At 35.1% G+C, this 72,089-nt stretch overlaps 3 protein-coding genes across 3 annotated transcripts in view; 1 reads left to right on the top strand and 2 right to left on the bottom strand.

Annotated features, from left to right (window-relative positions):
- The window catches only part of Srp14 (signal recognition particle 14), a 17,589-nt gene extending 3,127 nt beyond the window's left edge, over positions 1–14,462 (bottom strand). The window contains exons 1-3 of the mRNA XM_081730068.1: positions 14,318–14,462; positions 14,137–14,209; positions 4,328–4,440 (exon numbers count right to left, since the gene is read on the bottom strand). Of these exons, the coding sequence (XP_081586194.1) occupies positions 4,328–4,440; positions 14,137–14,209; positions 14,318–14,338 (207 nt within the window). The 5' untranslated portion in view covers positions 14,339–14,462. The remainder of the gene's footprint in view (positions 1–4,327; positions 4,441–14,136; positions 14,210–14,317) is intronic.
- Positions 14,463–15,780: 1,318 nt separating this feature from the next.
- Positions 15,781–26,283, top strand: LOC145663897 (frizzled-4-like). Its single transcript, XM_081730067.1, has 3 exons — positions 15,781–16,787; positions 18,407–18,573; positions 24,572–26,283. The coding sequence occupies exons 1-3, from the start codon at positions 15,877–15,879 to the stop codon at positions 25,069–25,071; spliced, it is 1,578 nt and encodes a 525-aa protein (XP_081586193.1). The 5' UTR covers positions 15,781–15,876; the 3' UTR covers positions 25,072–26,283.
- Positions 26,284–43,498: 17,215 nt separating this feature from the next.
- Positions 43,499–68,062, bottom strand: LOC145663534 (uncharacterized). Its single transcript, XM_081729645.1, has 8 exons — positions 67,921–68,062; positions 62,564–62,694; positions 62,187–62,274; positions 59,083–59,386; positions 54,166–54,219; positions 52,469–52,586; positions 46,166–46,263; positions 43,499–44,478 (listed from the first exon to the last, which is right to left on the bottom strand). Exons 1-8 carry the CDS (start codon positions 68,020–68,022, stop codon positions 44,264–44,266), a joined length of 1,110 nt encoding a protein of 369 aa, XP_081585771.1. The 5' UTR covers positions 68,023–68,062; the 3' UTR covers positions 43,499–44,263.
- Between the last annotated feature and the right edge of the window lie 4,027 nt (positions 68,063–72,089).

Raw genomic sequence — 72,089 nt, 5'->3', positions numbered from 1 at the left:
AACATGAAAAATTTGCACACATACACATTGTAGCCATGGGAAAAAATGTGTGTAAGGATCGAACTCGGGCAAATTATACTTAATATAAGCGAATTTTAATATGATCTTTTCTCACAATGTATGCATACTTAAAATAATGTGAGATGGGGAAAAATCACTAGTATAAAATTATAACTTCTCGACAATTACAACGTAAAACCCTCGCGTTTTCTGTGCAGAAATGAACGCTAGCTTTAATATATGTTCTTCTTTTCAGGTCCAGCTGCACAGCGCGCGCTCCAGTTCATGTGCGGTGACGAGCGTGCTCTATATTAAAAAGCTACGTTTATATGTTTTGTAGTCAAGAAAAGTTTATATGTTTGTGGCCATTTTTTCGACAGTGAGATTTTGGGAATCATAGGTTCTAGAAAAATGCCGCTTTCACTGATCAATTGAAATTTTGTGTAGATTGTTCAGTTCTAATTGAATATTTAAAGAAGTGGCCGTTATTTCTTTATTACATTTTTTAGGGGTATACTGGAAGAGTTGGGATTTTAAAAAAGTAAAGTATCATATCCTACGAGTTATATATTTCAACACCACATAATTGTAAACGGGGGTAGTATATCTCTCCCGCGTTTGTTTCATGGCCAAATGATAATGAAAAACGAAGTATAACCATTTCTCCAGTCTAACAAAGGAAGAGAGGGAGAGTATATATCGAAGTGGAAGATGGTTTATATACCAATCGAAAGCACTAATGATGCCTATTACGAAACTGTAATAAAAATTTTTCGAATGCAGCACATACTATGCGGATTATTTGAATATACAGGGTGTCCAGAAAATCCGTTTCCACCCCTAGAAACCGCAAACGATGAGACAGATGCCGAAATAGGGAAACACATGTGTGATCATTTTAAAAGTACAACGTATCAAAACAAAAAATATTGTCCCGGGGCACCCATAATGTCTCAGGCGGGGTCCAACTTAAAAATTGCAAAAGGTAAGGGGGTCAAGTAGTATATAGTTGGAAACGGATTTTCTGGACACCTTGTATATTCATGTAACTCGCACTGTATGTGCATTCGGAAACTTTTTATTACAGTTTCGTAATAGGCGTCATTAATGCTTGCGGTTAGTATATAAATCATCTTCCAGTTCGATATATAATCTCCCTCTCTTCCTCTGTAAGATGAATCTTTATTATTTGGAGTGTTTTGCCCAATGAACACTATATATCACTGACATAATAATTAATCGTGTGTGTAATGTATTTGCTTATTAAATATTGCATGCAAGGAGAAAGAAAACACTGATTGTAGATGAATTAGAAACCCCAACCGGAAGTAGGCTCGAATCTTGCGAACGGTGCAAGATATTAAAACAAATAATCGAAAAAATCTCCCCTTTATGGCACCCCTTGCCAATTTTTATCAAGATGTCTATCACTTATGTCTGTACAGGGACATGTAGAGATAAATGACAAAGAGATTCATGCTCATATGTAAATGATGTGCTATATATAGAGAGCAGGTTCAGCTAGTTTCTTATTAAAAATCGTATTCTCCACTACCTCAAATGTTACAGTTTTTATTCTTGCGTCATCTGTAAGCAGTCTCTTATTAGCTTATTGCTCTACGACTCTTAGCACGCTGCATGAGTAAATCACTGCTGAAACTACTCCATGCTCTTAGAGATGTTAAGAAAAATACATCATTGTATTATATGAATAAAGAAATTAGAAAAGTTGTCCAATGCATGCAAAATTATTCCATTTAGTCAACTTCATTACAATAAAAGAAATGTCCGAACTTATAAAAAAAAAAAATAAAACTATCACATACAAAATACAATAGTTTCTCCCCACATGTTTAAACTGAACCCAATTATTAGTAATGTAAGATGCAATCGATCTTGCCACTAAAGTAACAATCGGCTGCCAATGATACATCAATTTGCTCACAAGCGTGGAAATGCGTATCAAGAATCTTCCTTACTTTTACTTTAGAATTTCACGATACCCTTTACGACAAAAGGGTCTGTTGTTTTGTGGTATTCTACACAGAATGACATACAACATAAAACTTACCCATATGGTTTCAGAAAACGCCTACTTCAGCGCAGCAGAAATACCGCCACTGTACTCTACTTCCTGCCAAGCAAAAACCACAATTTCCTACGATCTAGTTTTATATTCCGATTCCTTTCCACAGTTTTATTACTATTATTATTATTATTAACATTAATCTTATTGTTATTAAATTTCTTACCTATTCCTATAACTTCTCGTTGAAAGTTACGGCACAAATAGGAAAAATCATAAGCTAGAATTGCAATATGAATAGCAAGGTTTGTTTACGTTTGTTATGAATATTTCAAAGGTCATATACTTGAGAGATGCATGCAACAGCCGTTTTTTTTAAAATATCTAACATTTATTGCAGCTGAAATAATTTCTACATTTACTGACTTTGAAAGAGTTGATCCCACCCCTATCACAGCTGTTCATTCTTTAAAATTCAGTGCAGAGTTTCACTTAGAAAGCCCTTAAAAAAGAGGTTTGGGCAGCCCCCCTCCTTCCCAAAAATGTCAGGATAATATAAAGCAGGGTAGGTAAAAGTCATAGGTAGATAGAATTTACCGACAGGCTTCTGTTTCTGCGGGATGAACCTACGGAGATTCATAAGCCATATAGTCCATAAAATACAAACAAAACTCAAAGTGAATCAATATAATCTGCATATGTGGGCTCTCACAAATTTTCAACGAACTTAAAAAGTTCGTTACTGAATTCTCTATATCTGTTTGTGTGTGTGTGACTGTTTTTGCGATTTTTTTTTTTCAAATTTTGAGCCCTCCATTCGATACCATCAAAAACTACCTGAGAAACTGATGGAATTTTTCGCATCACTCTTACCGTTCCCAAGATATTGGCCAAATATGTCTGATTTCCGCAGACATAAGGAATCATATCTTGGGAACTTATAGAGAGATGATATTGGTGTTGACCAATACCTAAGAAGATAATGAACATTTTGGTACCAAATTGTAACCGGTGGCTACCAGTTAATATTGGTACCAAAATGCTTACCATCCTCTTAGGTATTGATCAACACCAAATATCATCTCGCTATGATTTACCGTTCCCAAGATATTTGACAAAAATAGTATCGATTTCTGGAGATTTAAGGAGCCATATCTCGGGAACCGTAAGTCAAAGAAAGATCATATTGGTGTTGGTCTATATCTAAAAGGATGGTGAACATGTTGGTACCAAATAGTAACCAGTGACCACTGCCCAACTGGCTACCGTTCCCCAGATATTGGCTTTAAAAAAAAGTTTGAATTTCGGGAGATTTAAGGAGCCATATCTCGGGAACTGTAAGTCACAGAGAGATAATATTCTGCGAATTTTTGCGAGAAACAGATAAAGGTGCGGATAAAAATATTTACTTTACATGTACGAACAATCATACTTACCCCGCTCAATCTCTCCATTCTTTTTAAGTTCATTCTGACAATGCTGTTGCAGCAAGTAAAAAAAATATACACACTTTCGCCGTTACACTCTTGAGATTGTACCCACTACCTTCTGGCTTCTGCCCTCGCATATTATATAGTATACTGTTGTAGTAATGGTAAGGGAGTTTTATCTTAATTTCTCAAAATTTCTTCTTCTATTGCGAGGGATTCGAACCACAATAGCTCCCACCGGGAATCGAACTCGTGTCTCCCACGCCAAAGATGCGCACACTAACCATACAGCCAAGAGCTCACGGATACGATGCTGTCCACCACAAACTTGCGTGGTCAGGAATCGAACCACCCCTCGCACCAGAAGTGATAACTCTACCACTGACACACCGTGGCCATAATAATGATGACGAATTGAGCTCTAACAAAAATTTAAAAAATGAAAATAATTAGACCAAACTCTTGGGAAAATTAACCACCATACACTCCAGAGCATATCGCCTGTTTATTTCAAGGGCGACATAGCTCAAAAATTCCTCTTATTGACTTACGGACAGAAAATGAAAGCTAACCTTGATTTTTATCTCTGGTAAAAAAAAAAAAAAAAATCAGACGTGCTTCCAAAACTGGGCGCTAGAGAGCACTTGTGTTGTTCTTGCGACAAGTTGTTTTCTCCGCGTTTCAAAACTTTCAAAAGCCTCTCCTGAAAAGTTTGGAATTTTGTGTTACGTAACTTGTAATAAATAGGCAATATATGCTGAGGTACTTTTTTTCTTTTTTTTCTTTTTCTTTTTTTTTTTTAAGAAGCAAGACTAAATTTCTCTCCCAGAGGGAAAAGATAAAAAGGAAAGATATTAACACTACTGCTTACCACTGTGCTTATTTTCCTGTTCCTCAATTTTGCTCGCATTAAACACGTAAACTCAGTTGGTTCAGGAAGAGGTTTCTTCCCTGCTCGAGGAATGGGCTTTGCTCTACCATCATCTGCAACAGGCACATTCATATGTTAATCAGCTAGTTTCTAAAATTTCGAGAAATAAATCAAATCAGTATTCCTTCATAATACGATTACTACATCGTAACAGTACTTACGAGGCGCATCCAGGAAGTAACTTTTCCACAGGCCTTGAACAGAAACAAAACACAATTGAATGGAAAAATTTATTGTACCAGATACAGGATGTGCTTAGCTGTTTTTCATCATATCCACCACCGGGATTCAGATTTTTGTCATACTGTGGGAACAACTTGTCTATACCTGTGTCATACAACTCGGCCACCTGAGATTGGAGAGACTGTTTGACAACCTCCTCCGCCTCTCCGTCATTCTGAAAATGCTGATGCTGACCTGACAGGAATCTCTTGAGATGTAAGAACAGATGGTAATCGTTCTGAGCGATGTCCGGGCTATACGATGGATAATCCAAAATGTTCCAGCCGAACTGTTGCAGATCTGTTATCTGGAGAGCTGTGTGTGGGCAGGCAATGCATCATCTGCTTGCTAATGACGTTAGGCCCGTAGACCTAGCACAGCTGACGATGGATTTCAATCGGATTATGCTCTGTACATTTAAAAACTTTATTATTGCTCGCACTTTACACGCGGCGGGAGTTGGAATAGGAAGTCCACCTTCAACCCTGCCACGACGCTACTGAGAGCACTAGGGACGTTCTGTTGGCGCATGCGCCATGCTAGGACCTTACTCTCTCACGTGAACGCAGTCGTTCCGCGCAACATACGGTTTCCTATCTATGGGACGCGTGGGAAACTGACTTTCTGGATGCGCCTCGTAAAACAATTTTTCACTATTTCAATTAGTTACAGAAAAAAAATGAAAGTGCAAACTTTATTAGACATTTGTACACAGGTTTTAAGGAAATATATTTTGATTTTTAACTTGGAATAATAATTTTCTTCTCTTTCCTTTGTCTATTTCAATCTCCGCTTACAATATACAATTAATTGAAAGTTGATTTTTTAAAAATTAACAGCTTTATTTTAGAATTTATAAACTTGGTTAAGAAATATTTTTTCACATGTTTTAACAAAAAACTCAACATTCTCACGCGAATTCGCGAGGTCAACAGGATAAACGAACTTTAGGCGAAAATGGGATTTCTTCTTACTAACTGACAGCGATGATGGTTATGTGCGTTAAGAAAGGCGTGCTTTCATTGAATCACTGCTTTGTACTTGACGTCTGGGCGCAAAGCCGTATATTTAAATAGGTTACTCTACTTAAATGGGTTATAATGTATTTCATAACTAGAAACCGGATGTTTACGCAGTAAATAGCTAAAATAGCAATCGAACAAATATCATGCAATTTTTGGTAAATTCTGAGAACTTTGGGGGTCTGTAATTTCAAAACCAGTTTACATTCAATCTGAAATATCAGAGCTTGTCATTTTCCAGTGGTACCAAGAACTGTACCAAATTTCACCAAAATCTAGTAAAGTACGATAGAATTGCACACAGAGTGAATGGCTGGATCGAGACTCAAACCCGATATCTCCGGCATAACGTGACGATGTGTTAACCACTACGCCTTCCAGAACAGCCACACACACACTCTCCCACTCTCGAAGTCGGAGCTCTCCACTCAGACCTCATGGCTTGTAGCAGAGCCTAGCTGCAGTGTTTGAACAATTCAGTGTCCACATATTGAGAACACACTTTTACGGTTTTAATTTCATATATACATTAATGAATGAGAAAACAAACGAATTTTTTACACACCAGACCCTCGGTAGATGTGAGGTATGCCGGAGATCCCGGATTCGAAATGAAATCTTTCAGTTGTACGGCCCACACTTATGCCGGTTAGACTAAAGGAGACTGTGATGATGAGAAATGAATGGAATGGTGGAATGAATAAAATGGGAGGAAATGGGAGAACCCCGAGAAAACCCAAGCACACAGTGTTTGTCCACCACAAAGTTCACTTAGCGCGAGCAGGGATCGAATCAAAGACACTATGCACAAGTGGTGAACCCTCTACTACTGAGAATCCCGGATTCGAGTCATTCACTTTTTCACTCTTTATGTTTATGAATCTGGTGTGTTAAAAATTTGGTCTTTATTCCTTTTATCAATATATAAGATAGAAATGGTTTGAAAACTGAGTTAATTTGATATGAAATGACTCAAACGGAGAATATTAAAAAATTTGGTCTTTCCTCCTTTTATCAACATATAAGATAGAAATAGTTTGAAAACTGAGTTAATTTGATATGAAATGACTCAAACGGAGAAATTCCAAAATTTGGTCTTTCTTCCTTTTATCAACATATAAGATAGAAATGGTTTGAAAACTGAGTTAATTTGATATGAAATGACTCAAACGGAGAATATTCCAAAATTTGGTCTTTCCTCCTTTTATCAACATATAAGATAGAAATGGTTTGAAAACTGAGTTAATTTGATATGAAATGACTCAAACGGAGAATATTCCAAAATTTGGTCTTTCTTCCTTTTATCAACATATAAGATAGAAATGGTTTGAAAACTGAGTTAATTTGATATGAAATGACTCAAACGGAGAATATTCAAAAATTTGGTCTTTCCTCCTTTTATCAACATACAAGATAGAAATGGTTTGAAAACTGAGTTAATTTGATATGAAATGACTCAAACGGAGAATATTCAAAAATTTGATCTTTCCTCCTTTTATCAACATACAAGATAGAAATGGTTTGAAAACTGAGTTAATTTGATATGAAATGACTCAAACGGAGAATATTCAAAAATTAAAATTCTTTCACTAATCGTCTATATTTTCCTGCAAAAGATTTACACTTTTCGACATAAGACACGTACTTAAAGTAAGTTCCTTGATACATATGAAGGAAGTTACTACAAACATGGTGAATAGTTTGGCAAATCTCCAGTTAGTGAATTACAGACTTGTATTTATTATCGACTTTCCATCTTAAAAGTTGCAGGTAAAATTGAGTAGATGGAAGTAATAAAGGATGAGGTTCATTTCGCATAGGATATGTCCCCACCAGATAATCCAATGAAACTTATATATGTTAAGGTACTACGTGACTTCATACGAAAAATCGTATTGGTCACGCAAAGGTCACAAAGAGGCGTGAAAATTTAATGTGGAATTAATGTTATCGTCTATGTAAAAAGCACAAAATAATGCTTTTTTAAAACCCCAATGTTTGGGTTTTTATTAAATATCTGAATAGACTTAGTAAGACTTTCAAAATGAACCTTACTCGCCTTGAGAAAATATACCATTGGCGGACTATGGTCGACTAAAGATGGATCAAATTGATATCTTAAACGTAAAAGCCTAAGATGCCGCTTACCATATAAAACAAACAGTCGAGTGGTCAGCGCAGGTGGACTGCATGCCAAATGCTTTAGTAAAAGATCTTTGGTTGTAAAAGTTTAAAAATGCAACTTAACCTTTCCGGCCCAGTGGTTTGAGTGCGAAACCACAGTTTTAACTCTTTTCTCCGTGCAGCCTATTGGATTTAGAAGGAAACCATCTTTTAGTATGAACTTTGCAAGCCATCTAAGGACAGGAGTTTAAATTATTTCCAGGATTTTCATTCGCTCTGAAACTGTATAGCTAATTGACGTTGAAACTTTATTGTTTTCTTTCTCTTCATAAATTCATTCTTTGGGAAACAAAGGGTCAACCAAGTCAGGGCAGGAGCGCATCTGGGGGGCCCGAGCGGCAGCGAAGAGTGCGTCAGTAGGAGCAAGCACGTCAGCGACAATGAGGTACGCATGAAAGAGGATAGTGAAAAAAAAAAAAAAACCTATATGGCATAAAACAAATGCCCTGTCTGTGGTATAGCTTTGCGACAATTCTATGATCATTTTGTACACTCCCTTCACATAGCACTTCACTTAATCGTGTCTTTCTTATAGTGTTACGTGCTAAAGAGCACACTTTCCATTTCATATTACTACTTTATTATACATGAAAGAGGAAAGATACCGATACATTTTGATTACTTGTAAAATCCTATTGTGAAATCAAGCAACATATTTATTCCGTGAATTTTACATAATTATGCCCCCACAAAATGCGACAGCACCCAGAAGTTTGCCCTATTTCACCATATTTGGTTCAAATACAACTCTCCTCTTATTACTTTTCGCTCCACATTTCTTTATTTCCCTCCACTACTACAACATATGCGTCCAAGGTTAGGGTTCGATTCAAGGTGGGGCAGGTTGGCTGGTTTAAACCTTGGTTCTTTAAAAAAAAAAAAAAAAAAAAAAAAAAAAAAAAAAAAAAAAAAAAAATGATTCAACGAAAAATGTTCGAAAAAATGTAAGTGTTCGTAAAATCTTGATGAACACACATTTGTGGGTTATCACATTTCACTCGCGTATATTATTGTATTGTAGTTAGACCTAAATTCCCCTATAATTACTCGAAGAGGTTGTACTACAAAAGCAACATTTTTTTTTTAAATATATAAGTTTATGAATGTTTCTTTTGCAGGGTGTCTACTGAGTTTCATTTTCAAAATTCCAGTATATTCAGTTAAAACTATTAGCAAAATTCCTGTACTTAATACAATGTTTTTTTTTTTTTTTTTTTTAATTTTAAAAAAAGAAGTTATTTAGGAATAATCACACTCATGATTTTAGGTTTGTAATTGTTTTACGATCAAAAGAATATTTTATTTTTAATAAATTTAGTTAGCCTTCATTTTTTTGAAATACGATGATTTTTTAACATTTTTTAAAGGGTTAATTGCTTTAAATGTCTAATTACAAAATGTATACAAATCTTGCTTTCCAAAAATTTACAATCTCAATGAAAACAAAATTGTTTCTAAGACGATTAAAACAATTACAAAAAAAAAAGTATTGTTGACAAATTATCAGTTTCATGATTTTTCCAGTGTGTAGATCAAAATTCCAGTATTTCCAGTATCAAAATTAAATTCCAGTACAATTCAAGTATTTCCAACAGGGTTGGCTGCTTTAAACCTTGGTTTAAACCAGCTGGTTTTTCAAAAAAACTGGTTTAAACCAGAAAAAAGAAAAAGAAAAAAGAACGAAAAATGCTTTAAATTGTGTGAACTTCGTGGTGACGTTTCCACATATCAAACCATCCGCATTACGTTTATCTACTTTTCACCTTTTAATCAAGGGGTCCCGTGTTCAATTCTCGGTCGAACCACAACCCATCTTTCAAGTGTAAACCAAGTAGCGATTCGAGGTCTCTCTTTAAGCGAAAGTCTTCTCCGTGATAACGTTGGTATTTCATAAGAATTTTAAGCCTAAACATACGAAATGAAACCAAATTATATATTTCTACTGGAATGAATGCCTGTTGTTCTATAAAGCCAAGGTTGCTTAAATATATATATAGAAATTGGCAAAATTTATCAATTGCCTACGTAGCTTCCAACATCAACTTGGATTTGACTTTAATTTTATTGAATGATATCTACATACCAAATTTGTAATTTAATATCTCAGTTTTAGCGTAGTGATTATGATACGTTGACCTTAAAATTTTACGTACAAATACATTTAAAGTAATAACAGGATTTTCCCAATGGCTAAGGCGGGAGTTTTCCGATTTATATATAATTCTGGTATAATGCTTTCACTTGTGTAACTGTTTATCTTTCTGTCCTTTTGAAATGACTCTTGACAATTATATTAACAAGTAGGCCTATGTAAAGATCAGTACAACGTATTTTTTTATCAGGAATCCTTCGTGAGTGAATCGGCAATCGCATTTGTGAACAATTAGTCCAGGTTTCGTGTCCAAATGGGCAATTTCTCTTGGATGTAAGTCGAGAAGCGGTTTGGATTCCGCTTTAAGCTTATGTGACCCCTTCCAGCATAACCTTGTTGTTGTATAATAACACCAAGGCAAAACAAACTAATTTCTGTTCATATCTAATATAAATACATAGAGTATATTATTTAAACCAAAAAACCTAGTTTTTTGGTTTTTTCAATAAAAACCATGGTTTTTGCCAACCCTGATTTCCAGTATCAGTAGGCAACCTGTTTTGGATTTTTTTTTAAATATATATAGTTTGTTACCCCATTGCAGAACATGCCGCGATCTGCGATATGATCGCAGAAAATTTGCCGCGCCTGTGCAGAAAAATTACCAGAGGAAAAAGCAGATTATGAAACTTTAGTCAGCGCTTGTGAAAAACGTCCTGGTCACTTTGCTCTAAGAGATCGACTTCTCTCAAAATACAATATTTGTGTCATTATATTATTAAGTGATACTTATTGATTGTTGAGTAAAGTATCAAAATTTAGGCAGAATACCGATTATTTACCTTGGGGCACTTACTGTTTCATGGACTACGTTCAGTTTGGTCCAAAGCTTCAAATGAACAAGTCTTCAGAAATTAACACGATTGAAGTGTGGAAAATATGGCTCACAACATAAAGGTGCTACCAGATCAGTTTTTAAGAGCACAAAAATGATCGTTTCTATATGTGAAACCGGGCATTTTTATGGAATTCCATTAATAGGCCAAGCCATCAGTACAAAAATTCTGAGAAATGGCACAAAAGAAAGAAAAAAAAAGAGTAAACCAGAGGAAAAAGAGGCTGATATTGCTTTAATAACACACGTTTTCGAAGAATACCCAAAAGTTTTTAAATTCTCTTCTGGAACAATTTGAAGTTTATACACATGAGTCTGATGCTGAGGCAAGCTTCTTGAAACAGATAGTCTCTAGGTCAGAATTCTTGTCTAATTTGTAATTTTTAACTTTTTCCAATAAGTAACGTTTCCGTTGAGCAAGCACAGAAGGACTTTCCGTCTTCTTTCAAACTTCTTTGAGTTTGTAAGTATATTCCAATATCAGTTTTTGATAGATATAGATCAGGATAGATTATTATTATTATTATTATTATTATGAATACAAGCTTTTCATTAAATCTGTGCAGAACTTGGTAACCAGCTCAAGAAATAAAGGACTTTTTTTTATTTTATTGAAGACTCTCTTTAAAGTTGCAATAACAGATTTCCGAGACAATACTCTTTTGCAGTAAAGTTAATGATGTTTTGTTTGAGTATGCTATTATTGTCTGAGGTCATATGCGAATGCTACGGTTCAGTGGTTACTAATGTGGTGGAGAAAAGGCTAGCAGCAAAGGATGGATTTAGTGATGATATTGGAACAACAAACCAGCTTACATACATTTACCTAAATGGACTCCCATCAGGATATAAAAAAACAAGAAAATTCCTTAAAGCTCCTTTCATTACAAAATACGGTGTATCGTATCATAAATATTTTAAATATGCTTGTTTTAGCAAAACTCTTTCAAAACATGTGACTTCACAGGTTGTAACTATAACTAGGGATACCGCTGAAAACTATTCACCATGCTTCATGCAACAAAGTAATAAAAATATTATAGTATCTTTTTTTTTTTTATTGAAATGAAATCTTTGTCTTACATCCCACGGTTATGCCGATTAGGCTAAAGGAAACGGTGAAGATAAGAAATGAATGAAATGGTGGAATGAAGTGGGAGGAAACGGAAGAACTCCGAGAAAACCCACGAGAACAGTGTTTGTCTACCACAAAGTCCACACGGCGCGAGCTGGGATCGAACCAGGGACCCCAAGCACCGGAGGTGAACGCTCTACTACTGAGCCACCGCGCCCCCTTTGTTATTATTGTTATGCAATTGCAATCAAAGAATTCTAAATATTGTTTCGTTTTAATAATGTTACTATTGATAAAATACATCGAAATGCCGTACTTTTTTTTTGGGGGGGGGGGGGGTACAAACCCTACGAGAGGCATTTATTGAAATCAGAAGTATCTTCGGTATCTATATATGTATAAATGGGTCAGAGCCAAAGTGAACTCAAATAATTCGTATCTTTATTCACTTTTCTTACTGATATGCAAATTAAGTCATTGTACTTCTTTAACTTGGACTAATATAAGTCGTAGTGAACTAATTTGGATTAAGTTAGTTCTTCTGTATTCTCTAGTACTTTGAAATTGTCCATATGTAATTCTGTATAATGGTTTCATTTGTGCAACTGTTTATCTTTTTTCCTTCTGAAATAACTCTAAACAATCATATTAACGAGTATGTAAAGATCAGTACAACGTACTTTTATCAGGAGTCCTTCGTGAGTGAGTCAGCAGACGTATCGCATTTGTGGCCAATTTTTAGTCCCGGTTTCGAGTTCAAACGGAGGACAATTTCTCTCGGATGTAATCCGAGAAGCGGTTTGGATTCCGCTTTAAGCTTATGTGACCCCTTCCAGCAAAATCCGGTTGTTGTATAATAACACCAAGGCGAAACAAACTTATTTATGTCCATACGTGATATAAATACATAGAGCAAATGAAACCAAAAAAACCTGGCTAGGAAAAGGATCTAAACCAAAATAACCGGGTTTTTTGTTGTTTTTTTTTTTTTTAATAAAAAACATGGTTTTTGCCAACTCTGCCGTGGGAACACTCAGTCGAAAAGGCGTAAAACCTTTTTCAGGGCAGCCATCTTAAGTGAGGTTCTCCGCATTACCATCAGGCAAAGGGTTAACTACCACAGGTGGAGGCCCCAAAAATACAAAATTTACAGAGAAATGAACAGAGTCAGACTAAATGTGATAATGAAAGTAACAAACGTCAGAAAGGTCATTACTGTAGGGTGATTAATAAGGGAGAAAACCTAAGTTAAACTATGGACTGTATGTGTTAACTGAATGATGTGATATTAGGTGAGGTAGCACTACAGTATACTCTGACAGTGCTTCAAACCCACTGCTATTAACTAACTTAGCAGACGTATGCAGCTGCATTATAATGGGGATCAAGGTGTAACAAAATGAGCCTTGCGGTGCTTTTAACCCCTTTCGCTCGCTGAGCAATATTTCGTAAGTGAATCACTTTTTTTTTTTTTTTTTTTTTTATGAATCAAGTTGTGTGTGCAAAGTGGATTAAATACCACGTGACTAAATAAAGGCCAAAAATGAAACAAGGATAATTGTAAATAAGACATATGAAATTCAGAACAGGTAAGCTGTAATACAACGCTGAAAATAGATTCATGTAGGTCTTATCCAGGGCCGCCATCTGCGGCAGTTTAGCCCAGGCAAATGCCGGGATGATATCTAATATATAGGTCCCAGGCTGCTTTCTTCCTTCCCTTTCCTCTGGCAGTGTGATAGCCTAGGGACGTCATAAGATGGCTATACATGACGAAAGCCCAGAAGTATAATTTCTAATCCTAATGCCCTAGGTTAGTTAATAAGACAGTGCGTTTGAAGCACTGTCATATTATGCTCCATTGCCTGTTTACCTACTATCACATCAATATGCGAATTCATATAATCTAGGATTAAACTTTATCTCCTTATTTAACCCCACTCCTTTGGGGAAACTTCACAATACACGCTCCACCTACACCGATAAGTGAGGTCGCTTTAAAATGACATCGTATAGTAGAGTATAGAAAGATAGGAATAAGTAGAGTAGGGATAATCGATTTTCATAAAATTTACATTTCTCGTTCTTGAATGAGTATACCAGCTGGAGCGGGCATTGTAAAGTTAAATCCCCATCCTTTTTTTTTTTTTTTTTTTTCTCATGTCATTTTGCCCGACTCTGTTCATTTCGAATCACGGCGACAAAACTCTTAAAAAAGTACTATATACAAAAACAATGAATAAGAACAGAAATACTTACATCGTTTCATTGTAACCAAAACTGATCCTTGTAATCTCGAGCGCTTGTACATTTTCGTCAGCTCGTTGAGAAACTGAAATATGTAAACAAACTGTCAGTAATAATATCTCTTATGAAGGAAGAAGTAAATATATTTCTATTTATACCTAGGAAAAGGAAAAGATTTTGATTGTATACTTACTGAATCGTTTTCCAGCAACATATTTTGACAAATATAAAAAAAATTAATTTCCGTCAATTGCAGACACTATTCCACTTGCAAAATAATTGACAACCAGGCACCGTATGTTTCAGAGTTGCCAGTCGTTGAATTTATGATGATTTAGTAATTCGAGAACGTGAATTATAATTTTTTCGCGCAGGTTAACTTTTGGCAAACTACACGAAAAATTGTTGAAAAATTATAATTCTCTCATTATTTTCCCTCTTTATGATCCTTAAATAATTTGCAGTGAGCGACATGAAAATAACTCACTTGGCATACATAAATTTCAAAGGGATACCAGCAGCCCCGTATCCATGGGGGCATGAGAACTAGATGTTTACTACCCCCCTAAAATTTTGACGGCAGGATTGCAAATAAACTATAATATGGTTGGATCGGGCCCCCTAACTCCTACCGCCCCCATTTTTGGACGCTACGGTTCTGGCTACCAGAAGTAATTGTTGAAAAATTACAATTCTTTCTCGATTGCCGTGTGCAGGAAACAAATAAAACTGTGGTATGTGGCAACTAAAAGCACGAATGTTATTTAAACGCTGTACTTGTAAATATAAAATACAACTTCTCTAACCGTGCAGAAATACACCAACGCTGGAAAATAGTGTCTAATATATTCATCTTTCATATGCATTTACTTATTTTGTCCGTCGTAAAACATTTGTAATGATTTTACACTTGTAAACCTACAATGCTGCTGATATACTTTGTATTTAATTGTGTTGCTTCAGAAATTTCTTTCTTATAACTATGTCTTTTCATGCAGAGAATTGAATTTTACCTGTACATTTTCCAAAGTGTGGTATCATAAAAGTAAACCAAGGTCTTATTTTCCATCGGCGGTGTAATGTACAAAAGTACGTAGTATATTATGTTTACAAGTGGTGCATTACTAGTATGAAACCATGACAAGTGCTATTGAAGCAAGTACCACTCCCAAAATCCCATTTTTCACTTCATTCGAAACACAAATAGTGATGGTCGCTGACGCGCCTGTTCTCTTCGGATCTACTCCTACGTTATCGCGCGGGATCAGCAGATTCACCCTTCACTGACACGGTTGTATAGCATTCGTTGTAGTAGTTCTGCCATACGTCCGGACGCCGTATTTATATGCAAATCGTAAAAGAATTGTAATTTTTCAACAATTACTTTTGGTGGCATCTGAATTTTATCTATGTTAAATGGGGTAATGTCATGTCGCTCAGCCCAAATCTTTTGGTGAACAATAAGAAGGAAATTATTGAAATAATTATAATTTCCAGCAATTATTTCGAGTGGTATGCCAAAACTTTACTTGCACTTTATTTTTGGACACATTCATCCATATATTTCATCGTTTGTCTTCTTTCTTTGCAAAAATTTCCTGCACCGAAATGTCGCAACTGACGAGAAGAAGGAAACTAAACAAATAAGAGCATAAAAACTGAACTGCATTAGCATCAAGAAGAAAACAATCTACAGAAATGGAGGTGGGGAAGCAAGCTTTATTATTATTTCATATACAATGTACGTAGTGGATGCTGAATTGTGTGAAAATGGTGCCAACATATTTAGCTGTGCTGCTGATTTCTGTAGCAGTTATAAATGGAGAAGAAAGTACAGGGTTTTGTGAACCTATTCGAGTTGAAATGTGTAAGGATCTTGGTTACAATGTAACCAAGATGCCTAACCTAGTTGGACATGAAATACAAAGTGATGCTGATATGCAACTCAGGACATTTGTACCATTAATTCAGTATGGTTGTTCCTCACAATTACATGTGTTCCTTTGTGCAGCGTATGTGCCAATGTGTACGGAAAAGGTATCTCAAAAGATTGGACCATGTCAATCTCTCTGCGAGTCTGTGCGATCTCGATGTTTTCCAGTGCTTCAGGGATTTGGCTTACCGTGGCCGCCGGCTCTAAATTGTTCAAAATTTCCAGCTAAGAATGATTTAGACAGTATGTGTATGGAAGGGCCAGGTGAAAAAGCACCTCCACCCCCAACTCCGTCTGTGCACAGGCCTACTCACCGTGTTCCCCAGTGCCCTCGACCGGAAAGCCATTTGTTTATAAACAGAACTGGTCGCTGTGCGTCATATTGTGATGCAGATGTCTTGTTCGGTGAACAAGATAAGAAATTAGTAGAACAGTGGACCTCAGCATGGGCTGCCCTTTCATTTATTTCATCTCTTATAACAGTTCTTACTTTTTTACTTGATTCATCAAGATTTCCGTATCCTGAACGACCTCTTCCATTCTTGGCCCTGTGCTATAATTTAGCAAGTGTAGGATGGGGTGTCCGAGCTGCTGCTGGGAGAACAGCTGTGGCGTGTCATGTTGATCCCCAACATGGTCAGTTGTTGCTGTCACAAGACGGCCTTGGCAATGCGAATTGTGCCGTTGTGTTTTTACTCTTATACTATTTCGGTACTGGAGCATCAGTGTGGTAAGTATACTTTTAATAGCTTCACCTGTATTCGACATTTTGGTTACTTTTCCACAGTATAAGGTCAGTTCCACAAATAAAATAAAACTGGGTTAACTTGCAGTTAAGTTCCAGTTGTTATTCTTTTGGTGATATTAAAAATAGAAGTGGTTTAGAAATATCTCGGAGCAAATGACATTGTTGTATTTTACAGATAAGATGTGAATGGTATTATTCACAAACTTCACAAAGTGGTCACTACAAGCCAGTACCGGTATCGCGTTTAAATAGTCAGGGCAGGGTAAGCCAGGAGGGTCGGCGCGGGGTGCATCCATAGGAACAAAGGTATACACACAAATTATTTTGTTTCTGCATTTGTTAATACAATTGTTGAATGTAATTGTTCGTATGTGCGTAAGGATATCAACTGGAGCGGTGTTTATAAAGTTAACCCAAAATAAAATAAAAAATTTGCTTTAGCACCCCGCGATTATTCCTTTTAGACTAAAGAAGATAGATAATTATGAAAGTTGTGAGAATGAGAATGTAGGAGGAAACGGGAGAACCGCGTGAAAGCGCTCGGATACGATGTTGTCCACCACAAACTCATGACCTGGGATCGAACCAAGGACCTGTCACATCAGAGATGAGCGTTTTATTATTGACCCAGCATGCCTCTCGTGATAAAATGCATGAAGATATTAAATTAGAAAGTAAGAATCACACATAGGGCATTCAGGTCCAGAATATAATGCTTATCATTACAGTATCACACGGAAGGGATTGAACTAGAGATAACACCTTTCGCACCGAAGTTTAGAAATAATTAGAATGATAATAGGTTCTTTCTTAACATGATCCAACGCTTGTAAATAATGTAATCTAACTTTAATATTATACATCCATAATTCAGTGTCTTTTGGGGCGCGGTTGCTCTGTGGTAGAGCGTTCATATCAGGTGCGTGGGGTCCCAGGTTCACCCAGCTCCCGCCAAGTAGGATTTGCGGTGAACGAACACCGTATGCGTTGATTTTTTCGTTTCGTTCACCCGTTTCCTCCCAATTTAAAAATTTCACCATTATTATCCATCACATCATAACTGTCTCTCTTAGTCTCGGTGCATAATAGTGGAACGTGAAACTAAAATAAATAAATAAATAAAGTCTTTCATTAACATATTAACTATAACACCGATTACATGTTATCAGCGCTAGAATGTTTTTTGAACAGCACTATCAGGCCGATAGTTCGTGCTATAAGGTTATTTAGGTCCGTAGGGAGCTGGCGTGTCAGTTACGGTGGGTATATACAAACGAGGATGGCGTAAAACAGTTATCTTACTTGTGGATTTGGGGGACATACTAAATGTCATCCGAAAGAGTATTGGTACTATGGCGAGTTGTGTGTGCTAAGTGTAACAGTTTGACAGTTCAAGTTTCAGATTATAAGAACATTGTAAAAGGAAAAGTATACGCTTGTCATACAGAAATAATAGGATGTAAAGGAGATTAACATTATATGATTGGAAAATAGTTGTACTATTTGTAATGTAAGCTTCTGAATGTACTGAATTATCTCATTTATTTTGCAATAGCAGTTATTTTATACTTCTTTCCATAACGCCATTAATCTTTATTCAGGTGGGTTGTAATGACTGTGACGTGGTTTCTTGCGAGTGGCCTTGGCTGGGACCATGAGAAGATTCATCGCCATTCTTCAGTGCTCCATTTGACGGGTTGGGGACTTCCAGCAGCTCAAACAATTGCCATATTAGTGCTTCGTATGGTAGATGCAGATGAACTTACAGGTATTTTTTTCTTTCTTTAAGTATATTCGTTTTTGTGTTAAGCCTTTACCATTCTGGAAGCTCCAATAAACAAATGTAATGCATGGAATGTGTAGGCCTATATGTTTTAGCCTTGTAGTTTTGGTGTAGAAAATATAATTGGAACAGTAACGTTGTACTTTTCACCGCTTTCTCCACATGATTTCTGACGTAATATTTGAACAAGAATCTTTTCCACCGGTATAATGCGTCAATCCATTTCCAATAATGCGTTAGTCGAAATTCCTTCGAACCATTCCTTCTAGTGTTTCAGTATTTCTTGTCATACGTTTCATGGTTAATCTGGAAGCAACAAAATTCTATTAAGTCTAAATGAAAGCTATACTGCATGAACAATGGTCCAGTACTCACGAGTTGTATGCCTCAATTGTGAGACGGTTGCAAGTTTTTTATTATTAAGTATTCTGCCTGTGGCAAGTTTTAGAACCAACAGGAGACTCCCTTCGTCATCAACTTTCTTGTTCTTCTGTTTCCTTTTTAACTTTTTAGTATTTTATTTTCAAATCATCGATAAGTTGCTTTCTTCTTCCTAATCCTTGCCTGCCTTCCGTCTTTCCCTTTATGGCAATATGAAAAAGATAGTTTCTTTGTAAGATGTGTCTCATCCATTTAGCCTTCTGACTAAGAATGCTGGTTAAGAGGATCTTCGTTTGTTACTCTCCGTCCATTTTATCTTCCTTTAGCGTCACATTTCAAGCTCAAGCTCTGTAAATATTTCTTCTCTAACTTCCATAATGTCCAGGTCTCCGAACCATACACTCCCAGGTGGACAGTGGTTCATTCTTCGAGAGCTATAAGTGACCAACGGAATAGCATGAAATGTCCCCATGTTGGGAAATAGCATTCCGTACACGAGAAATAAAACGTCTGTTATAGGAAACCAGAAGGAAGATGATCCATCGGACCATATTACTCTCTTCCAATAACCGAAGATACTTGTTTTATGGTCTCGACATCTTGCGCTTCCATGATGTCTCGGGGATGAAAGGTTTCACAAGTTGCATCCTCACCGCGGTTTTTAAGAGGTTATTCGACTCTTGTAGGAGTGTAATTGTAGAAATAGGTCGTTTGAAATGCTGATTAAGTTCAGCAGTGAGTCAACTCTATGATTCTTGTGGCAGTCCTCTTCTGTGTTCATTATTTCATCATTAAATTTGCAGTTAACTCAAATTTTAATATTCTACTCTAAGTAATAGAAGACTATTCCAAGTTTCGAGCGCCAATTTTCAACATGGCGTCAGCCGTGTTAATAGACAAACGTAATATACCAGCTAAGATGCTTTATGAGATTTTAACGGTTAATAAAGTATTTTACGGGTGAAACTAAAAAAAAAAAAACTATACAATTTTTCATTCACGTAGAAACTAATCATATACTATGCAATAAAGTCTTATCCGTTTAATCAGCTTCATAACCGTAATCCGGGTTTATTTATATTTTCCAAAAATCGAATATAGACCTAGTGTTTTTGTACGTATTTCTGTTCTTGAACCTTCTTACTCGGGATTTTACCTGTTATGGCTTTACTGTTGTCTGAAATACATTATAATACTCGTAATGAACCATATCACATTCGATAGTAATTTGTATTTACGTGTAATATTGCAGTATGATATTGATATATAGCACTTTATTTCCAATTATCATTACATTGTTATACGATCCTAAAAGGTTATTTAAACATATTCATACACATTGTTATATGTGGGGGTAACTGTTCAGCATGCTGTAGGGGCCCTCGGTGGCTCAGTGAAAGAACGTTCACTTTTGGTGCGTTGGGTTTCTGATTCGATCCCAACTCGCGCCAAGTGGGTTTTGTGGTGGACATATCATGTGCGTGAGTTTTCTTGGGTTCTCCAGTTTCCTCCCACCTTCATTCCACCATTTCATTCATTTCTCATCATCATTGTCTCCTTTAAGCCTAGTCGGCATAACCATGGGACGTAAATCTCAAAGATTTCATTTCATACTAACTGTTCAGGATGCTATCTATTGCAAAGAGTACAAAGATCACCAAAAGTACCAAAATGCAAGAGTATACCGGGTTAGTGCATCCACATTTAAACAAGTAGTTCAGTGGTGTAAGTTGCAAAAAGCAAATCGTAACAAGAATGGCAAAAAGTCGGCATTGTGTTTAGGAATGCCAGTTGTTGGATATTAGCAGTGGCTAAAAGCATGTTTGAAAATGTCACGTACATTGGTTGATGATCATTGCATCTAAATATAAGTTATATAATGATATATGTATTACTGACTAAATTGAGAGGTGACGTTTATTGTAGAGTAATTATGAATCATAAAGATAGAATAAAATAATTGTTTAACATCAGTGGCCACATAAACGAATTTGCTTTTTTAATGTATCAAAGAGACTCTCCAACATATCTACAAGCAATAGTGTAACCCGCTTGCGAACGCAAAATGTCGTCAGAACTGTCAACGGAGAATGGTACGAACTCAGACCCTGATTGGTTTCACGCCAGGTCAAGGAAAATAATTTGCAAACCCGAGAAAAATTATTGCTGGCCCATTCCAATCAATTCTGACGGGAGCTTCATGCAATGGACATTTCTAGTCGAGTACCACGTAAAAAGCCACTTTTCAGTGCGCTGCGCATGAAGCTCCCGTCTTCTGTGGGCTCAAGCAAATAAAATGAAATTTTTCAGTTTAACGTCCCACGATTAGAGCTCCTTCGTGGCTAGGCGGTTCGCGTACGCGCCTGTGGCGTGGGAGACCCGGATTCGATTCCCGGCGGTAGCTCATGTGGTTCGGATTCCACGTTAATCAGTAGGTCCCTTCTCATATAGCCTCGCTGCTGAAAGGGACGTTAAAATCAAAATCAATGTCTCACGATTATGCACTTTAGACTAAGAGAGTCGGATGATTAAAGCAAGTGAATCAGGTTGGAAGAATCTTTTAAATGAGAAAGTGGGAGGAGACGGGAGTACCTCCGAGAAAACCCACGGACGCGATGTTGTCCATCACAAACTTACTTAGCCGGATATCGAACCAGGGACCCTACGCACCAGAGGTAAGTGCTGTACCAGTGAGCCACCGTGCCCCGCAATAAGCTGAAGGCTTTGAGTGCACCGAAAGTCTAGTGAAGTATTTCGTTACATTGTGTAGTTCAAACTGAATGGGTTCTGTTTTATTTGTTTATTTGCATATGCCCTCGTATGTTACTACGCACAATATTTTTCATTCCTTCCTCTTCACCTTGGACACTGAGTACGTGCAAGTGAATAATGCACATACAGGGTTCCTACTGGTCATGAAAGTCAGGGGAAATGGTGCAGTTCAGGGAAAAAGGCTGGAAATCAGGGAAATTTTATAAAATATATGTTTTCTAACATTAATTGTGTACCAATTTCAACTTAGCCAACTATTATAATGGACGTTGTTCAGATTTTTATGCAAGAAAGTGGAATTTGCTTATGAGCAGTTTTCTATAGAATAAATGTTCTCATACATAAATATTCACCGTTATTTATTCCGTGTTTATATGTCAACGTCATCTGACAGCTGTGATAAAAGTCAGGAAATTTCCTGCCACAGACCAGGGAAATAGATTTCTCCAGATCAGTAGAAACCCTGACATACTATTTCATGGTTCTGCGCCAAATAGCTTCGGAGACTTTCTGAACGAAAGAAAATGAAAACCCCCTTTTCCATTCCAGGGGTCGCATTTCGAGAAATTTCGACTAATCTAGAGTCTAGGATGCAGAGGAAACATGAAAAATTTCCACTTTCACATTCCATGTCGATAGGGGCTGTCTCGCACTCGCACTTAAATGGCATTAGGGTGTCACTATTCATCCCAGCTACCCCGAAAACTATGGGATTGGACGCTAATTTCGGTTTTTCTGATGTTTACATCACCCCTTCCCATCCCATTCGTCAACCCTTCTCAAACCCCATGCTGAAAATTATGAATAATATTATAAGATCCTTGGGAGGACTAAGGAAGATACTCACACCAAATATCATTTTAACTAGTTTAGTAGTTCTTCCGTGATAAGATAACATATAAACTCAAATTCGCAATATATATACAGGGTGATTCAGAAGGAATGTCACATAATTTGTGAGGTGATTCTACATGTGAAAATAAACCAAAAAGTCCAATGAACATGTGCTCGATTTTCGATCGTTACGAAACTGGAGTGGGTTGAAGACTACACAAATCCGTAAATGATTATGAAGATAAGTGTGATTAAAATCTTGTGTAGGCGCTCTAGTGAACAGAATAATGGTGGGACAGATGACTGATCCATCCTACAAGAGGTGTTCAAAACGTCCCTCACCCATCTCAGTGCACTTGTCAACACGTTGGAGAGTGTTGTGTTGCATATCGAACATCATCTAGGCGGGCTTTAATGCGAAGCAACAGCGTCGGTGATGCGAGCGACAAGTTCTTCACGTGTATCCACCTTCGTAGCGTGCACAACCCTCTTTATAACCAGCCTTATAAACCGAAGTCTAATGGGGTTAGGTCGGGTGATCTGGGAGGCTAGTTAATGAATCTGCCACTGCCAATCCACCGTTGAAAAAATGTGTTATTCAGATACTGGGTACAGTGAATCGGTGCAGCACTCAAGCACAATACGCACACGGCCTCACGACTGCTCACTGATCCAACCCACGATTGCACACTGGGTACGGTTGGCAAAAAAAATGAAATGAAATCTTTGAGTTTTACGTCCCACGGTTATGCCGGTTAGGCTAAAGGAGACGGTGATGATGATTAATGAATGAAATGGTGGAATGAAGAAAGTGGGAGGAAACGGGAGAACCCCGAGAAAACCCACGCACACGGTGTTTGTCCACCACAAAGTTCACTTGGCGGGGGCTGGGATCGAACCTGGGACCCCAAGCACCAGAGGTGAACGCTCTACTGGGTACGGTTGGAGCTGTTACCTTGGTGCGACGTCATAATCCTGCCATCTGTTGGAGAACCCCCACATCTCATGTAGGATGGATCAATCCCATCATTATTCTGTACACCACAGCGACTACAAAGCATTTCGTTAAGTGATATTTACATTTGTCTTCATAATCATTCATGGATGTGTGTAGTCTTCAACCTGCTCCAGTTCCGTAACGATCGAAAATCGGACACATGTTCATGGGACTTTTTGGGTTTATTTTCACATGTAAAATCACTTCACAAATTATGTGATGTTCCTCCTGAATCACCCTATATTATATATGTCTAATTTAATTTCTTTGGAAAAAGGAGGTACCATGAATCGGGCTCAGTTGTAGAGATGAATGTGAACATGAGCCGACATTTTTATTTACTTAAGTTTTACCATTCCTACAGCATATTCATGATGAAATATGCAGAAGGCAATCCTGCTTCCCAAACTGATAGCTACCGTGTTCATAGAGTTTGTACTTCGCTGGAACTATGAGATCTAATGAGTGAGTGACTTCGTATCGATGTAGTGTACTTGTAACATCCCGTAGACGTGCTTCCAAGCATATTCCAGGCAGGAGACAATGTAACCCGGTTTTAAGCAAGTTTCACGGGAAATGACTAATTGCTCTTTTTTCTCTGTATACCTTTAACTGACGATCATTGTTATTGAATCAACTATTATCTGCGTACATTTTCAGGTGTCGAGAGAATTTACGTGTTAACAATACCACTTACCACACCAGAGTTCGCTAACAGCCCTCTTATAACGATAAGTCCCATGGACAGACATTAAGAATCACCAGTAAAGCTAATACTGTGTATTTAGAAATAGGACAAAACTTTTTTTTAGCCAAGCAGGAGCAAGTAGTTATATGGAATTATAAATATAGACTCACATGATTATAAACAAATGTCCATCAAGCTAAAGTGTTCGCTAATGACAGATTTTTCTATACTCTCCTTTAACTTTGTTGTGATTTGTTAAAAATAACTTCTTTTGTACACTTGGTTTATATTTTTTTTGTGTGTTTTTGTAGGTACTTGCTACGTAGGAAACCAAAGCACTTGGTCTCTGCTGGTATTTGTACTTGCACCACAATTTGTGTACCTCATTCTGGGAGCTTCCTTCTTGGTAGCCGGCTTCATGGCCCTGTTTCACCACTTCGATCGAGACCGGATCGAGACGCCGTTGACAAGGCTCGGAGTCTTCAGCTTAATGTACACGATTCCCGCTATGTGCGTTGTGGCCAGCTTATTTTACGAGTACACAGCGCGGGAAATGTGGCTGACGACAACAGCAAAACCAAGTCTCTGGGTGTTTATGCTGCGCTTTTTCATGTCTCTGGTAGGCGGCATCACGACGCTCATTTGGATCTGCTCAGCCAATACGTTGAAGACATGGCGTCGGTTGTTCTTCCGCCGTCGCAAGCCTGTGTCGCCAGTCATCATATACGCACCCAATAATAAGCAGCGACAATATCATTATCATCGTCACTATCATAAGCATCGAAAGCACGGAAACGAAACCACAGTATGAGGTGCTTCGAGACATTGATTTTGTCTCTTAAGGGTTAAAGCATGTTAATGTTGTACAGCCACTTCAGAAACGAGAAAAAAAATTCTCAACACATTTTTATATCAGTAGGCTTGATCTTGATTTTAATTTTTGATAGGAGACAGAATTGTACCACTTGAATTTGTGTAAATAGTGCTATTGGTTTCAATTCTGTTCGTCTCAAAGAAAACATCTTGCTTTTAAGTTGTATGGGAAACTGTACTTAGATTTTATATTGGTATATCAAAAGGATATGCTATCACGCTCAGGAATCTTAAATTCACGCACTTAAAATTCTGATTCCTGAAAATTCCTGGCACTAGCAGCCGATTGCTTGGAATTGCAAGAAATTTTCAGGGATCAATATTTAAAGTAAGTAGAGTTCTTTTTCTGAGTTGGCTGTATAGTCACGTTCTTAAACTTCCGGTAGCCAAAGTAAATTTTGTACGTAGACCGGATAAACGATAGTCTAATTCACAAGAAAAGTGGGCACCTCGTTTTCATTGGCACTTTTTTTCACAAAACTCTCCCGATCCTCGTACGAAAGATTGAATGTTTGAAATTATTATTCTTCTATTGGAATCCTGTATCATTTATCCAGTATCAAACTATTACGGACGTAAGAAATAATATAATCAGAAAAACAAAGGGTGTCAACTTTTCTTTGGTGAAAGATACAAATGATGTAGTACCAAGATTTTTAATACAAATAGATTGAGAAAAAAAAAAAAAAAAAAAAAAAGAAATCTGAAGAACTTATATTTTAGATATTTTAAACTACACATCACGTACAGATTTAAGAAGCATATTTTATAACAGAGTGTAAAAAACAATGTGTGTATATATATATTTTAAGTTGTGTATATGTGTTCGATGCAAATGATTTTTGCATCCAATTTTAATGTGTCAATGCTTTTAACTTGAAAACAACACAATTTTCTTCGGTGAAGCATAATGTGTTCTCAACATGTCGAGACCTCTTTGAATATACGTACTCTTGGAGTATGACTGCATAGTGTTCTAATGAGCTTATATACCAAAGTCCTTTATGTGTGCCTTTATATATAAACATATGACTGATATTTTTGTATTGTTATATCACATATTAATGTACAGGATGCTCGAAAGAAATAATTCGTACTTCACAGGGAGTTAATTCACTGTAGAATATAAATTGATTTAAAAAAAGGAAAATCAGATCCTTTTTAAATGTAAGTAGCAAGCAGTTAAGCTTGCTGATGTTTAAAATAAGTATTTTCTTTTGAGCAGCTGTACGTGGGTATTATTCGTTAAATAACAAATTTGTATTTGCATTACTTTGTGTGCATAATTGAACTAAAGGAAGAAAAAATTGTGTGTGTAACTATAAAAATTTCTTATTGCAGGAATGTTTTAGATAATACCGGTAGTTTTTTAATTGATAGTATTTCATTTATATAGATCTGTAACGAACAGACTGAATGAAATACGTGTTGTGAATGTAAAACTCAGAAATACAGAGTTACTGTTAACTCGTTCATTTCAAAAGTTCTTCCAAAACCTTTCATATGCATTTATAAGAATATTACTGTTTTCTTTAACATCAGAACAAATTGAGTACAGTGATTTATATATATAAAATTAAAATGGAGATGAACATTTTATTAAGCAAGTAAATGGAAATATCTTATTGCCAGAGTACACAATGTCTTTTTTTTATTATTATTATTTTATTTTCAAGATATGGGAGATGTGCAGATGATTTACGTATGTATATTATAGTACACTTGGGTCCGAAAATATGTACTGTACCCATTAAAGACCTCATATGTCACTAAGTTCAGAAACCATACTAATTTAAGTTCATTTTTCTGTAACTTAAATGTGACTCCTCTAATACATATTTTGAAAATTGAGTCCGGAGGGTAAAAAAAAATACAAACATCTTCAAAATTAAATAAGCTGTATAAAATTCCTTCCAATAGTATGTTGAAGTGAATAGGATGATTTCAATACTTTCAGAATTTCCTACAACGTGATGGTATAATAATTACGAAAGATGGTAGCAAAATATCCAGTCGTAACGAAATCATTGTAAAAGTATATTCTATAACAGCATATCAGTTCTTCTAGTAGTTGTACAATGGTATACACAGTACGTTGATTATTCCTGAGTCTCTGTTTGCTACCGTTGCTAAATTTTCGGTAGGCGAGATTGCCATCTTCTTCCCAGCTAGTTAGCTAATAGTAGGGAAGATACTTTTGGATAGTTTTAGAATAACCAGTTGCAGAGGACTAGCTTTGTTTGTGAGGATATGTTAAGAAAATGTTAAAAAGCATATATTGGGATCATGAAAGTAAATATCAAAACAAGTGAAAAATATGGAAGAGATTTAAAAACACGGTAACTGCCATCTTGTCTTTCCAAACATTAAGTTAAAATGTGCGTACAATTACGGATATAAAAATTTTGTGTAAGTTTCAATGTCACGAATTTTACGACTTACGTACAAAATGACCCCCCTTTGTACATAGATAAAAGCAATCGTGATAGAGCATTTGGTGATTTAGGCAACTATGTTAACCTCAAATTTAAATGCTTTTTTAAATACACACGTATATCGTAATATTGCATATTTTAAAGTTGGTAAATAGTATGGAATTCGAAATATTACTTTTGTTGTAATCCAGAAAAGCACGAAACAATTTATTCATTGGGGTTTAATGGAACGGTAAAAGGAGCAAAACAAGAAAGAATGGAGGAGAACACGGTCAAATTAAGTTTCCACAAGTTTAATGCGGGTGTTTTTGAAATTTAGAATTAGTCGTTTATATTTGTAACAAAATTATATCCAAAAGAATCCACTCATTGTAGATACTTTAGAAAAATGTGGTATACGAAGCAAGGGACGCTTGAAATAAAGTAGGAGACGCGGTGGCTAAGTGGTAGCGTGTTCACCTCTGATGCATGTGGTCCTTGGTTCGATCCCAGCTCGCGCTAAGTGAGCTTTGTGGTGGACGAACACCGTATGCGTGAGTTTTCTCAGGGTTCTTCCCTTTCTTTCCACTTTCTCCATTCCACCATTTCATACGTTTCTCATCATCACCGTCTTCTTTAGCCTACACGGCATAACCGTTGGACATAAAACTTAAAGAATGCGTTGAAATAAAATAGTTCACGAATAGGGTCTATGTGATCGCGAAATATTTCTGCGTAGTATATTCTTCGTTTTCATTAAAAAGCAAGAAAGCACATAATTGTGTTTTTATGTTATATTCTGAGTGGTGTCAATGAGTTATACTATATTTTAAGAATAAATTACATGAAAATTAATACGGTCAATGGACCTGAGTAGCATAATTCTGAATTTTTGAATTACAAATAACAAGAAAAATTTTATGGAACCATGCCATTAGAGTAAAAAATTAGCTCTGTTGAATTAATGTATTAACTCCAAAGACTATGTTAGGTACCACAGTAATTTTGAACATTTTATATTCCCTTAAAAACAGTTTACTTCACTGAAGTAGTTTTCTGTTTGGATGTGCTAGAAAACTCCTTTATTATTATTATTATTATTATTATTGTGTATAAAAGCATAAAAAAATGTGCTGTATTTATTGCATGCTAGGAAATATATGTGTATCCTTTGTAACGTGTTGCATTTCAGTTTTAATTTTCATTGTATTCTAGAAACTTGTACTTAAGAATTTCAAATGCAGAGTGCTAGAAGGCGCAAGTAATCATGAAAAATGCTAGATTATACAACTGTAAATAGTACACTATACTGTATTTTTGGTTATTTCTAGGAGAAAATTGAAGCAAAAGTTTTAAAATTGAAACACGAAGCAAACATAACAGTCGAATTAATTAGAGCCTAGCAATAAGATTGTAGCAACAGAAAGATTTTTGTCTTGCTTTATGTCAGTTCTAGCCAGTTATTGGTTACTTAATCTTAATTGCAGAAAATTAAGGATGTAGAAGTTGTACATACTTCTTGTCGAGGCTTGAAAAACCTCGAGTGGCCAGGTTGCCAGGTCAGATGCCTAGGTAATTTAAGGCTGAAACATGTAAGTTTATGGATCAAATTGAATCTGTATTGATATGGTTCCTGGTTTTCCAAACTCGCACCTACGTCAGAAATACAATTTTGTAGCACTCTTCTTGTAATTGCTCCCATTGATATTCTATAGACGTTGTAATATTTTTCGACCATCTCCTTAGTGCCTTTGCCCATTATTAATTTTGACAGTCTAAATGACAGTTATTAATAAGTAGTAAGTATGAAATAAAACATTTCAAGGAAATAGGTATAGCAAAAAGAAAAGATAAAAAAATCAAAAAAACGCAACCATATACCATATACTGTATCTTTTGTGTGTCATTTTCCATTGCTTTCTCATAGAGTAAAATACCAGTATAATGAAATTTTAGGGCTTCCGAAATGAATTCATTATAGTCAAATTTTGTTATACCGAAATAAATCTATTTCAGTGAGTCGAAGAACACCTGTTTTATTCACTGCAGGATCTACAGTACTTCAACATAAATATATGGACAGAAAAAAGCGTAATATTTATTAGATGAAAGAAAAATTATACACGAAGTAATATGATGTACAGTAATTGGAAGAGGTATAGTATTTCTGTAAGGTTTTCGGCGTACCAAATTTTGTAAATTCTGGCACAGATTCTGACACGTCACTTCGTGACACAAGAAAAAATCTTAAAGTCTATATAGCATATTAATAGCCTGCACAAGAATCAAACTTTTGGTGCGATTACCGTTGGGGACACTCGGTCGAAAAAGTGTAACAGCTTTTTTCAGGTCAGCCATCTTGAGCAAGTTTTTTTTCCTGGGTTTCCCACCTTCACACCAGGCAAATGCCGGGATGGTACAGTCCGCAGCAAAAAACCTGCAACAGGAGCATGTAAGTTTATTGTGGAACTACGAATAGCAGCGCAGGGAATCAACATAACGTCTAAGTGGCACGAATCACTCCAGGAGAAACCTCAGCGTCCTCCCGTGCACATTTATTTTGGAACAAAAGACTTCGTTCTAAGATAATGATCCCAGGCCGCTTCCTTCCTTCCTTTTCAACGGATAGTGTGCTCGCCGTGGGACGTCATCTCTCATACGTGAAGGGCTAAATGGCCTTAGATGCCGGAAGCCCAGAAAGCTAAATTCTAATCCTAATCCTAAGAGTCAAATTTTGCCGATCCTTTCGATTCTGTTCTCCTTCCAACTCATTAGAAGGATTTCTATCTTTTATAATGTCTGTCACGATTTCGTCATTTTATAATACACATGTATTATAAAATAGAATGAATTTCAATATTATTGGGAGAAATAAAATTAAATATAGGCAAGAACACGAAATTTTCATTCGTTATACGGTTCGAAAACAAAATCTTTTAAAACACATTAAATAAGGAAAAGGGAAGGAGCCTAAAAATAATTTCACGATTTCGAACATTTCATTATGCTGGCTTTCGTTACAGCAACATTTTACTATATCTATTTTCTTGAAAAGTTTTCTTTCAAAGTGTCCACTTTGTTAGTTAATTTTATTTGTCTCTGAATAGGTATAGTCAAAGATACCAAGGAGGCTGTCGAAATGTTTACAGTATCTACGAAATATTAGTTTGATTTATCACAAGGGGAGTGCATTACATTTGTTAGGTCATATGTATTATTTTGCATTTCATTGTAAACTGCTTTTTATTGGTCGATCCATTATTGAAACTTGTTTTTTAATCCTTTTATGGTTATTATTATTATTACTTATTCCCGGTAATGCAAGAATATTCGATTTTGTGTTTGCTTTGTGAATTTTAGTGTTTTTAGTTCATTCTTGTCGAGAGTTAATCTCTGCATTGAGGAAAAGTGCAGTCTGATATAAATAAGCATGTCATAATATTTGTGCAGTGGTTCATGAAATTATATACTTTTCTAGTTGGTACTTTTAATTTAATTTCTTAATTTTTTTAAACTTTTACGTACGTACTGTAAGAGTTGTTTGAAATCGTATTTGAACATAGGAATCCCTTCTTTCGTACTGGATTGAAAGCAGATAAATATTATATACTCGTACACAGGATGCGGAAAAATCTCGCAAAATATACAGATCAGCCAAACAAATTAAAAACACGTGCTAAATAGTTCTGAAAAAGCTATCCAATGATGCAAAACGCAACCCCCTATCTCCACCTCCTTTGAGGATACGGGGAGTAACTTTAAAATTTTAAATGGAAACCCCAATTTCATATTGCACATTTGGATTCTCCAGAAAAACGGACAGTGGTTTGACCCGGAATTGAAAACAGTGCCTTCACGAGATATTGGACCGTTCCGGGACTTTTTCCACACCGTGTATATATTGTTTAATAGTATGAACTCAAATGGTGTGTGATAAAGTGGATTCGTGTATGACAGCGCAATTTCTACCACGTTTTTACTTGTCTGTAGTTTTCAATACGCACATTGGATTGCAGTAACTATTCAGTGCATTCCAGTCAACAGCTAGCCTTTGTAACTATGAATTGCGTCAATATTCTTTGCCATGCGTTACTTGCGTGTAATAATAGTTTATTAAATGTCGTTCAATCCTGATGTAGCCTTACACATACAGATACAAGCTGTAACAGATTTCAGGATATGTCGCTAAGCTTATGATGAAGCAAATTTGTTAGTGTTACTACTCTTTATTCTCCTTGGAGCAAAAACAACATTCGTCTCTTCATTTAGCAGAAGCTTCAGAAAAATAATCCTTTAAGAGGAAAAGAAATGTTCTAAATTCGAATAAAAATTCGTTTCTTGTGTTGTATTATGTACGGATATGATGAATAACTATTACGAAAAGAGCTTGATTTTCTGTCATATTCGTTCTTCCTATATTATTTAATAATAATAAAAAAAAAAAAAACTCAGATTACGTGTACATAGTTCGTAACTATTCCCCAACTAATCTTGGAGTAATAACCGGATTTTACTCAACTGTATTAGTTGTCATTGTTGTTGGGAAAATATGCACCACTTACTGTTAATAAAGCCATAAACACTTTTAAGTAACTGGAACGAAAAACAAATCAATGTTTATTGTAAAATAATAACTGACAGTTTCGCCAACTAACAACATATTGGCTTCATGAGACATCAAAGACAGTGTCTGATGAAGGCAATATGTTCAGTTAGTTAGCGAAACTGTCACATAGTTATTATTTGAAAAGAAACGTTGCTTTATTTAGTGATTTGTTTTTTTAGTTCAAGTTACTTGAGATAGGAAAGCTAATATGAAGGAGTTAGTTACTTTTAAGCAGTCTCAAATGAGAAACGGAAGAAATTAAGTTGTCTAGAACTGAAGATGTCATGAAGGAAAATAATCTGATGTTTTTTATCACAGCGTTTTCAGAGACATGAAGATTCTTAAAACGAAGTCTTTGAGTATATTTTATTTTTTTCCTCACTGTATTTATCATTTTTTCTTCTTTGTATTCCCAGTTTTTTATTATAACTAACTCGAGAACTTTAAACTATGCGACAAACTTGGAAAAGTGGGCTGTCATTAAAAAATCTTGTAGCTGTCATAAAAAAAAAATCTTGCAACCCTACAATATTTCTCCATGTAAGCATATTCTTGAAAGGGACATGCAACAGTTTTTTTCATCTTGCAAGGAGTTAAACCATATGCAACTTTCGGGGTCGTCTTGCTTGCTACCTGCTATCGGCCTCCCACTGACATAAAGAAGAAACCAGATTCGACGCTTCCGAAACGACGGGCTCTTTTGGACCCGGGGGGGGGGGGGAGGGGGAGCGCGCCAAATACAGGTTTTTAGTGAGAAATTCACTATTTGTCCACTAGAGTGCAATGATGCAGGGGTGGTGATATCTTCCTTGCTTTCAGAAAGTTGTAATGTGTAAACAGTAAGTAGAAAGATGGGGTTGCAAGATTTTTTAATAACAGCTACAACATTCTTGCAGCATGGCAACCTAGCTTAATGAAGTATAGTTATTTACAATTTTTGTTTATTTTGTACTGGTACAGAAATTTGAGTACCGGCAATTATGACACCAAAAGTTGTGTCCCCAGATTTCTGGCCAAGAAGGTAGGACCTGGAAGCAATTATTAGTTTATTTGATATTATTTTGTAAATATAATAAAAATCTTTTCCTAAATTTCTGATATTACTCCTTGTGTTTGCATTATTTCTGAGAACTTAGATACGGGTGGGAAGCGCATTTCACATGATTCTTATTGGACTTGTTACGTAATCAGTATCATATTTAAAGTCACTTTAAACTGAGCACATTTGAAGGCGGTAAGTGTAAAACAGTTGTATATGTATATATATTTCGAAGTAATTAATTTTAATTCTTTTATTAATTCTAATTGATAAACTTGAACGTGCCAAAGTAGGTTCTTTATTAAGTTCAGAAGTTGAGGGAAAAAAAGGAAAGTTGTGTGTGTTTTTATTTTGGAAAGATAATAATGTTACTGGTGTTGATTAATTGTGCACTTTTGAAGGACATAACAAATGTTGGTGTGAAATCATGACAATGTAGTAAGTGTACCGTTTTAAAATTTTGTTTTGTACTACTATGAGAGGCCTTGATTTTCAACTATTCACTTGTGTGTCTGTGCCATAGCTTAAAGAATATATTAGAGTGAAAATAGGGTATAATAATCCTATGCCATAACTAATTTTGATCGAAACATTAATATCGAAGAGAACTAATTAGAAATAGTTTTTTTATTTATTGTACCTGATTTTTTTTATTATTATTATTTGTGATCCTGTAGGTACATCAGTCAATCAGATTATCTTAAAATATTGTTCTAGCTAGTTAGGAGTTTGACTAGAGGCATCACTACCGTCTTGTTGTAATTGATTTAAAAGGGTTTAACGAGTACTATTTGTAATATCTCTGTAATTACAAGGAAACGCAAAAAATTGATCTACAAGTTTGATCAACTTTTAGTTGCACCTTACGTGTACGTAAGGTTCTGTTGCACTAAATACTTCAGTTATTCCCTTTTCTACCGATAATTTTTACTGTGCCATGTTTCTTTAGTGGAAAGTTCTGATAATCTACGCTGACAAGACGGTAGCGATGAATCTCGAACTTTTTCACAATTGACTTTGAGCATTCAGGTTTCTTTCACCTATTAATGTAAAATTATTTCAAAGCTTTAAATTTTCTTCCAATCTTAAGGCAACTAAGTAGTTTGGAGTGAAGTATAAAAGAGTAATATCCAGTGCCAGATTTAGGTTTGATGGGGCCCTAAGCTATTGAAAGGGGCTCTTTATACGTCAAGCTTTCTTTTTCAGCGACAAAATTTTGCCGTTTTTTAGGTTTAAATATATGCTATATGCTAATTTATGGACTTAATGGAAACAAGGGCCCTCACAAGGAGGACTGGGAAAAGGGGTCTCCGTTATCAACGAGGTTGGATAACAGGGGTCTCATTATAAGTGGGGCTGAGAAATAGAGCCCTGTTACTTGCTTCATAAAAGCCTAGTACATAACAATACAACGCATCATTGTTGTATGTACGTTTTATCTTACTTGCTTTTTCTTGTTACTTGGAAACTATATTACAACCAGTTTTCTGTTTAATTTTTTGGGCCCTAAGCTATAGCTTGTTTAGCTCATACGTAAATCCAGCACTGGGACTATCATCTCCATTCAAGTCAGGCGAACTAGAATTGTTCCAAAGTGGTGTAGCCTATATTATTTAATTTTCAATAGATTCTAGGAGATACATCACTTGTTTCAGTTAGTGGCCGTAAAGAAAGCTACATATTCTTCCAAACTCGATGTAAAATTGTATGGAGATGACTTTTAGTATGATGATTTATATGACCCAAGGAAAAGCCTCGTAAATTTTATAAACGTACTTTTTAAAAATAAATTAATATATGCTTGAAAGCGCCTACCTATCGAACTCTTTGCAGAAAATAATAATAATATAAAATTACATCAAAGCAGAGCTATGTATTTTTATATATATATATTTGTATGTTATAAGTTTTGGTGTCATAACATACAGCTGAATTCTGTACATTAATGATAGATTAAAAGTAGACAACTGCTGTTTGTAAATAAGATAAAAAGTAACATACTAACGTGTAAATTTTTAAAATATGGAATGTATAATTTGCCTTCAGGTGGTGTAATGTTAGATTTACCTTCGGTATCTTCGAATCCAAAAGAAATGTTAAAGATCTATCGAATACGAAAGAAATTCTGAAGCTTAGCTTCAGGTTTCTTTATAAATTATTTTTGTGTGGCCATACTTTGTACAACACTGTTAACTGTAAAAGCATAGAAATAATATCTATCGTTACAATTTGTGCATAATACTTACCATGTTAAAGAGGAAGTAATTTATACAGAAGAAATGTATTTTTGTATAATATTTTATCACAGAAATCTCCCTAAGTCAATCAGAATATCTTTTACATTTGCTATGGCATTACTTCTTGTATAAATATTATTCATTTGTAAATATAATAATAATAAAGTTCTGTTAAATACTTGAGTTTTAATGAGATTATGAATTATGACAAACCTTTTTTCTTTTGTTCAGCTTAAGCGTAGTAACAAAGAGAGATTTACTTGGACATATTGACTACAAATACAGATTGATTTGTAGATAATCCTGTAATATAAAAAAAATCCTTCTACAGTTTGTTCGGAAAGTAGTAGGACTGACTTTTTTTTTCAGAGGATGTATTCACAGTTTTGACACATCAACTTAATAGTTTTCAAAATATGCCCCTTCTGCATCAACACAGAGTTTCCAGCGACTCTTCCAATCACTGAAGGCTCCCTGGAACGCAAATACTGGAATGTTCTTCAGCTCCGTCGTTACGGCCTCTTGAATGGCCTGGACCGAGCCGTGGTGCCATCCTTTTATGACCCTTTTCTGTCGGGAGAAGAGGAAGAAATCTGCCGGAGCGACATCTGGGCTGTAGGTTGGCTAGGGAAGCTGTGCGATGTGATGTTTGGTCAGGAAAGCCGGTGTGGCTCGGCGCATTGTCGTGATGAAGCTTCCATGATCCAGCGGTTGCTGGACGGACGCGGGCGACTCTTTTCTGAGTCTTTCAAGTACTTCCACTAGAATTCAAAAGATCCGTACTTCCACTTTTCCGTCACTTTTTTTGCCGTTGAACGACGTCCTGACTGTTGTTCATTTTTCAACTTGCTCTCTTCCCTCCCAAAACAATTTGTGCCACTCAAAAACACTTGATCGACCAATAGCATCACTCCCATAGGCAGTCTTGATCATGTCATGGGTCTCACACACAGTTTTACCCAATTTGACGGAAAACTTCCCCGCGTAACGCGGCTCTAACAAACGATTCGTTATGGAGATGACAAGGCTTGAAAGGGGTTCACCTTAAACTCATCTACACTCCGTGAAGGCTTGGAAACGACTGGCGATTGGTGCGCTGGTAGCTTAAGACCCACCACCACCCAACCAGCACAGTAACATCCTCCTCCTTCACCACGTTTTGGCAGGTAAAAATCAGTCCTACTATCTGCTGGACAAACCCAGTATAAAGTGTTAATAATGGTTAGGAAAAATTAATACACAAGTGGAATTATGAACTTGGATAATGTATTATTAATTTTAACTATGGTATGCATGTCAATTACAAAGAATCCATTCATCAATATCTTATACACACACATTTAAACATGGAGTATCGGTAAGAAATAATCAACACGAACTTAGTTTGAATACCATTACATTGCATTTTGAAATGACGATAGAAAAATTACACAGGCAGGCTATGTGGATAAATAATTACACAGATAGGTTATGTGGATAAATAAATATTATTCATTTGTAAATATAATAATAATAATAAAGTGGTTTGAAACCATTAACATTGCAAAACCATGCTCAGGAATTGTAACTATCATTGTACTTACAGGTTTCTGTATTTCTCGAATTTTTATAGTTCCAAGCTTTCGACTCTCCCCAGGAATCTTGGTCACTGAGGTTAAAAACAGGAAGAAAAAGAACGGAAACATCAAGGAGTAAAAAGGATCGGACTTACCAAGGGGAAGAGCTGTATTGCACAAAAATCACTGATCACAACACTTTTGTACAACACAGCTATTCCCCTTGGTAAGTCTGTTCCTTTTTATTCCTTGATGTTTCTATTCTTTTTCGTTCTATTTTTAACCTTCGTGACCAAGACTCCAGGGGAGAGTCGAAAGCTTAAAAATTTTTAAGTCAGGAATTACAGAAACCTGGAAGTAGAGCAATATTAACATGTTAATCCAAGTCTTTTATAGCTGTGATACTGAAAAAGAAAGTTCAACAGCAAACAAATGAAAAATTATTCTATATATTACCGATAATTCAAAAATAATAACCATTAACCTTTTTTATGCGCCCTGGGAATACTAATCCGATTATTATTTTTTGGTATAATTTCGGCGACTGATTCTGTTGCCACCATTGGCAGACACTGATTGAATAATGTAGGCTTCACAAAGATTTTTACATGTCCTTTTCAGAGAGTACAGTCACTTTTTTTCAACATTGGTTATCTCTTGGAAACGCTAGTTTGAAGCTTGAACATAGGTTATACATAAAGTAAACAATTTTTAGACTTGTTCCTTTCTTTCAATATATATTTCTCTATGCTTTTAAAAAATATATTTCTAACGTTTCTAAACAGAGGAATGAAGCGGAATGTGAGCGAGTGTACTAAATAGCCAGAACCCTGATTTTTTGCAAAGAATTTTGACAAATCGGTGCAACGGTGAAACAAATGCCTGAATCTCAATGGGAATTATATGGAGAGATGAGAAAATACTCACCTACACACACATACACATTATATATATATATAGATAGATAGATGGATAGATAGATAGATATAGTTAGTTTACAAATGTATCTTAAGAATATTTTTTATAGCCACGTAATCATCCGATAAGGGTTCCCAGAGCATATAAAAAAAAAGTTGGTTGTTGTTAATTTTAATAAAAATGTACCAGACAATATATATTGAAGTATCGATAATGTAATTGACACAATGTAAACTATTTCGTAAAAATTCGTAGACATATTCGGAAAAATTCAAGTTAGATTTTTTAAATACTTTTTGTAGTATTATTCTTTAAGTAAGATTTACATGTTTGAAAGATACCCGTGCAAAGCAGTGACTTAGAAGAAATAACATTCAACACAGGAAGAAGCAATTTTATTAAAAGCAGCGTATCTCAGACGAAAACAAAATGTTTGTTTTAAGAGGTGTTTGTTGCACAATAATATGAAATTAGTAGTAATCACCAGTGAACAAATTATTATATTTGTTTTGGATGATGATTAAATGATTATTCAGGCCCCCCAAAAAAAGCAGTCTTAAGTATAGCGTCCCTGAAGCTTCCTCGTGAAGTTTCTCCTTGTATTTTGATCTCCTAGTAGTTGTCACACTTCATAAAGAAGTGTCGTAATGTAGCCTATGTTGTTCTCGGTATCATCACCATGTTTCGTATCTGGCTTTGGTCCTCCAACAATAGTTTGTATAAGGGAATAACACTAGGTTAGCTTAACACCTAGGAATACTTAAGTTTTTCTTGAATAATAGTGTATTTTCTCGTAAATATATTACAATGATAATTATAAGTGAACTTAGTCACTTCCACTCAGACATTTATTCACAAACACCTCAGCTGTATATGATATACCACAAAACATTTGTCCATAAACAACTTTGTACTCGCGTTATTCTTTATTAGAGCAATATTAGTGTGAGATGCTATAAATGAAGCAAAATTAGAAACAAAATTGACAGTTCAAAAACACGTGGAAATTTGTGTTGAAAAGGTATTCTGCATCACGAGCTTTTTAGGATCACCGAGAGAGGAGTTAATCATAACAAACGTGAAAGTTAAAAGGGAAGAGTTTTTCTGTACAAGGAAACAACATTACGATGTGACTGTCTTGTAACTGAGTTGAGAAATGTTTGCCAATTGAGGCAGAAGGAATGCATCTGTAACTTCTTACTTACACAGATCTCAGAATGATTTTTTTTACTTTTCTTCCTGTGCCTCAGTGGAATACGTGCGACGTGTACTACCAGTCCTTATTTTTTGCTCCCAAAAATAGCTTTCTATCATCTTTATCTTGTTAGAACCTTCTTATTTCAAGTGTACCCTCAAAAAATGTGTGAAACATACTTCAGCCTCAGCCCTACCGCCCTCTTGCAAAGGAAACCTCTCCTTTCCTTTGGAGAAAGAAGTGAATGACCTCAGCTGTGTTGCCAATTTGTCATTCAGTCATTTGGTTTCGGCGAGTGAAGATCGTAGGCAACTCACGATGGCTAACAAAATAGTGCACAGCGAAGTCCGTAAAATATTTCAATGTGACAACGCTGTCAGCATTCAACTATTGAACTCTCTCGGCCCCAACAACTTGTTCCTCCTCTTTCGAGAGAGTTACAGGAAAGCACACATCGAACAACAGCAGTACACTTGAAACAGAAGGGCTTTAATCATTGCTACGCTATTGATTTGTGAGGTTTTACTTTCACCTATATTTTCCATTCTTGATCTTCCATTATAATCACTAAAACACCTTTTTTATTCTAACAACATATTCATATTCAGTTTAATATGGATCAATTGTCATGTTTATCCTCTGTACAGTCACATGTGAATTGTAAAATATGTGTCCTGTGTTCATGTTCATATTTTCACTCGTTTTTACAAAAACAATTTCTTCCATTTATCAGCATAACACTTAAACAACTGGCATTGTTATCAGTACAATGTAAAAATACAACAACGAAACTGCAATGAGTAATAATACTCCTCTGGTTGTACTGTAATACAAGTGAACACCATGGCAGGAATATTCGTCATTGTATTACAATATTTGTCCAAGAACTAATGTGTACAAAACACTTTTTAGGACTGATAGGTTTTAGGCTGGTGTATAAAATGCTACATAGTAGGTCCTATGTTGTTTCAAGTACCTTTGATTTCTGATTGAGTCTAAAAACTTGTCAGGGTGCAAATGAAGTTTATAAATAAAATAGGCCTATCTCTTGTCAGGCTATCGTAGAATCTTCGCTACGATATATGATTGTGGCGAGAAAAACTATGATTCGAATCTTGGAAACCCAATGTGGAGATCGAATAGAAGCATCCATCTTATTACAAAATAAGAAATTGAATGAGCATTGTATAAAACTATTTTTGAATTAATACACTATGCAAACTGTGTGTGTGTTTTGTTTCGTCATGAAGATCGACTGAAATTTACAACATACAGTTTACAAAAATATTTCCACTAATAATCATAAACGTAACTGTCATTATTATTATTTAAGGAAGGGCCATTGAGCTGATCTTGGGAAGGCCCAGAATGGATAAATCTCATTACACGTCATCAATGCATTCGTATTTCGTATCAATGCAGCGAAATTACGAGAACTCCATTCTAGCAAAACTTCAGTTCTGAAACGAATGCTCTATAACATTCAATTATACTAATGCTACACGCTTACATCTATGTGTACGACCGTTTAAATTTGTTAAATACTGTTTTCAACAGAGAAGAATTATAAAGATGGAACAAATGTTCAGTGTTACTTCGAAAAATCTTCAAAGGTTATTATTATTTAATACCCTTTCTTTTACAGTATAGTAGAACTTAACATAAAAATATGGTTAACTCAAAATATCTTTTGTAGCAAGTCAGTTATTTCGACTGCTTTATCATATGAAAGAATTACAAACCAAGGCTTGCCAAATAAACTACAGCTTGACCAATCCAGTTAAGTCAATTCCATGTGGACCCCTACATAATTTTTGAAGGAAGAGCAATATATATGCAACCTGAAAGATAATACAAGGTCCATTCAATAAATAACCAGAAAAGTTGCATGAAAAATACAAAACTTCGTTTAAGTTTGTGCTTCTTTGTTATTTTTGGTGGTATCCTAGAATTATTATCAGATAGGCCTGCCTCGCCAACGGGATGCCGTGAATCAGTGAAACAAGATGGCGGCACTTTTGCAGTTTTGCACCAACGTGGTGCAGCGGAGTGTCATTAGATTTCTGTTTGCCGAAGGATTGAAACCAATCGAAATTCATCATCGGATGGAAGTGCAATATGGTTAAAGTTATTTGGGTCTAGCAAAAGTATAATACATGTATAATTTTCACGTATCAACTCTCGCAATGTTGTTCTCCGTGACTGCACAGACAGAGCGTCTTGGGCGTAGCGAATCGTCAACACTTGTTACACCACGTTTGAACTTATCTGCCCACTCGTGCACTTGCGTTCGACTCAAACAAATTTCACCATAGTGCACTGCTATAAGACAGTGAATTTCGATTGGTTTCAGCTAACAGAAATCTAATGACACTCCGCTGCTTCACGTTGGTGCAAACTTGCAAGGGTACAACCATCTTGTTTCACTGATTCACAGCACTTCGTTCACGAGGCAAGCGTGCCAGGCACATCTGATAATAGTTCTAGGACACCACCAAAAAATAACAAAGAAGCACAAATTTTGTCGAAGTTTTGTACTTTTTATACAACTTTTTCGGTTAATATTGAATAGACATTGGAGTTTATGGATTCTGGCTCCAAAATCCTATCTGAAAAATCGAAAGAAGAGAAAGTTAAGCACTCTTCTTCGTATTATCCGAAGGGGTGGAGCAGTACCGGATTTACGTATAAGTAAACAAGCTATAGCTTAGGGCCCCACTTGCTTGGGAACCCAAAAAAATTAAACAAGAAAATGATTGTAAGCAAGGGCGCCCATCAGGGGGCAAAGAGGGGCGCTCGCCCCCTAAGGGGAAATTTTACTTGGGAATATCGAAAACCCAATAGAAATTTTACATTAGTTACAGCAAAATTTGAAACGTTGTTTACACTTGCCCCCCTTGGAAACCACAACATGGGCGCCCTTAATTGTGCTTTTCAAAGAACAAGAAAGAGCAAATAAGATAACACGCACATACAATAACGGTATTTTGTATTGTTATGCACTAGCCTTTTATGAAGCAAGTAATTGGGCTCTATTTCTCAGCCCTACTTGTTATGAGACTCTTGTTATCCAGCCCCGCTTATAATGGAACACCTGTTTCCCAGCGCTTCTTGTAATGGACCCTTGTTTCCATTTAGATATCTACTAGGTTCATAAATTTGCATATATTCAAACCTAAAAAAGCGGCAACATTTTCTAGCTGAAAAAGAGAGCTTGACGTATAAAGGGTCCCTAAAGCTTGACCTATAAAGGGTCCCTTTCAATAGCTTAGGGCCCCATCAAGCTTAAATCTGGCACTGGGATGAGAAAGGTATTAATTGTTTTACTCTAATCTTTGATTTTATTTCCTAACGGAAATAATAATTCTCGTGAGCAATGACCTGAGCTAATTATGATATAAACAGTGCTTGAGTGGGGAAACTTATTTTATTAGAATTGCAATGGGTTATGTCCTAGTTTTATAAAGTAATCACTAAATGACACAAAATCGTTCCCAGTGTTTGTGACCCGACTCAAAGATTGAATATGGCAAACACACCGTTACCTATACAAGGAACAAACATTAGAGCACATGCTAAAAATAATGAACCATTTTGACAATTTCCAAATTGTGAATAACATACCGCATTGGAACTTGCGAACACTATCAATCGTTGATATCTATGTTTTGTGCTCTGTACGAAAAGAAATAAACCTCAAAACCAATTTCACCATATAACGTAAAATAAAATTAGATAAAATTACACTAACGTATGCATTTTAACATATTAATTTATATAAAACAGCAATATTATTACGTGTGTAGTACATTCTGGAGTTGTGTATTGTGACTGTATTTCACATACTGTACGTCACTATTTGCTCTATTCAGCCTGTGGATTATTTCTTGAACTATTATATACATATATTACTCCTCTTGTCGTATGAGAAAAAGGATTACTTCAGTACTTAAAGTCTAAACCCTAAGGTTAGTAGATTAGGACACTTTTCTTCTTTTGAAAATTGATAAAGTGTACATACAACAGAACACGTTAATATGAATAAATAGTAGCCACCGGTTCCAGTTCCAGTTACCTCCCTTACGGGAGATTTATATAAAGGAAGTCCCGGCCTTAGAGTCCTGTGGACTGTTTCACTGATTTTGTTTTAAATTAAAATTGTTTGAAATAAGGTAGTAAGATGGCTCGTGCCAAAATGGCCGAATTAGCCTGTTTTAATTATAATTGTTCTTCACACTGTTAATGTAATAAGGAAGGATAAGCGGAGCATGAACATATTGAAATTGAAGCACTGTATATTAAAATTGTAACAAATAACAAAATTGTCAAAAATATTGAAATGTAAATAGTAAAAATAGAATAAAAACTGAGAGCAAAACTCCCCAATACTTAGTGTTTACAGCGCCATCTCTTTCATCCACCTAGCCACTGGTAGCGAAGTATAACAAAATACAACTTTTCTTCTTCTTTGAATAAGAAGAGGCCAAGTTGTGTTCGTCATCATTAAGGGTGTTTATTAAATTCGGTGCCTTAGGGTAAATGTGCTAAAAATGCTAAATTATTGAATTACTTGTGTACGAATTGAATTATTTGTTTAATAGAGTTAATAAAATTTTGCAAATGACGGACGTCGCCATTTACATTTTTGGACGACTTGCTTGAATGCCTGAATTAGGCCTATATATTGGAGTAATTGAAAGAAAATGAATTATACTTCAGCAAAGTAATAGTTGGATAGATAAATTGTAAAAATTAGGTAAAGAAACGAATTTTCACAATAAGGATGAATAATAGTCGAAAGCGGGATGAACAGGGTCAGGGAGTAAAATTTGGGAAAACTAAAAAAAAAAAAAAATGAAAGTGTATAGGATATTTATGGATATATTTGTGGTTAAGTGTAACAGTATGTGAGCAGTGTAAAGTGTATAATTTTCACTTAATCCCCTTCCTGTTCTTAACACTACACTAGGAGATATTGTCACTTCCACGATCACCGCCGAACTATTAAAATACAACTCCAGGAAATACCACATTCGTAACAATATTTACTCTTTCATTTGATGATGTTGGCACAATTTAAAAATCAGCTTCATATGACATTCAGCACTACTTGAGCAGTGTTTATTCCTGAAGATATTAATTTGATCTCTATAACTTCATTTTAATTATTCCAAGTAAGTAATGGCCTTCCTCACTTCCTTCGCCTCTTCGGAATCATCTTCGTCTGCCAGCATCAAGTCTTCTTCCTCTTCAGCGTCCACTAACTCATAGACCATCACAGTGTCCTTGTACAGGATTTTGCACATCACATAATGGATGAATTCAAACACGTCCATTAAGCTCACCCGAGTCACTAACCGTGATAGTCCGGCACACAGAACTGAAACAGATTTAAGAAATAAAATAAGAGTATTTATTATTATTATTATTATTATTATTATTATTATTATTATTATTATTATTATTATTATTATTATTATTATTATTATTATTATAGTTAGAAAAATGTGATAAATGTGCTGAAAGAAAACTCTCTAATCAGTTCAAAAAGATATAGAAAATGGATACCAAGAGCTTATGATCTCCTTCTACGCATAGAACTACTATAAAATAAAAAAAATAAAAAAAATACTTGCAATGCTTCAAACGCCAAAGATTTGAGCATTCGCAAGGAATTTGCCAAGCCAAGCATCGCTGTGTTAAGTGCGCCGGCTATCATTGGACGTACCAATATAAAAAGAAGACCAGAGACACACTAGCGAAATGTGTCAACTGTAAAGGCGCTCATATTGCTAATTATTCCGGATGTCCGCGAATACAACAAACTCTACAAGCGAAAAGGGAAACAACACCAGCAAGCACAAGCTCACGTTCAGCACCTCTTCAAGACACTGCTGCTACATTTGGTTCAAGACTTGAACCTACAATATCACGCATTATTGCAGCTTCAACACCAAAGACGTCTGTTAATGATAACTCATCCTCTGAAAGACATCATTCAAACTATTAATATAAAGAACTTTTTCAACTTCTGAAGGATTTAAACCTGACTAACATGGTACACATGCTACGCAAGTACACTCATGTCCAAAATTATTGTCGCATATCTATAACTGTCTTCTTGTAAGAATATAATTTGATAATGATTTTGCAGAGTACTTTTAATACTAATACTGTGTGTATAATCAGGAAATGTATATTTGTGGTAAATATCATAGGAAAAAAATTATAAATACGAAAATCATAATGAGTAAAACAAAATCTAACTAAATGGACAAGAAAATTTTATTTACCTTTCATTGTTCTTATTTACTGCTCTTTTGACATGAAATTTACCACATACTTGTCTTTGCCGATTATACACATACTAACATTATAAGAAATACCGGGCGAATTCGTTATCAAATTATATTACTAGAACACGATATTTATAGTCATGTGACAATAGTTTTGGACATGAATGTACATGCCAAAACTGAAAGCCGCCCCAGATCGGTTCAGCAAATTCACCATCCTCACGGATTTCTTCTCTGATCTACTGCCGTAGAATCAAGAAGGATTTTCAGCACTTCAGCACTCTGAACTATTAGCGTAGAGTGAAGAAGCTTTTTCAGAGCTTCACTGCTTGTTTTAGAAAACATTTGTCTTATTTTATTTGTACAGTTCTGTATTTTTGTAATTTTATGTTTTAAACAACCAAAATCGATCAATGAATAAATCCTGTAACCCAACTCCCGATGCAAACTACAAATAAATAAATACTCGTGGCCCAAGAGAAGGCATTATCTTCTGCGGCCCGCCCATCTTCAGATGGGAATGAAATTGCGTTAAAAGAAACAAGTATATATGTCTTGATACACACTGTTTTGGGGAAGTCTAAAAGATATTTACATTCCTTTAGACTACATAAAAACAGTAAAAGCCGAATTATTTCTATTATTAAAATACTTACCAAAAACGCCGAATTATGTCGGTTATTGAAACACTTACCAAAAACGCCGAATCATGTCGATTATTGAAATAATTGCCAAAAGGACACGAATTATATCTATTATTGAAACACTCACCAAAAAGATCCAAAAACTGAGCTCCAACTCTCATGCGATACCTTTCTGTCGGGAGGTTGTAGAAAGACAGCTTGGCTGATCCGAACTTACTCGTTGTGCTACAGAGAAAGCGAAATATGTAAGTAGAAACATAGATAAAACAATAGTCATACTAGGGTTAACTACAATTGAATTTAAATTTCTTATGAAACTTTGAATTTTAGATCACCAATAGAAACATATTTTGAGATTAATACATATTTACAATGAAAGCTTATATAGACTCAATTTGTTAAATATTCGTAAATGATAATCTATTGTGTGAATAATCTAAGGTGAATGTGATAGTATAGTAAATAGTCTGTGAAGAGTATAATAGTGAATAGTCTGTGACGTTTTGGGTGAGTAGACAGTTTTTGTGAGCAGGAGTTGAAGAATAGAAGTGTGCATGCTATAGGAATTGCAAAGAATAATGTTCTGTAGTATAAAGATAAAGTATTTATGAAGTAAAGCTATGAACAAATAGCAGCGGCGACGAGGACGAGATCTAGAACATGGCATGTCCCAAACTTTTTGAAGGTTTTGAAGTTGAAGACCAAGAAATAAGTGATTATTTGAACAGGTTTGATCATTTTTGCATTACAATAGATTTACCGGACGCAAAGAAAGTGTCTACTTCGGTCGCGTCTATTGGTGCGAAAATACACAAACTATTAAGAGACATCTGTGAACCGGAAAAGATACAAAATTTGACTATGCAAAAATTAAAGACAAGTTAGTGTTACACTTCCGACTGAAACTCAACACAATTTCAGAACGGTACAAATTCAGATTTGTTCAATGGTCCGTTATCTCAGGTATGGAATCATGCACGGAAGAACTTCCTTTTGCTACTGCCGCATGAAATACTGAATTGAGGCAGCAGAGATCAACATATCCAAGAAAAAGGGAAATAATTAATATTTAAAAATGAAGATGAAGAAGAAAGTTTGGAAAGGCATCGGCATAGAGCTGAGAGTGAAGCCGAGATTCTTGCTGCTTGTCGTTCCGACCCCGAGGACAACCTGTGCAGTAGCCTCTGGTTCATTCCCGCATTATTCCAGGAAAGAACCAATGGAGTAGCTGACATCTCTGATGATTGCCGCTTTGAACTAGAAAACGACGACTTATGTGGCAGAGGTATAGGGTTCATTCCTCTTCGTCTTAAAAGAAAACATCCTACTTTGCTGACTACCAGATGAACAACGCATCACTTAAAAATGGAAGATGGATTGGCCTAGCAATACAAACAGTAGGTCGAACAAAAGAAAACTACAAACTAGCCAAATTTCAACGTTGAGCCTACGTTGTGATTGGGCGCTTTAATCAAACTGTTGCCAACGTAGCTGTACATTGATTGGACAGTTTAACCAAACTTTTGCCAACGTTGGTCCTATGTTATAATTGGACAATTTAACCAAACTTTTGCCAACGTTGGTTCTGCGTTGTGATTGTGCGATTCAACCAAATTTTTGCCAACATTGGCCCTATGTTGTGATTAGACGATTTAATCAAACTTCGGCAATGTATCCCCTTACGAAAGATGTAACTTTAAGAATGAGAGGTATAAACTGTTGGATAAATGACAAAAATTGTTGAATGACCAACATGCTCTTTACTAAATTGGGCCAAAATATTCTATAATCTTCTTCTTCTTCTTCTTCTTCTTCTTATTATTATTATTATTATTATTATTATTATTATTATTATTATTATTATTATTATTATTTACAATCATCAATTCCCATCCATGCTAATCATTAGCCTACTAAATTTGCTACTAGGATGGTTGCCAACTTAGAGATGCACGTAGTTTCGGGTTCGGTTCCCGGTGGGAAGGCAGAAAACAGTTTCATAATCATGCACTTTTAATTAATTATCCGTCTCCTTTAGACTAATGGGAGACCTGGGTTCCATTCCCGGCAGGAGCTCAAGTGGTTCGGAGTCTACATTAATAAGTAGGCCCACGTCTCATATGGCCTCGCTGCTGAACGGGACGTTAAACTCAAAATCAACTCAACTCAACTCCTTTAGACTAAACAAAGGATATACCAGTGGGACATTAAACTAAAGTTTCATTTCGTTTCGTTTACGCAGAGCCCCGAGAATAAACTGATAGACGAACCAACACCGGAAATGGCTGAAGTGTGCTGAATCTTCATTTACCCAATACCGCACTACCTGTTTAGTTTTCCCCCCGACATTGTGCGTTTGATTCATTCAAATGTTTGATTGATTAGAAAGTAGAATTCACCCCCATGCCCAGGTACGCCCGCAGGAGTTTTTCCAAGGGGAGGAAGGAAGATTCCAAGGGGGGCAAAAGATCGATTTCAAGGGGGTTGGGCAAAAGACCAACACACATGCAAAGTCGCGAATAAACACACACACTTTGACGGACCCATGTACACTCATGTCCAAAATGATTGTTGCATTATTGTCTTCTTGTAAGAATATAATTTGATCAGGAATTTGCAGGGTACTTTTAATATTGATACTATGTGTATAATCGGAAAATGTATATTTTTGGTAAATTTCATAGGAAAAGAATTATAAATACGAAAATTAGAACGAGTAGAACAAAATGTTGATAAATGAAGAGGAAAGTTTTATTTTCGTTTTATTGTTGTTATTTACTGCTCTTTTGACATACAATTTGCCACATACACTGGAGCAAATCCTGGGGAGATGAGAGGGACATGTCTCTTCCAACCTTGGAACTGGGGGGAGACTGTCCCCTCAATAATCCGATCTGAAATGTGTTTTTCTATGAAGAAATGTGATGATATGTGTCCGATTGTCACAAGGGAAAGTGAAATGAAATTGATGTCTCCCATGAATAAGCCTCAATCTGCCCGTCTCCCAATGTTAAAAACATCTGTGTACCGTGGTCGTTCACAGCATTGTTTTTCAATATCATAACTATTTTGAACATCGCTTATATCTATCTATCTATCTATCTATCTATCTATCTATCTATCTATCTATCTATCTATATATCTATCTATCTATCTATATATATATATATATATATATATATATATATATATATATGGGAACGGTGTTACCCGTCCCCCCAATGTTGAAGACAAATTTGCATCGCTGGCCACATACATGTTTTTGCCGATTACACACATACTAACTTTATAAGAAATACCGGGCGAATTCGTCATCAAATTATATTCCTTATATATATATATATATATATATATATATATATATATATATATATATATATATATATATATATATATATATATAAACTTATTTACGAACATACCCTTATTAACTACAGCAAATAAACTACCGTACTTAATGTAGACTAACGTAGACTAAATGTATTATGTATTGAGCCAGTTAGTATGTTTTGACATGTACTGGTATTTCCAAGAACTAAACACCCTTCGAAAATCCAAGGAAGCAACTTCCCTCCGCACCGTTGACCAGTTCCCAAACCATGGTACCACTACAATCTCAATAATACTAAAATTTGCTACTAGTGAGCACTAGCCCGACTTTCAGCTAGTGGCGTAAGATGGCGGTGATACTCAGTTCTAAGAATATCAGTACTTTGGTATTTAGCGACAATAACATGACTGGAGCTGCAGTGGCTCAGAGGTAGAGCGTTCAATTTTCGTGTGTGGGGTACCTGGTTCGATCCCAACTCACGCCAAGTGAGCTTCGTGGTGGAGAAAACTGTGTGCGTGGGTTTTCTACAGGTTTTCCCGTTTTTTCCTGCTTTCTTTATTCCATCATTTCATTAATTTCTTATCATCACTGCCTCCCTTAGCCTCGGTGCATAAGGTGGGACGTTAAATTAATACTTCATTTTTTTTAATGAATAACATGGACAAACACAAGAATGACGAAATGCTTCGTGTCAATCTGTAACATTACACAATCAAGAACAGTTAGAAAAGAGAAATCTAAATTTCAGAATCAGATAACCCGTGGGGGGGGGGGTGCAACCCATTTTCCTTTCTTGTCAATGGCATCTTCTAGAACCACCTTAATTTTCCATAACTTTCCATTAAAAAAAAAAAAAAACAGTTCCAATTCTTACTTCATAATCTTGTAGCCCACAATCCAAAATGATGTAGAAAACAATAACTATACTAACGTAACTAATTGAGATTACAACAATGTTTTGAAATTTTTGTATGGTTCAGAGATTTGGACATTACTTAAGTTAGATAAGAAATATTTAGAGAACTTCGAAATGTCGTGTTGGAGGAAGATTGATAAGATAAAATGGACAGAGAGAGCCACAAATGAAGACATTTTAAAACTGACTAGATGAACCTGCGCTCTCTACATAGCGCATCATTCACATATGAGCATGAATCTCCTTGTTATTCCTCACATCTGTACATGTCCCTTTACAGACATAAGTGAAAGACGTCTTGATAAAAATTGGCAAGAGGTACCATAAAAGGAAGATTTTGTCGATTACTTTTTCAATATCTCGCACCGTTTGCAAGATTTGAGCCTATTTCCGGTTGGAGTTTTTAATTCATGTATGATCAGTGTTTTCTTTCTTCTTGCATGCAGTATGTAATAAGCAAATACATTACACACACAATTAATTCGTATATGATGTTCAATGGGCAAAACACTCCAAACAATAAAGATTCATCTTGCTGTTAGAGTGGAGAAATGGCTATCCTTCGTTTTTCATTATCATTTGGCCAAGAAACAAACGCCTGAGAGGTATGCAATTACGTGATGTTAGAATGTATAATGTGTAGGATATGGTGCTTTAGTTTTTTTAAATTTCAACACTTCCAGTGTACCCGTGAAAATGTAATAAAGAAATAATTGCCACATTTTTTAAATATTCAATTAGAACTGGACAATCTACACAAAATTTGCAATCGATCAGTGAAAACGTCATCTTTCTAGAGCCTGTAGTTTCCGAGATCTCATTGTTGAAAAGATTGGCCACAAACATATAAACACCCACAAACGTATAGTTTAAAACAACTCCAAAGATGGCAGCACAATTCATTTGCATTGATTTTGGAAAAGGCTTATTAAAATACAAAAGTTTTTAACAATAATTTAAAAAAATAAACTTGATATGAAAAAGGTCTACTTAAATAATTTGTTTAAAGTACATATAGTTTAAAATATTTGTTTCTGTTAAACGTGAAATCACAAATAACCGTAAATCAAAGGTTTAAATTCAAATTTTATAGGTTGGAGCTCAGACGCTTTTTTTTTTTTTTTTTTTTTTGCCATTGTAGCATTTTAATAGATAGATAGGAGAGAAGAGGACTCTTCATAGGAAGGGCAATTGAGTTACACATTTTGCGAAGAAATTGTCTTCTTCCTATCGAACGAGAAGAAAAAATGGAATGTAAGCAAGGAATCGGAAGAAGAAGAACACAACTGATCGATGATTTGAAAAATAGAAGAAAATATTGGGAGTTAAAAGAGGAAGCTGAAGATCGAAAAACTTGGAAGCAAGGGTCTTATAAAATAGAGGATCTGCCCTTACAACGAAATCTTGAAGCCATACGTCACATTTTCACCACCCCTACTCTGCCCACTCCGCCCAATAGGATCGCAATGTTTTGAGCCAACAATCATGGCGGAAACGAAAGTAGCCAATCAGACGATGGCGGAAGTGAGAGTAGCCAATCAGACGTGTCTATGCTCGGTTGTTTTTTTGGCTGCATCGATTTAATAGGATGAAGAAACATATGGGCAGATCCTCTATTTATAACATCCTTGCTTGGAAGCAACATTTGCAGAACCAAATCTAAAATATTATTAAAAAGAAGAAAAAACGCATTAGTCCCAGCACTTGCCAAAAAAGGAGAATATTTATTATTATTATTATTATTATTATTATTATTATTATTATTAATAATAATAATAATAATAATAATAATAATAATAATAATAATAATAATAATAATAATAATAATAATAATAATAATAATAATAATAATAATCTTTTAAGAGTTGAAATAATACATTTCTGATTTAAAAAATAAAAATAAAGGGAAGAAAAGCGAAAATATTAAAATTAGAAGCAGGATCCCTAGGATCATTTAATGATGTCAAGGAGTGATTTCTAACTGGTCCATTTTAAATGAATCTCCAGAAATGCAAAATCAAAATGTATCTAGTTAAATATAAGTGTAAATATCCATTATCCTTTTTCTTTCTTTCTTTGAAATTGCAAATCTTTTCTATTAGAAATCTGGACATATTTCTAAAGACTATATTTCAAACTTGAATGTGTTTCTACTAAGTATAAATTTATTCGTTATATCTTACTTCCTTATCTCTGACCAAACAACGCTTATTTCCGGTTGTAGACAGTCGAGCAGACATTTCTTGATGCAGTTCTTTCTTCTTGCTTTGTTTCTCTTCTGTGAGACTGTGTCATTTCCCTCTAGAAATATATAAAGAAAAAAAGGGCAGAAAATTTAGAAATAGTTGGTAATAAGTGTTACAATGATGTTAACGGAACCACATTGATCATAAAGTAACTGTAATACATCGAATTTCCTCAACATTTTATATACTCTGCTGGCCATTAAAACTACAATTCTAAGGAAACATACGATCGGTCGGACATTTACAGAACATATAGAACAGTGATATGCCCAGCAGCGCAATACGTGCATCGGTCATGCCGCTTATAATACACTGAAAAAATCCGTTATCAGCACAGCGGGATATTGTACAAATGTACGAAATCCATAAGTTTACTACGGGAATCTGTAAGGAGCATACATTGTCCATATGATACATACGTACTGACTTCTTCCTGCTTAGATGTTACATCATGCCACTGAAGAATATCTAACATCTAACAGTCTTCCATATATTACATAGTACGTTTGTAGGTACGCTATATAAGTTTTTTCTCACCAGTCAGTGTGGTAACTGATAGTAAGATGGAGAAATGCAAATATGGAACGTAATAGAATTCCACTCCTACAAAGATATCAATGAATATTTCGTAAGTCTAGAATAAATTTACAGTTTAATCTTTCTGATATTTTTAAATAAAATTAACATTTAAAAATCCTTTCCAGCAATATTCCTAAAACCTCTGACAAAATTAAAATTGAGCAAGCTGTAAAGCAACTAAAAAAAACAAATATTGTGCTGGAATAGATGAACAATTAGACACCTTAATAAAGCATGCGATTATTATACTATTATATATGTTATTAAACCCAGCATATATAATAAGAAAGTTTCACTATTTTTTTTTTTTTTTTGTAAAAAAAGATCTTCACTGAAAGCACGAACTAACAAACGAACAAACGAAAGCACAAAGAGAACTAACAAACCAACTCTATGCCCTATGGAACCCGGAGGTTCAATGCTGCGTTTACAAAAGTTCTCCACTGACTTCTGTCCTTAGGGAACTGCACCCAGTTTCTACTTTGTATTCCTATTTCTTCGAGATTCATTTTAATATAGTCCTCCCATTTGCACCTAGGTCTTCCTAATGGTGGTTTTCCGAGTGGAGTTCCAGTTAAAACTTAGGAAACATTCCAATGTTCTTCCATTCTGGCTACACGACCTGAGCCTCCTAGACTTGATGTTTGATAAACCGCATGAATTATGTAGTTCCTCGTTAAGCTTCCGCCATTTCCGTTCCTCTTGAGTCCGAATATTCGTCTCAGAATTTTATTCTCAAATACTTTCAGTCTGTGTCCTTCCCTAAGAGTAAAGGACCATGTTTCGCAATTATACAATACAACAGGCATGATTATCATTTTATATAAATTCCTCGACATAGTAAATATAAAGTGTGTGTATTATATTCAATAATATAAATTTATATTTTAATGAAATATTACTTAATTAAGCCAGAAATGTTAAATAATCAAAAGCAAAATAAAAAAGAATGTATATTTGTTCCAAACACTCTTTCCTGCTGAAGCTTTAAGATAAAATATATTTAATGCACTTATAAACTTAATTAGGGAATATTTATTAAAGTTTCAACTTACTGAAGTAGTGGTCCAAGCATTTCAACCCTCTGTAGCTACACGCTTGACGAGGATCTGTAAAAGTAAAAATAGAAAACTGAAGATTGCAGTAACAAAAAATAATATGTATTGACTAATTTTCGTACAAAGCCGATTACTTTCGAACCTCAATATTTTCCCAGCTATAAAGTTACTTCTTTATTTATTACATGTTGCTACTGCAGTATGCGCAAGTTTCATTTCAGCCGCAACTTAGGATATGACTAACGAATCGTGGACATAACAAAAGCATACAATTACGAAGTGTATAACGTTAGTTTTTGAAAGTATGTTGAAATGCATACGAGCTACTAAAATTTGCATTGAAGATCTTTGATCTCACTGGCATTGAATAACAGTGTAGTAATAATATATATAACTCTATATATTGGGTTATTAAGGAGGAATGCCACATAATTTGTGAGGTGATTCTACATGTGAAAATAAACCGAAAAAGTTCTATGAACATGTGTCCGATTTTCGATCGTTACGGAACTGGAGCGGGTTGAAGACTACACACATTCATGTATAATTGTGAAGACAAATGTAAATATTACTTACCGAAATGCTGTGTAGGCGCTGTGGCGGACAGAATAATGGTGATATAGATTACTGATCCATCATATAAGAGGTATTTTAAAAGTCCCCCACCCATCTCAATGCACTGGTCAATACGTTGGAGGATGTGTTGTGTTGCACATCGAGCATCATCTCGGCGGGTTTTAATGCGGGCAACAGCGTCGGTGATGCGAGCGACAAATCTTCATGTTTAACCATCTTCGTAGTGTACACATCCCCCTTTAACCAGCTCCATAAACACAAGTTTAATGGGGTTAGGTCGGGTGATCTGGGAGCCCAGTTATTGTGTTGAGGAAATGCGTTGTTCAGATACTGGGATATTTGTCTGGTACAGTGAACCGATGCAACACTCAAGCACGACACGCACACAGCCTCACGACTGCTCACTGAACCAACCCACGATTTCACACGGGTACGCTTGCAGCTGTTGCCTTGGCGCGGCGTCAGTGTTGCCATCCATTGGAGAACCTCCACACCTCTTTTAGGATGGATCAGTGATCTGTCCCAGTGTCTATCTACCACAGCGCCTACACAGCATTTCGGTAAGTAATATTCACACTTGTCTTCATAATCATTCATGGGTGTGTGTAGTCTTCAACCTGCTCCAGTTCCGTAACGATCGAAAATCGGACACATGTTCATAGGACTTTTTGGGTTTATTTTCATATGTAGAATCACCTCACAAATTATGTGACATTCCTCCTGAAGCATTCTGTATAATTTACACAACAAATGTTTGACTGCAAGTATTTTAAAAATTAAAAGAAGTTACTCAGATTAACAGAGGAAAACAATTTTAAAATAAATTAAGAATGAATTGAGTTTTGAAGAAAATGTTCATGATAAAATTATGAAATTGTAGATTTAATTTTATTGCTTAGATGTTACGATTTTTTAAAACTTATTTCTCACTTGTACCAGATATTTTGTTCATTTGTTAAAAGTGTGAATCAAATACACCAATATTGCTTCTTAAATAATATGCTACTGAAGACGTCTGGAGCTCCATAGATTAAAATATTGTGGGGTTTTGAGACAAAAAAAAAAAAAAAAATTCATTTTGAGAACCATTAGGTTTCTCCTTATGTTGTACTATATCGATCGTCTGCATTAAATCACTTCTAGTTTAGTTTTCGTTTCAAATACTTTTAAAATTGAACTGTGATTACTAGGAATATAGTGTAGGAAGACATGATCTGAATATTTATATATTAATGTTAGTTTCCCTGGTTGCTTCTAACACTTGTTGTTTAAAGAAAGGTTGTATAACTAATAGGATACTATCTCTTTCATTTAAAATACCGTATAACATATTTGATATTTTATGAAGTAAATTGACAAGAGCAACGCAAGTAGGTACTAACCCTTTGTAATCTTCAACAACGAAACTGTAAGAAGAGATTTGATTCCTTACTCATGAACATCTTAAAATTCTGCCTGGAAAATTTTGTGATCAGATTATTTAATAACAAATTTGCGAAACTAGGGATGCTCACGAGACAAGATTTGTGTCTGTCTCGTCTCGAAAATGTGCTGAAAGAGTGATGTCTCGACTCGAAAAATGTATATTTTTCTATTGGAAGAGCTGTGTCTAGACTCGAATTTTGTCAGGAAAATCCTGTCTCGTCTCGTCTCGTGTGCATCCCTATACGAAACAAATACATAGAAAGGATAATATTAAATCATAGTTATGAATAATGAGGCCTGTATTGTAGAAGTTATATTGAAACTGGGGATTAATGAACAACTTATATTTTTAATTCCACACATACCATTAAATGTATGTTATTACTCTTAGAAAATGTAAGATAGCAAATACTACAAGCATATGCTACGACACTTCAAGAAATATTTACTTTTGCAACTTCCCGAAACGTGCTCGTTGCCATTAGGTACAGTTTTCACTTTCTTGGAACTTATGAAAACACAACAATCACTCCACACTCCAGTTATACAAAATAATCCCAAAACGTAGAATTATGTTGAATTCACTAAATTTAATTGTATATAAAATGGCATACTCCTAAACACACCAGTTCGCTCGCATATTACACTACAAAACAATGGAAAAGGTAGAGGTTCTTATTACTCTCTTTTTAATTAATATTGCTTACTGAAATCTTTCGTGGCTAAGCGGTTAGTGTACACGCCTTTGGCGTGGGAGACCGGGGTTCTATTCCGGCGGGAGCTCATGTGGTTCGGATTCCGCATTGATCAGTAGGCTCACGTTAAGAAAAGACATTATAGGAACTCAATTATTGGGCAATTAATAACTTGTGATTTTTTTTCGAAATGTTATATTAATAAGTTTCAAAGCGGCTAACTAACATATCGAATCCTTGTATGAAGAAATAAAAGTATACTGGAATTGTTGCGCTCCAATAGGTTAATTTTTGGGTCATTTTTCGTGGCAATTAAAATGCAATTCCTGTAGCTCGCTTAACTCCACGGGAAGACAACCAATACGTACTCACGCAAAATCAGATATTATATGGTACCATTTTTTCTATGAACCACTAATAAATACAAAAACTTTATATTTGCAAATGAAACTATATACATTAATGGGTCATTTCAAAAAAGTGGGGGGGCAACTGCCCCCCTTTGCCCCCCTAATCGCCGCCCATGTATATATATATATATATATATATATATATATATATATATATATATATATATATATATATATATATATATATATATATATATATATATATATATATATATATATATATATATATATGTGTGTGTGTGTGTGTGTGTGTGTGTGTGTGTACTATCTGTGCTAGCAAAACATAATATTGCTTTACTTTGATGTTCACTGTGCTTACCTTTTCAAAACGAAATTTATTTTTTAAAAAAATTACTTGAGGAATATTTGATAAGTGACAATGTCTTTTTTATCTTCAAGACAATTGTGATTGTATATTATGATTTTTGTTATAAATTTTGGATTGTATGCCCTAATTTTACAGTCACGGTATAAAAACCAATACTACATCTATTTTAGAATTTATTCTGTATGAAATTACACTGCACAAAGCAAATTGTAAAAAATACAAAAGGACACTGAAGATCAAGTAACACGATCCAAAAATAAAAATATGGAGAAAAATGAAAAACATTATAGTCCGTACATTGGTTATTGACTTGACTTGTAAAGCGCTTGCATCAAGCTTGAATGCAAGGTTGCCCGCATGTAACTTCGTTATTGGGATCCAACAATTCTTGTCAATATGTTATTTAAGGTGTACAAATCGTTAGGACCTCACTCCCTGTGTGCGCCACAACATATTACTCGTTATTTCTCGAAAAGTTTGCAACACTGGTCTGTCTTTACATTGTCTTTTCTTTTACTGCTGCTTCTAATGATGATATTCAATTTAGGTCATTCCGTTTACAAAAACACAACTTTCTCTTGAGTTGGCAACACTGTTCATCCGATGCTGTTTGTCAATACACGAACAGATGTCGCCCTTTCTCTAGTTGCTTCGTGCAAAGTTTCGTTTCTCTGTCTCTCTTAGTTTCTCCGTTATCACAATTGGAAATTCTAAATTATATTATAATGTGAAAACGCCATTTCATGACTTTATCATCAAGTCGGCACGGGTTAAGGTTCTCCTAGAGAGCTGCTATTTCACTAATGCGTGTTTATGGTCACATAGAATACATTTGGGCGGTGCGTATCTCAACACCCTAATATATATATATATATATATATATATATATATATATATATATATATATATATATATATATATATATATATATATCACTGCATCTTGAAAGAATACCGTGACGCTGTTTCATACCGTATACAACCGGCTCTTTGTGAAACTGGTAACACCAGGTCTGTGTTAACCGCAACATTGTACCCTTGGTGTTGAAATAATGCACTAAAGTAGTGATCATGCTGGAATCATTGACCTATGTTAAAATTGGGTTGTAAAAACACCATCTTTCTTTCCTATGTGACTTTGCAAACTTCTTTATACTTACTTATCAAATAACACTGTCATCTAATTTAACACCGCTCTGTGTCAAACCGGTAACAGTGGGCCTGTGTTAACCACAACATTGGGCTCTTGGTGTCGAAACAACACACCGGAATGATAGTCACGCTAAGACCACAAATCTGTGTTAAATTTAAGTTAGATTACGTAACACAAAGTTTTTTGCTCTGTACCAAGAAGGTTGTGTTCCACGAACTTTGCGGCTATTGCAACTTTTAAACAGACCTAAAAACTGCAATACGCATTAATTTTATCAAACTTAACCTAAATCCCTTTTTCATATAAATGTTACAGTGGAAAGACTTACCTATATTTGGGATCAAATGGTGTGTACAGTTACAGTACCGTAGCATGTACTCTGATTTACATTCCAGCGTACAGGCACTGTAGCTGTAGCGAGGGTAAGCCCACCCGTTGATCTTCTCGAAGGGAAATCTGCATCGTCTTCCCTCTGGGTCCAGGTACTGAACACGTCCTTTCGTTGTGATGTCCTTCTTGTTGAATCTCAGCTCAAGTTGTTGGCCAGGTCTAATGGTTTTGTCCTTCTCGATTGGAAATGGCAACTTCAGTGGAGTACCGAAGCCTACTTCTTCAGGAGCATGAGCGAACACCTATTGATCAACAAATGTATATCAGTCACGTGATCTCTTTATATTATAAAAATCACTAGAAAATGTGTGAATTTGGATGAACATTCATCATGACTTCTTTGGTATTACACATTTTTCTTGTACGTTTTACAGATAAAATTTCTTCAGTTTCTTTTCAATATGTAATAACGAATGAAAGCTATAGGCCATAAAGGACTACAGGATAAAATATTGTATTACATAAGAAACTACATTTTTTAAAATGTGAACAAAATTGATGATAGTTTTACCAGTGGAGGATGTAGCCCGGGGCCGGAGACTTTACTCCTCCCTCCAATTTTTTGAGTAACAAAAATTATTTAATCCAATATTTATATATAGTTTTGAAAGTTTATAGTGAACTCAATATATATATATATATATATATATATATATATATATATATATATATATATATATATATATATATATATATATATATATATATATATTATAGCTGCCCCCCAGTTTTTACCTTCTTGTTTCACCACTGACTTTTACATGCAAAATAAATAATAGATGTCATTTAATCCCATTGTAGTTTCTAGTGCTTGGCTAAGTGGCTGTTAAGCATACACCCAAATAACCAAATTGGTCAGCCCAACATTGCTTTGATTTCAAGTGAATTTTTTCGCGAGTAAAACAACTTAGGGACACAAGCATTTTATGTAGGTCAAAACCATTGATTTCAACCAACGAATATCATTTTTAATTCAAATTCAATTTATGGCTACTAATTTTGCTAAATTAAAGCAACCTGATTTTATTTTTGGTGGTTAGATCGGAAACTGGTTGTCAATTTGGTTAATTTTTTGGCGAAAATTGATTGGTTGAAAATACTGCGGCATAGCGGACATCATCAACCTATTAATACGGTTGAGAAATGATAGTCACCACCAAAAATAAGCCGTTGGGCAACACTCATTTGGTTACTTGGGTTAGTTGAGTTTTACTATATACAGTTTTACAATAGGCCTACATTTCTAGTAACAGAGATAACTTGCAGACCGCTTGTTGTAAGCTTGCATTTAAAGTCGGCAAGCTTGCATCCGGCTTGATTGGATAACATGCAAGCATCCCTCATGCTGGATTCCAGTAACGAAGTTACATGGGAGCAACCTTACATTGAGTGTTTCATTCAAGCTTGACGCAAGCGTTTTACAAGTCAAGTCAAGTCAATAGCCAATGTACATCCAATGATGCTATGACGCTCTGCGAAGGGTCTAAAACATCGCTTGCAAGTACAACAAAAGGCAGATTCTATGAAAGCACGGGTTGAAAGACCAAGCGTAGAAATCCAAAAGCCAAGCACGCTGCAACTGGCCAAAAGCTTTCTTGCTACTTGGGATATGTCAATGTTATTTTTTTAAAATCCTGTAAATTTATATAAGCATTGTTTTAGTACTAAAAATATTAATTAAAGAAAACTAATGCGTTCTAGAAGTTTATCGTTAAGCAGTAAGGAAGCAGAATTAATTACACCATTATTTACATTGAAACCAATTTACTAAAAATATAAGAAGGCACGCTAGATCAGTGGTAAATCTCATTCATCTCTGGTCCGAGAGGTTCTAGATTCGATTCCAGCCATGTGAGTTTCCAATGGACAAAAATCGAGCTATTCCCGTTTCCTCCCACATTTTCACTTCACCAATTATTTCATGATAACTCAATTTCATTAACTGTCCATCTTCTTTAGCTTAAGCGTGAGACGTAAAACTATTTTAAAAAGGAAATGTACGGATTGGAATCTGCACCCAACAAAACCTTGGTACAAAAGAGATGTGAAGAAACAGGAATTACAGCAGCTTACAGACCTAAGTGAAAGAAAAATCTGCATTATAGTTTTACATATATTTTTAACTTATGAAATGTCAAAATACGGAGTAAATTTCAAGCAATACCTTAACAGTAATAAAACTATTAAAATATACAAACAAATAAGTTTCTTTTCATATTGGAAAACTATGATGAAGTTCCAAACTGTGGTAATCCATTGCCAATACTGGGAGTGGTAGATCTACCATTTCGAATTCATGGATATAGGGTGGAAAGGCATACATTTTTGGAACGCTGATATATATGAAGAGACATTTTTGCTCATACTATTTTTGCTTTATATGAATTCTCTATTGAAACTGTAAATAGTTTATGGTTTTGGTAGATTATTGAAGCCTGAGATGGGGGTAATTCAGTTTTACGTCCCATGGTTATGCTGTGTAGGCTATAAGACACAGTGATGTAGAGAATTGAATGAAATAGTGAAATGAAGAAAGTGAAAGGAAACGGAAGAATCGTCAGAAATCCCATATACCGGTGTTTGTCCACCACAAAGCCCATTTGATGCGAACTTGGATCGAATCAGAAACCCCACGCACCAGAGGTGAACGCTCTACCAATTTTCTTAACTTCTTGACTTATTTTCTATTTCCACCACTTTTCAGGACTACTAGGCTCGACAGGGACACGAACACAGAAATATCGAGGGCAGTTAAAATTCCACTCTTGCTACTACAGAGGGATTCGAACTTCAATGGGTTTCACCTCGCGATCATCAGCTTAACGCCTCAGATCATTTGGCTACACCCACTGGCACCACTGAATCACCGTGAACCCAAAGGCTGAGAAGAGAGACGCTAAATTCATGTAAGAAGACCATTTCACGCCATCTCTTACCGTTACTAACAGATAAGCGGATGAGGCAGAGTCGTTCTATAAGATCCTTCTTACGTATAACATAACTTGTAAGTCTAAAGCAAATTAAAGAAAGAAAACGGATTACCTCAACATAAGCTTTGAAAGTGAGCTCCAACACTCCTTCAGGTTTCGAGTGCGTGACAATCATGGTATCCCTCATTGGACTAAGCTGACTGCAATCAACAATCATATATTCAGAAACTAATCGACAGAAAAAATTAAATTCATTACTTTAGACATAGCCACAAATAATTCATGTTATTATTACGCATTCAAATCTATGGAACAAGTAAACAATACTTTCCTAAGTAATTAATGCGAATATTAGTTCTGTATGTATTGTGCTGTTTCCGATATAAATTTTGAATTTCTTAGTACAGGCTCCAAACTGTGTAATAATTTTATTTATGGCTTTCAGATTTTATAAATAAACTATTTGTTTAGTTGTATATTTCAACGTACCTTGTCTGATAAGACCCCATCGAATAACAGACACCATTCTTCGTGACCAACCTGAAGAAGTTATCACAACATTCAAATTCATAACCATTCCATGTGCATTTCTCAAATATTTCATAACATGTTTTAGTGAGCTGAAATAAATTTATGATCACGGTTAATATATTATTTCTCTTGCCATTTTCTAATTGAACTTAGAATTTCAGTATCTTTAATTTAAAAGTTTAGTAGTCTCAACTTTAAATTAACTTACATACTAAATACAAAATTTACCATTTTGATTTTGCTTGCTTTCCCTAGGTGAAAGGAGATACTGAAATGTAACTTACCACAATCATAGATAATGTTCTTTTGCTACAGAAAATATGAACCTGAAGAATTCTCAGTGTTATCATCCATAGAAATTACAGTGTAGCCAGAATAACATTTCCCACAAAATCTAAGTTAAGGCAGCGACTAGAGGAACAAACTCAACTGCATTTGGTTACGTATCATGTTGTCTTTAAATCCTGTGAGCTACTTTTTAAATAACAGTTGTATTTAGTTTGTAACAAACAAAATGATTTTAACATACAATTATTAACATTAAATAATAACGTTATTTAAAAAGTAATTGACAGGGGGAAATATTACTCTAGCAACACTATAATTTCTACGGATGGCAACACTGAAAATTCTTCATATTTTGTGTTGTAGAGTAACATTATCTATGGTTGTGGTAAGTTGCGTTTCATTATCTCCTATCACTTAGAAAAACAAGCAAAACAAAAATGGTAAATTTTGTATTATTTTTAGTAAGTCAGGCTCTTAAAGGTTAAGTGTTCTCATTTTAAACGTAATACATACGTATAACTTTCACGTTAAAGTTAATAGTCTAAGAATAGCATTTACGTCATCCAGCCAACATAAATTAATCTGTTATAACAAAATTAACAACACAAATACTACTTTATTAGTACTTTTCTTTTAAACTAATGGCGAAGCGAGAATTATGCAAAATTATTTTATATTTGTTCAATTTTTAAAAAATGGTCTATATTATTTTGTCAAGTATATTGAGAAAGTTAAAATACTACAAACTTTTGTTTTCTTTTACTATATGACTTAAATACCAACATCATCATTGTATAATGCGTCAAGTAATATATTAGATAAAATAATATACCATATGATTATTTTGTAACTATTCATTCTTTTATTTGTATTTGTTATAAACACGAAAAGATGTTTAACTTAATAAAATACTGTAATCAATAGTTTTAGTGTTAACAATTCTGTTTGGATAGAAGGAAATATTTGATATTGTGGTTAGACATTTTATCCTATTTTTCCAATGATATACATGTACAGCGTGCCCCACAAAAAAGCAGGAAATTTGGATTTTCTACAATAAGAGCGATTGTATGTGCAATAATGTGTGTTATGTGCAGTTGTATATTTTTGTGCTGTTCCATTGTGTATATTACATATGTGCACCCAGATGTTCCAAGACATTAACACAGTTATGGGTGATCACGAATGGACATGGCAACAAGACGGTGCGAAAGCCCATACAGCAATCGATACTGTGACATGGATAAGAATTGATAATCCTGACTTCTAACCTAACGACTGGCCATCTAAAAGCCCAGATGGCCCAACGTGATGGATTATTGCATTTGGGGTATACTGCTACAGAAGGTTCAAGAACACAGGAGAGACATCACAAACATTGATGGCCTGAAAGCTGTACTGACAGACGCCTGGAACAACGGTACACTTCAAACTATCCAGAATGCCACCGCAAATTGGTTACAACGTCTACGCCACTGTGTGGAAGCCAAAGGGAATCATTTTGAGCACTTGCATTGATTATGAACATTCAAGTGACAGTGTCAGTAAAACATAAATGAAAATATGTGTGTCCACCTCATATTACAGAATCTACAATAAATTTCCTGCTTTTTTGTGGGGCACCCTGTACAAGATATTAACATGATACGCCGACAAACTGGAGGAGGTGATAGAAGATACGGAATTAAGTACGTAAAAGTACGTAATTAATATGAGTCGAAAGCAGCGTAAGAGGCATTAGGACAGCAGCGAAGGCGCTGATGTAACGCTGGACATCTCAAAAACGCCATAAGATATCACTGTCGGCTCAAAGGTGTACACAGAAAGTCACACCAGACAAATGCAATGAGTAAAATGGAAACAGAGCTTTAGCTGCGCTACGGGGGTCCTACATGTGAGGAATACGTGTGTGGATCTCCATCTACCTCTAGGAATGGCCATTGTGGGCAACCTGACCATTTCCATCCTAACATCAATGCATTTTCCGAGTGTGGCTTACTGTGTAATCCTTTAACCCAACATGCGATATTTTTCCAGGTTCATGAGATATTCGGCACTATATCAGTATCATTGCTGCTATTACAATGCTTTCAACCTATGTTCAACGGGCACTTTTTGCTTAATTTCATGTGTACTAGCGCCTGCCCTATAGTTTGTCGGTGCATTATCCTTATCATTTTGTAAAGTATATCTATAAATTATGTATACAACTTCCAATTCCAATAAATTGAAAACAACATTACGCATGCCTACTGGCGCAAATCCCGGAGGATGAGGGCGACATGTTCCCCTAATTTCGGAACTCAGGGGGACTGTTCCCCCAATAATCCGATTTGAAATTGGAGAGTTTTGGGGGAGAAACACTACCTTACAGTACCACTACTTCATCTACGTTGCCTGATATATGGTATACAGCAGATTCACCTTAGAAATCAGATTTATCTACCGTAATATGAGTCTCATTTCCCCTCCCCAGAATAAGCCTCAAAACTGCCCGCCTCCCAATGTTGAAGACAACTCTGCTTCCCTAATCCTCCACAACATTGTTTTTCAACTTCATAAATATTTTGAACATAGCTTTAAAAATGTGGGAACGGTCTTACCGGTTCCCGCTCCCCCCCAATGTTGAAGACCGATTTGCGCCAATGGGTGTGCCTTTTTGTTGCAGAAAAACTATATAACAGTTCAGCAACACCAAGGTAATTTGGAATTGCAGTGAGTGGTGGTCCTAGATGCACTAGTTAACCCAATATATATAAAAATGGTATTTCCGTAGGAGAAAGCTAGGGTATCTTGTGGCTCATAGAATTAAAAATCTGTAATACAAATGAAGCGAAAGTTCACAATATTGTTTCGCCGAGAACCTCCAGAACGAAGGAGCATCTACCATAGAATGGATACATTCAAAGAAGCAGGAAGTGTTGTAAACAGTACAAGCAGCTGTGGATGGCCCGTTTCGTGCTTCAGGCATTCGTACGAAAAGTCAAAATTGTTCACAATCATCTCCGTAAACGATAAAGTCAAATGATGAATTTCGTTGACAACCATTTGATACAGGTACAATTACTCACACTGAAGCAGATCTCGAATGTCTTTCACGGAGTTGTTTGTGGAGAATCAACTAACGATTTAAGTTTGTGGAAAAGTTAATACTTATAACTGTAGAATATGGCCTTCCAGAATCCATATGTGACTATAGAACAGAATGAAATAGTCGAACGACATAATGATAGACATAGTAATTGGACCAATTTTCTTTGCTGAACCAACCATTATAAGGGATATATACGAGGATATGTTGTAACAATTTATAATTGCACAAATTCAAGATATTCCCAACATAATTTCTAAGCATGGAAGTGTACTTCTATTGAGCGCAGCACGTTCATGATTTTTTAGACCAACACTTCCTAAATACTGGATCGGACGAGTTGGGTACATACTATGGTCACTTCATTACGTACTTCCAATGCAACATCTGTTATTTCTGTCTCACAGGATAAATCAAGAATATTGTCTACAAGTCAAATGTGAGGTCAATCATTGATCTCCGAGAACGCATAAAATCCGTAACATCTTATGTTCTGCAGCGTGGAATTGGATTGTCATTTTGATATCCCACGAGCAACCAATGATTAGGGTTGCCATATGTCCGAATTTTGTACGGACTGTTTGTACTTTTGGGTCCGTGTCCGTGTCCGTGTCGTACAAACCATAAGATAGGAAAATGTTCGTATTTTAGTTTTCGGAGCTGCTCGAAAATTTCCGAGTCGGAAATCGCAAAAGTCTCGGGCGAAAAGAATTGTGTTTTCATCATATAGCTTATACTTTAGTTACTATTAATAATGTAGGTTATGTTTTTAAAAAGTGTATCATTTTTCCATTCCAGGGTTCTTTTGGTTAGATTTAATATACGTAATTTAATGGCATGATTTATTGTATTTGTGTTTATGAAAAAAATATAAAACATGTTAGTCTCCAATACTGTTTTAAGTATTACGGTAAACAATTGTGTGATAACCTAAAATGATTTTTAGGTAAGAAATTTCAAAATATTTGTTCTGTGCATGGGCACCGTATCTTTGATGGGTCGTCATTTTAAGGCTTATCCGTATTTTGGATCCAAAAATTATTGCAACACTACCAATGATGCATATGTGGAGGCATGTTGAGTATGTCGTACCAAGCTCTTACTCGTAGTTTTTCTTTGAGAAATACAAGTTCTTTGTTATATATAGAAGTTTCATTTTGTAAACAGTTCGAAAGTGTATATTTCATTTGTAGATACCCAAAATGAAATTACTTATTTTTAGTTATAATATTAAGAAGATCTACAATATATATGATACAGAAAATGATGGAACAAATATTAATGTTAATTTTAGACTTGGCAAGTAATATGATTTTCCGGTCTATTATGATCATTATGAATGTGTATTCTCTTGTAGTATTTTCACCAAAGTTCTTTAAATAGTTTCATAAAACACATTCATTTTCTCAATGGCATATTAAAAGAATGTTATTATTTAATATATTGTTTAAGACGTTGAATTTTATTGTCATATCTTAAGTAAACATTATATGTTTTAATTAACGTAATAATAATTACTATTAGGTACTTCGTAAACATGTAATTTTAGGAATCTGTACAACAAATATACTATTATTATAACTTCTTTAAACTAATTTCACGTCACAATATAGAGCGTACAGAATCATTTAGTGCCTGCACATTCGGTATCTGAAGAAATCAAGAATTCTTTCGAAAATCAGAACTAGTACTTTCTTCCACAACAGATAACTTCACAACAGATAACTTATATGCTATTTTTCTCGTTTTTTTCTTTGCATCTTCTTTACTTGTTCGAAATGATATTACGAACTGTGATAGTAATAACATTTACAGCTATGAAGTGAATTCAATGAGGAAACGAACATTGGTTTTTGTTGATAACTATATAAGATATAACCAAATACACATTGAAAAAAATATGTATTAACTTGTGTTACAAAAGTTTTCTACTCACCATGCTTACAATTTCAGGATATTTCTCCTTTGGACAATCTGCACCAGTTTCACAGTTTTGCTCACAATGTTCACAATACAGGTCATTTCTCCGCAATATCATTTTGAGAAATCTTGCCACGTTTCGACTCCAAGGGCCAGCAAAGAACCAACTGTGAGAATAACAGAGTCATAAATACATACAAATTAACATTGTACTTCCGTTGTCATAGCTGGTTCTGTCTCAAGATATTTTCTAAATCAAAATTATGAGAATTTTCTAGTATATTATGTGTAATAAGATTGAGATAATGTTATTCAAAATGCTTATCAAGGTTGAGTAACAAGAAAACTCAAAAAAATATTTATTTTTTAAAAATACAACTTGATTTCCTTATCTCGGGACTATACGTAAAGACAACTATTATAATAATATGTGATTCTACCAATATATGAAGCGTGAATTTACTATTTGTAATGCATTATGTTCATATTATGCAATCAACAACATTCAGAGGTTGTACAAGGTTAATCACGGTATGATTGTCTTACGTATTTAATTTCGTCAAAGTATTAGTATGACAATTAGTGCAAATTAAGTTAATGTATCCCTTTCACTCTGGTTCTCAATGCAGACGGACAAGATCATTATGAAGTCTATAGCTATTTCGTACATTTCTGTAGGTATAGCATCAATGATCCCTTCAAGTATACATATAAAGGACGTTTCAAAATGGTTTGAACGATTAAAAGAAATTTTAAAAGTTTGATGAGTAAAGCAACATTACAAGCAATCGAATATATTCAACTTTTTAAGAGGGTTGGGGTGTTGTGCTCAATGGTAGTGCTCATCTATATTCCAAAGAGTTCCCGGTTCGATGCCAGGGCATGGACAACTATATTTGTATCCGTTCTTGGGTTTTACAGTTTCTTCCCACATTCTCATTCCATTAATTCTTTTAAAATCATTCATTTTTAGTAACCATTAGGCTCCTTTAGGCTAAAGGAAATCAGCACAGACGTTAAGTATTTCATTTCATTTAGAAAAACGAATCGAATACTATAAAATTTTACAGCCAGATGTTAAGTTAATTAGTTGAGAAATGTCTGTAAATAAAGACGAAAAACCATTTGCGTCTTAGAGTATCACATGACCCAATCCATGTTGAGTGTATAATGTCAATTTAGTGCACTATTCATAATGATAAAAAACATAAGCAAAGGACTATTTGAAGGCGGTATGATCAATTTTAGCGAACACAGTGTCTTTGTATAAGTCACATGGTGGACCTTCGACGCACAAGACCAGTGTGAAAAGAATTAAAGAATGTTTTCTTTCAGCAGATCCCTTTGAAGTCTACAGTAACAGCGAGTCTTGGAGCTTGCAATTCCTCAAACAACTCTGTTACATGTAGTGCATATGTGTGTAAAAATATATTCGTATTTGTATTGAATGCAGTACCAATACTACTTGCGATCTCTTGCATTATGAGTCATTCCAAAAGTTAAGCAGTGCATTTTTTTTAATTAATGATGTCACATTTTTAGTTAATGGTAAGACAACAAGTAACTATTCGTACTTGGAAGACTGTGGATTTCCACCAAATTATTGAAAATGCACGTGCTTCATCGAAAACAAATATCTCTTGCGTCATCTCCACTTTGAAAGAACTCCATCCATACTCCTTTCCTGACCGTACTATAAGTGGCAAAACAGTATTGATGGTGCTGACTGCGAGGAGTATGCAACAGCAGGAATGTGATAGTATGGGCTTTATCTATCAACCAAATGAACTTACAGCTATCACCATAATGTAAGAAACTTTCTTAACAAGAGATTACCATATCTTCGGATTGGAAGTGCAACTAACATAGATGTGAGAGGGCTTGTAAGCTAGTCCCAAAAGATATGGTTTTTTTTCTCTCTCTCTCTCTCTCTGAAAGTATATTAAGGATTGTGTCTAAAACTCTCCAACAATTTTGCGTGAATTAGAACACCACATTCAAACTGCGATGCACACCATTGATAAGGAAGAGTTGGAGTTGGAAGTGCGCAGAATAAATAAATAAATAAATAAATAAATAAATGAAAATAGTTCATATCGAGAATTCTGACTTGCCAGCTTGATTGACAATGAAGCTTAAGCAATTTATTTTTGTAATTTGTGAAATATAACTAGTTCATATCGTACTGAAACATCACTGTGTTTGCGCTATTTAAGACCATTCGTAGACATACTGTCAAGTTTAATCGTTCTTCAAAATCAGAAGTCACAGGGACTTAAGTCAGATGGTATTACTGGTCAAGGGAAATATCTCCTCTCTTTTAATCCAGCTCTATCAGGGAAGGGCTCGAGCGGGAGACGCCTACCCTAAATTATGTTTTACACCATCAAAACAAAACGTTTTAGAGAATTTTTAAATTGACTGAAAACCAGATGTGAAATTCTTACAATTTTATTTATTAAATCTAGCACATTTTATTCATCTCTGCATAAAATGACATGTTTGTTGCTGGATGCATCAAAATATCTCTCTTAACACACAAAAATATGTAATGAAATTAAATTATGTGTTATTGCACTTGTCACTATACCTAGGTAGTGTATCATTTGTTATACTTCTATATATTGCTGCACCTCTGTTAGAAATTTCATAAATAAGAAAATAAACAGTTTTGTGGTGTTTGTTGATGTCTTTGTAATCATCTCCTCAGTATTCAATTCTGCCTTCCCTCTGACAAATCTGATCTTTACATAGTTGAAATACGAAAAGAATCTTGAAATTTGGCAGAATTGTGGGTTTACGTAAGAGGTGAGAGACGGTAAGCCGAGTAAACGCGGGGGTCAAGGGCGAAGCCCCCAGCTAGGCCAAATTCAGGAAATGTTAGACTCCTGATGCAAAGGCTGATACATAAGAGACGCGAGGCCGCAGGCCGAGCAAACGCAGGGGTCTGGGGAGAGTTCCCAGCTAGCCAAAGGTTAGTCTTATCATAAAATTATTCAATATATGCAAATATGAAGTAATAATACCGATTACAATCTGATCATCGAAGAAATATGAACTATGAAATATCAAAGTTTAGAAATAGCAAACCATTTGTTAACTCTACGAGAATTCAGTCTGTTCTCACTGTAGTTTTATAGCTTTAACTTATTTTCAGTTTAAATTTAATCCAGAACCGACATTTAGTTTACTTAATGTTATTTCGTATGTACAAATATAGAAAGTTTTTGCTTCTGATCATGATATTTTTAAAATACTTGAATGTGAAATATGTTAATTTCCTTGTAATTATAGCTTTTTTAAGCTTTCCTAAATTAATACTAACAAAGGTGTATAACTTGTAATAAATAACTCACCGGAGTAGTAGAAAGATAAACTAATGTTAAAAACACGAATTTGGTGAATAATTATTTTGTATAGTATGAAAAGAACTACTTAACTACTTGAAAGCAAAAAACCCATTTGATTGACACCGAAACTAATAAAATAATAGGCTTTAAAGTTTTTTTTTTTTTTTTTTTTTTTTTTTTTACATATAAACGTTTTATACGAATTTCAACTCCGCAAGTTTGTAACGTGATTGAAATTTTGCTAATTGAATTTATTTGTATTTTTGTTTATATTTATTTTATTTATTTATATATGTTTCGGATACAGATCAGTAACAACGTATATAAGAAATAACAAACAAAAGAATTTTTTTTAAAAATAATAAAAGATATATATATATATATATATATATATATATATATATATATATATATATATATATATATATATATATATATATATATATATATACGTGTGTGTGTGTGTACCATATTTACGGACTTTAATTTGTTTTTAAAATGATTTCCAGAGTCAAAAATATCAACATCTGACTATAAACTATAAACTAATATACAATGATGCCAGCCTGAAGTATAAGGAACGTTGTATAGTTCATAGTCTGTATGTTACATATATTAGTAGCGTATGACTGCGAGTAAGGCGAGAAGGTATACGAAAATTGAGAACGGAGACCAACAATTCGGAGTTAATTTTCCCATTGATAATTTTATGGAGAAACAGCAAGTCTGACACCATACGTTGAGTGCGTGGAGTCTGAATATTGAGTTTGTTTAGGAGCTCTGTTTAATTAAGTCTACGCACTGAAGAAACTCTTTGTTTGACAATAGCAAGAAA

The sequence above is a fragment of the Thermobia domestica genome, chromosome 11, assembly GCF_964235325.1.
Source record: "Thermobia domestica chromosome 11, izTheDome1.hap1.1, whole genome shotgun sequence".
Taxonomy (NCBI): Eukaryota; Metazoa; Arthropoda; class Insecta; order Zygentoma; family Lepismatidae; genus Thermobia; species Thermobia domestica.
Note: the sequence above shows the minus strand (reverse complement) of the source record. Positions and strands in the feature narration are given on the sequence as shown.

Coding starts and splice junctions, on each gene's coding strand:
- LOC145663897 (XM_081730067.1), top strand. CDS start 15,877: ATGCTGAATTGTGTGAAAATGGTGCCAACATATTTAGCTGTGCTGCTG. Junction 16,788..18,406: donor GGTACTGGAGCATCAGTGTG/GTAAGTATACTT, acceptor ATCTTTATTCAG/GTGGGTTGTAATGACTGTGA. Junction 18,574..24,571: donor AGATGCAGATGAACTTACAG/GTATTTTTTTCT, acceptor GTGTTTTTGTAG/GTACTTGCTACGTAGGAAAC.
- LOC145663534 (XM_081729645.1), bottom strand. CDS start 68,022: ATGATATTGCGGAGAAATGACCTGTATTGTGAACATTGTGAGCAAAAC. Junction 62,275..62,563: donor ATGGGGTCTTATCAGACAAG/GTACGTTGAAAT, acceptor TGTTGATTGCAG/TCAGCTTAGTCCAATGAGGG. Junction 59,387..62,186: donor CTTTCAAAGCTTATGTTGAG/GTAATCCGTTTT, acceptor GTTGATCAATAG/GTGTTCGCTCATGCTCCTGA.